We start from the raw sequence: 72089 nt of genomic DNA, 5'->3' as shown, positions 1-72089 counted from the left end.
TCACATGCTGCTCACAGTCTATATGCATTTCTGCCAAAAGCTGCTGGGTTTTGAGATTTGTTTCTGAGTCTCTGGGATCACAGTCATTAATCAGCTTGATCAGGAGCCAGAGAGGCCCTTTGTAGGCGGCGACTCAAGGTCTTGCTGGGATGGGGAGGAAAGGGCCAGTTCCACCTCCACCTGGTGAGGCCCTACGTGTCTCGTTACTGCAGGCCCAAACCTGACTGTCCAGTGGCCTCTGGAGGATGACGATCACTGGGCCACCAAGGGAAACAGGCCAAGGCACGGAACCTATTCCCACCTGGAGTGGCCCAGCACCAATAACCTACTGCAGGAACAGGACTCATTTCTGCTAAAAGCCTTTGGGTTCTGAGATTTGTTTCTGAGTCTCTGGGATCATGGCCGTTAAGCAGTTCGATTAGGAACCAGAGAGGCCATGACTCCAATTATATACTGAGCTGGAGGTGGTTTGTGGGTGTGTCTCCCACATACCTAACTTTTGGCCGTTTACTTTCTTGGTAAACTTTGCCCCAAGTTTTTGGGGTCTGGACAAAGGCACAGCAGCAATTTTGTAGTATCTGGAAGTCTGAAAGCACCATCAGGCTGCTGATGCACTTGCCTCACAGGTACAGATTGACCTGCTGGTGGCACCATACGCCCCTGTTTTTATTTTTAAGAGGAATTTATAAAGCATTTTTCATAGAGACTGCATTTGACATTTCTGCCAACAGTGTTCTTTAGTTCCTTTTTTTCCTTAATACTCTTGCAGAATACTAATTTATAATCTTTTAGATATAGGCCATTCTCACTATTGTGAGGTGGTCTCATTGTAGGTTAGATTTTATTCTAATTTATCATGTTACCTTAATACTAAGTTTTGTGGGAAAAGTTTTTATAAAAATTTGACTTAGTAAAAATATGGACAAACCTAATTATTCTTTTCTTTTATGTCATGAAAGAGCAGTTAATCTTTGTCTTAACTAGTAACTGTTTTAAGAAAGATAAAATTTAGACATAAAAGTCATCTTTATACTTTCATTATTTCCATTTAGGAGAGGCAACATTAAGAATAGTTATTGTTGGCTCACATGACAGTTTCTGACCTTCTGCTTGCTGATCTGCCATCCCAGCCGAGGCTTACCTCTGGCTGACATCACGCTCAGAAGGCACAACCCCTCTCTTCCGTCTAGGTCCTAGTAGCCTCCATATGTGAACTATGCCATATTAACAGCCACACCAGAGTTCCTGGAGATCTACTCCAAAAAATCACATGCTGCTCACAGTTACACTACCTGTCATTCAGGTAAGACAGGCAGAGAAGTAAAATGGCAACCCCCAGCCTAATCCCTCAGTATCTTCCGGTGGGGCTAACTATGAAGAATCACGAGTACTAGAAAACCAATGGGGGAAAACATACAGAAGCCCACCTAGTTCAATGAGTGAATACAATATCACTGAATTCATAAACAATAGCAACATCTCTTTATGAGGATGTCCAGTGAGCTTGAGCAATGGCTCAGAGAGTCAGCAAAGCATGAGCAAATATGAGTCCAAATGAAAAACTTACTATGATCAGAAATGAAAGAAATGAAGAGCATGGTAGGTGGTATTAAAAAATCTCAGTGGATGGGGCCTGGAGTGATAGCACAGCGGGTAGGGCATTTGCCTTGCACTGAGCTGACCCGGGTTAGATTCCCAGCATCCCATATGGTCCCCTGAGCACCACAAGGAGTAATTTCTGAGTGCAAAGCCAGGAGTAACCCCTGAGCATCGCCGGGTATGACCCAAAAAGGCAAAAAATATCTCAATAGAAATTGAGTAGCAGAATAACAGCAGCTGAGCAAAAGATCAAGGAACTCTAAGATGAGAAGGAGAAAACCACTAGGAAATAGCAGAAGGTAGAAAATAGTTTGAAAGGAAGTGAAGAGCATACCAGAGAACTATAGAATTAGTTCAAAAGGAACAATATAAGAATCATCAGAATCCTGAAGAACAGGAAGGCAAATGTGATGAAGAAACAATGGTAAAAAAATCATTAATATAAATTTCCATAATTGAGGAATGCAGGCACAGACATTCAAGAGGCCTGAAGGGTCACAGTGGGAAAAAAGACCCAACTAGGAAAACTCCAAGACACATTGTACTCAAAATGACAAAATTCAAACATAGAGACAGGACCATAAAGTTAGCAAGATCAAAAAGAGGAATTGACATGCAAAGGAAAGCCCATTGATTTGCAGGTAATAAAATAAGATAAATTAATAAAATTTCTTATAGAAAAGTTGACTTAGGTTTTCCTTTTGTAATTTAATTTTAATTTTTGGGGTGCCACACCTGGCATGCTCGGGTTACTTGTGGCTCTGCATTCAGGAATTACTCCTGGAGGTACTCAGGGGACCGTATGGGCTGCCGGGGATTGCAACACAGGTGTACCACCTGCTATACTATCAATTCACCCCTAATTTTAATTATTTTTATTATGGTACTTTGGTTTACAAGATACACATTTTATGGGAAAATTTTCACACTTCTTCAAATGTATGTTATGCCCAACACCAAAATGCCAATATCACCTTCTCCCTCTTCCAAGCCTTTGAACCCACTTCACCCCCTGCTTTATTAAAACCTAAGATTTTCAGCCAGAGACTAAGGTGTTTCCATTTGACTTTGAAACATTGCTTTGTGTCCTTTTATCTTACATATGCCTCAATAAAGGCATACTCAATTGCTCATACTCAAGGTCATTGAAGGAGTTGATACCCAGTCAACAGAAATGAGGGAAGATAAAAACTTTTCTATGGAATAGTTTTCTGGGTCAGTCCTGGAAATTATTCACATTCCACTGGTCATAACTTAGCCTATGCCATTTTATTCTATACTGAAAATTTGTACTTTTTGACCTGCTCATTCATTTTACTCTTTGCTCGTCCTCCCCACATTGGCATCCACCATTCAGCACTCTATATGAGTTCATTTTAAATTCCCCATATTTTTGAAGTATGTAGCATTTGTCTTTCTCTGACTTATTTCACTTATAAAAGTCCTCTCAAGGTCCATTCTTGTTAATAAAAGTTGCAGAATTTCACTCTTTATGGCTGATCAAAATCTTATTGTATGGTTTTCTACCACATTTTATTTTTAATTTTATTTTTATAAAGCTATTCACGATAATTTATTACATTTAATATTTCAACGACAATCCCACCACCATTACACATTTTCACCAGCATTATTTCGAATTTTCCCATCACTACCCAAGGCCTGCCCCAAAGGTAGATGCTAAATAAATTATTTTTATTGCTTGTTATGAATAATCCACTAAAAATGATCCAAAAAGTTTTTCTTAGAGTAAAGTGTGTGAAAATTTTTGTATCTCACCTTGGAGCCAGTAAGCCCAGGTATAAGAGATCACTGACATGTTATCCACCACATTTTTAAAATAATGTAGGAGTACTGCTATTTTTTTAGCCATTGATTAAGCTGATTAAATTGGGCATGAACTCCACATTATTTTTTATTTAAATTGTATCACTGTGAGATAGAGATACAAAGCCTTCATGTTTGAGATTTAGCTATACAATTATGGAACACCCATCTCTCCACCAGTGCACATTTTCCACCACCCACATCCCAGTCCTCACCCTGCCTCTATGGCAGACAATTTCCCCAACACTCTCTCTCTTATTTTGGGCATTATGGCTTTTTTTGCTTTTTGAGTCACACTCAGCAGTGCTCAGGGGTTACTCCTGGCTCTGAACTCAGGAATTACTCCTGGCGGTGCTTGGGGGACCATATGGGATGCTGAGGATCGAACCTGGGTCAGCCACATGCAAGGCAAACTGAGCATTACGTTTTGCTCAAAATTTCCCACCGCCATTCAAGCCTACATGCCAGGGGCAGATGCTAGATAATTTATTTTCCATTGTTCATTTTGAATATCATGAGAGCTTGCATGGCTGTGATTGTAAATGTAAATTTCTAGATAGTAAATGGTTGGGTTCCGGAGACATCTCTGTATGGCACTAACTCATTTTGGGATTCATTTGGGAGTCTCTGGGCCAGGGCTATTGGTGTGCTAAGAGGGCACGTGGAGGCAAATTGTGAGCGTGACAGTCAGTCTGCGGGGTGGGTGAGCGGGGACCCAGGGAGGGACAGCCCCTGTCCTCTGCCACCATGTGGCCTGGAGATTCAATCCTGGAACCTGCATAACTGTGCCTTGTTTGTGGAAGCTCATTCTCATCTGGATTCCATCTAGAGTAGTTGGGAGAGCACACCTGCTCCATCTGGGGTGCCGGGGTGATTTTGGCTCCGTATGGTGCATGGGAAGATCTCTGGCGCTCTATCTACCACATTTTAAAATTAATTCATGAATGGACATTTAGGTTGTTTCCATATGTTGTACAAAGTGAATAATTCCACTGTTAATATGGGGAATGCATGTATTTTATTCAATTATATTTCAATTTTCTTTGACTATATACTCAGAAATAGAATTGTTATTTTTAAGTTTTTTAAGAAGATCAAAAGGTATTGTCCAAACAAGAGATACAGAGTCACCACCGTTATCTTTACAAACCACTGAATTTTGGTGCGATTTTATTTGTTTAAAAATACACCTGTCCCATGAGAATCACCTTCCCCCTTTATATTTTTCCCTGTAATGATAAATTGCATGTTTATTCCTCAAATTGACACAATTTAATCAGGGACAGTTTTAAGTTGCAATGACATTTTGTGGAACTTTGGACATGGAGAACAGAACTAAAAATGAAACTCATATGGAGAATACATTTTTGTCTAAAAAAAAAAATAAGGTGCAAGGAAAGTTTCTTTAACAAGTGATGCTGAGAAAACTGGTCAGCCACATACAGAAAGATGAACTACCACAGACTGATAAAAATTATTTGTCCACGTCTCATCCAATAAGATTACTATCAAAAACATATAAATCACTGCTAGAAATTACAAGAAAAAAATCCCAGGATACAAAAACATTCATTCTGAAGAACATATGAACATTTTTTATTACAGCACCCAGTACAATAGCTAAGATTTGAAATCAATCTAGATATCCAACCACAGATAAGTGAATCATGAAGATGTGATATATATACACAATGGAATACTACACAAGTGTTAGGAATGATGAAATCATGCAATTCATGGCAACATGGATAAACCGTAAGACATCATGTTAAATGGTCTGAAGAAGAAGGATAAACACAGGATGATATCACACATCTGCGGTATTTAAAATAACTGGATGAGGGAATCCAACGTTTCAAAGGGAGGATGCCCTTATCAAACTTGGTCCCAGAGTATAGGGAGAAGGAAAGAAAGAGTGGAGGGGAAGGGAAGAAGAGATAGATAAGAAACAACATGGGCCAGGACAGGAGAGTCAGGTAAAAAGGTGGTGTTAAGGAGTGATAGAGCCACATATCCAAACCACAGAGTCAACAACATTGAAATCAGGGAAGCAAACTTTATTTTTTTGTTCTATTTTTTTTCTTTTTATTAGTGAGACTTCATGAGGTACAGTTGTAGACTTACAAATTTTTCTGCTTGGGTTTCAATTATACAATGATCAAATACCCATCCCTCCACCAGTGCCCATTTCCCACCACCACGGATCCCAGTATCCCTCCCACCCCCATCCCCCCCATCCCACCCTGCCTCTGTGGCAGGGCATTCCCTTTTGTTCTCTCTCTCTTATTGGGTGTTGCGGTTTGCAAAAGAGGCAATGGGTGACAATCATGTTTGGTTTATAGTCTACTTTCAGCATGGGAAGCAAACTTTAACAACTGAATGTAGAAAGGTGCCTCTCAACAGGACAGGCTTGTGGAGGATATAGGAAGGAAACTGGGAACATTGTTGGAGGGAAGTTATCACTAGTGGTGGTGGAATCGGTGCTGTGATGCTATATGTCTAAAACATTGTTGTATGTCTATAACTTTGTAGGAATTGGTGTTTGATGATTGTGTGACTGAAGCTCAAATATGAAAGCTCAGTAACTGTATTTCACAGTGAATCTATAAAAAGGGAGAAAATAATAATAAAATAAATTTAACATTCTGAATTAAAAAAAGTAATGTGGAGTTCCTGCCCAAATCAATCAGCTTACATTTTTCTTTGATGTTAAAGACAGTAAGGATTAGATTTTAAAACCAAAAAATTATATATAAATATAAAAGGTAAGGTAAAGGCCCTCCCGTTGATCGTTGATTTGCTCGAGCAGGCCCATTGGAGACTTTGTTGTTACTGTGTCTGGCATATCGAATACTCTCGGTAGCTTGCTGGGCTCTCCGAGAGGGGCGGAGGAATCGAACTCGGGTCGGCCATGTTGGCTGCTTGTAAGGCGAACGCCCTACCTGCTGTGCTATATATCCAACTGAATAAAAATGGGAAGAACAGATGAACAGAAACTTTTACAAAAAAGAAATACAGGCCCCCCCACAAGTGGCTCTCTGGCATGGCCATGGCCCCAGAAGCACACAGACATAACTCAGAATCCAGCAGCTTGCAGCAGAAATATGAATGAATGGACTATGCGTTAAACTAGGGCACTAGGCACCATGCCCTCCGGGGGTGGGGAGGTTGTCTTTCTCTTCCTCCTCCCCCCCTCTCCCCCCCCCCCCCCCCCGGAGCACAGTGGCTGCCGCCTCAGAGCTTATTGGAAATCCAGGTATGAGCCGGCAATGACAGGGCAACTGCAGGCTCATGGGATGAGGGCGGAACTGGCACATCCTTCACGCCCTACCAAGGCCACGAGCTGCTCCCCACAAGCGGCTCTCTAACACAGACATGGCCCCAGGGGCATACAAAACAATCTTGTAATTATCCGGCTTTTGGCAGAAATCCCTCCAGACTTAATTAGTAAAATATCAGAAATCCAAAATCGTGCAGCCACAAAAGTCACCGCATGACATCATATGGTCTTCATAACCAGCAATAGAAAACAAATTATTTCACAATGCTTTTTCAGCATTTCTGATTGTTGGGGGGAAATTTCAAATAATAATGGTGCATCTTTTGTCTAAATAATGAGTGTAATCAAAGTAGAGAGTTAAATAGAAATCATCTGCCTCACAGGCATTGGGAGGGATGGAAAGGGGTGTATATTGGGGTTCTTTGTGGTGAAAAATGTGCACTGGTGAAGGGATGGATGTTTGATTATTGTATGACTGAGATTTAAACCTGAAAGCTTTGTAACTTTTCTCATGGTGATTCAATAAATAAATTTAAAAAAAAAGAAATACAAATGGCCAAAAAGCATATGAAGAAATGCTCTATATCACTAAGCATCAGGGAAATGCAAATCAAACAATGAGATACCACCTCACACCAAAGAGACTGGCGTTCATCATAAAGACCAACAACTAGTTTTGATGCGGCCGTGGGAAAAATGGAGATCCTCATTTAGTGCTGGTTGAAATGTTGACTGGTCAAGCATTTTTGGAAAACAATATGTACATTCCTCAATAATATAGGAATTAATCTTCCATATGACCCAGAAATTCCACTTCTAGGAATATAATCCAAGGGCCCCAAAGCACAATACAGAAAAGACACCTGCATTCCTGTGTTCATTACAGTACTGCCCACAATAGAATCTGAAGAAACAAAGTGTCTAAGAACAGATGAGTGGATAAAGAAATTGTGGTACATCTGCACAATGGAATACTATACAGCTGTTAGGGAGAAAATGCAGTAAGATTTTATATACATGGATGAACATGGAGAATATCATGCTGAGTGAAATGAGTCAGAGGAAGAGGGACAGGCATATATGATCCCATTTAATGATAGCACTCATTTGCAGCATATTAAAAACATAGTATGAAACTTAGTCATATACTGAGTTCCTCCCCACTTGTGGAACTCCTTTTCTTTTCTACTTTCCAATAAACTTTTCTACTTTCAAAAAATAGTATAAAAATAAACCAAAAGACAATAACAATGAGGGCGAGGAGGATGGCATATAGTAAAAAGCTTGCCACAGGGTTTGGGGGAGTACAGTGAGGACAGAAAAAGGACCACTATGACAACGGTAGTAGGAAATGATCACTCTGGACAAGAATTGGGTGCTGAAAGGAGTTAAATATCTTTCCCATTTTGTGGGTTGTCTTTGTCACATAATTTTGTGGTACCGAGGATCACCATAGCAGTGCCAGGGATCTCAGCAATGGCCTCACACTTCAAGAAAGCTTTCTTCTACTGATCCACACTCCATGCCCAGTAATTGCACTTTTTCTTTAGCAGCTCTCAATTTCACTTTTTTTCTTGTTCACCTTTCCCTTTTCTGTTGTGTGAAATTTTGATATAAACTGATAAAAAAACTTTAGTTATTATATATACATACATTTTACCTAGTCTAAAGTGACATTTGTCTATATATCCTAGAGGAACACAAAAATTCATTATCAATTATCATGGAAATGCAAATTAAAATAAAAATTAGGGATATGGGGATAGTTCAACAGTAAGTAGAGCATCTGCATTGCAAAGTAATAAAGCTAATAAGGCCAGAGTTTACTCCCTCAAACAGCCAACTCCATATTCCCAAGTAGGATTCTAGGAGCTCTACTAGTTGGGATCCCAGGTGCCACAGCAATTATGTGATGCACCATATCTAAGTGTATCAAATACTGGAATAAAGAATGTGAATCCCCAGTCACTGAATAAACAACAAAGAGGAGAAGAGAGGACAGGGGAGGGAAGTAAAGTGAAAGGAAGGGAGAAGGGAAGGGCAGGGAAGACAATGAGGTATCATCTCACATAGGCCTACATCAAAAAAGACCAGAAACAACAAGTGCTGGGGAAATGTAGAGAAAAAGAAACTCTTGTACACAGTGGTACAAAATGTAAACCAGCCCAGTCTCTATGGAAAAAAAGTGTGGATATTTCTCAAAATATTAATCACAGATCTACCACATGATCCAGCCATTCTACTAGGTATCTATCTCGAGAACCCAAAAAAGCATGTGTGTATACACCAATATTCATTGCAGTTCTATTTATAATAGACAAGATTTGAAAACAGCACAAATGCCCATTCACAAGTGGATATAAATTATGTGGTATAGGACCAAAGACGTAGTACAGGACTTGAGACAAGTATATTATATGTGGCCAACCCCAGTTCGATATCTTGAATTGCATCTGTTCTCCCAAACACCACCAGGAGTGATCCCTGAGTATAGACCCAAGAGTAAATAAGCTCTGAGCCCCACTGCCAAAAAATGATGTAATACATATTCACAATGGAATACTACTCAGCTATAAGAAAATATTAAGTCTCTCCATATGTACAAAGATTGAGCAGGAAGATGTTATGCTAATGGAATAAGTCAGTGGGGAAAGAAAAATACTGTCAGCTAGGCCCCAAAATTGCATGGAAAACACTCCATTTCTGATTGTATTTTATGTTTCATTGGTACTCTTTTTCTCAACCGTTCCCACCAAAGTATCAATAACACACAGAGAAAAGGCATAGAGACAGAATATTTGGGGAAATTCTTGAAGTAGCTCCTGGAACTTGTGTTTGAAGCCATGATTTGTCTAAGGATTCATGCTGGGACTCTACAAAGTCTCTAATTTGTCTATCTTTCCTACCTTTTGCTCCTATTTTAGTCTGTGTATTTCTTCTGAAACAATTTACCTAATGACAGCTGGATTTAGTGAGGATCTCTGTACAAGGGGATTTTGGGCTCTGAGGGAGTCCTGTGGGCTGGTGGGAGATAAACCGATGTTTTTTGTGAGTGTACTTGAGCTCCCTGATTCTGAAAAGGCCCAGAAGCAACCAATGGGTAAAATATCTTTCCTGCCTCAAAAGTTTCGCACAGAAACTTTGTCCAGTTTTCTCAGCAGAAACAAAAATTCTCTGCTCATGTAATCTGGAGCATGCAGGAAAAAGCACGTCACCTTCTCCTACCTTTGAAATAGTTGACATGAGTATACACACAATCAGGAATCAAAAATTAAAATCAATAGCACCTTGAAGAGGTCTTGTACTTGCACCAGAGAGACGAAGATGAGGCAGAACAAACAGACTTGCTAAAAGAGACACAGGACAAAAATTAAAACCTCTAAAATAATTAGAGCAGTGAAGGAGGAGAAATTTAATTTAAAAAATTAGAGCATTAAATGAGATTTAAATATAGTCCAAAATACTTTCAGGACCTAAAAGTCATGATTTTGTGACTTAAAATAATTTAGTAGATTAACCAAAGGAGAGGAAAATCACCATGGAGATCTGAATCAGCATCCTGGAAAATTAAAGGTATAGAGGCAAGATAAAAAGAGGCAGAAAGAAAGTGGAAATGAGTAAGAAAATTTGGAGATAGATTCTAAAACCTTGACTATGAATATTAGAAGCAGAAAGAAGAAAAGAATACAAAAGGAAACTTCCCTGGAAAAAAGTCCCGAGATCTACAACTGTCTACAGCTAAAAGAAAATAAATCTGGGTGAATTAACCTCACTTAAAAATATTTGGGAGGCCTGGAGAGACAGTATAGCAGGCAGGGTACTTGCCTTGTACTTGGTCTACCTGATTTGATCACCGGCACTCTGTATGTTCCCCTGAGCACTGCCAGGTATGTCCCCCACAAAAATATATCTTGGAGTGGGCTGGGGAGATAGTAAAGAGGATAAGGTGCTTGCCTTATGTGCATCCATCCCAGGATCAATTCCCTGTAATCATATGGTCATCTGTGCTGCACCAGAAATGATTCCTGAGTTCAGAGCCAAGGATAAGCCCTGAGCACCACCAGGTGTGGCCTAGAAACAATTTTTTAAATATTAATAGACAATAAATTAAAATAGAACTTTACAAGTGTATTTATCTGCTGCTTTGGCCCCAAAACAAATTCTAATCTCCTGCTTTCACAGAGGTGGTCATTATTATAAATTTTTGTATTACTGTATCACTGTCAGCCTGTTGTTCATTGATTTCCTCGACCAGGCACTAGTAACGTCTCCTTCGTCCTAGACCTGAGATTTTAGAAAGTGCCACATTCGAGGCTCTTTCAGGGTCAGGAGAATGAGACCCATCATTGTTACTGGCTTTTGGCTTATTGGATACGCCACGGGGAGTTTGCCAGACCCTGCCATGCAGGCAGGATACTTTCTGTAGCCTACCAGGTTCTCCAGAGTAAGAACTAGATAATAAGATTTTTGTAACTCTTTTTAAAAATTTATCACTTACATAGTTACTGATATGAGGTCAATCTATATGTAGTACCAATATATAGAAATCTTAAAAGCCTTTTATTTAATGAAAGACATTGAATACTGGTATATTTTGTTATGACAGATTTTTAAATACAAATAAACATTCATATAAAGAACAATAAAAAGTCCTAGGTATGTAATGTACAGCATAGCAGCTATATTTACTTATACTATATTATATATTTGAATGTCATTAAGAATATATTAAAAATTCTCATCACAACAAAATCTTTGTAACTCTAACAAAGATTTTTGACTAGATATTATTGTGTGTTCAGATTATAGTATATTCAAATATTAAATCATTGTTATATACCTAAAACTAAACAATTTTTTTACAAATTGTAAGTTTCATCTATTGCTTTACATTAATTAAAATTTTTTTTAATTTTTTTATTTTATAAAGTTGTTCACAATATTTGATTACATTTAATATCCAAACACCAATCCCACCACCATTACACCTTCCCACTGCCATATTTCCATCCCGAACCCAAAATCCTGCCCCCAAAGCAGAACCGAAATAATTTATTTTGTATTGCTTGTTATGAATAATCCACTAAAATGAGACAAAAAAAGGTTTCTTAGAATAAAATGTGGGAAAATTGTTGAATTTCACCCAGGAGCCATTAAGCCCTCCTATAAGAGATTAGTAACATGTTGTTAAAGGCTGAGCCTTGTGTGCTTATAGCTGTATTTGAATAAATATATTATACTAGGGCTGGAGCGATAGCACAGCGGTAGGGCATTTGCCTTGCGCGCAGCCAGCCTGGCCGAGCCGGGTTCGATTCCTCTGCCCCTCTCGGAGAGCCCGGCAAGCTACCAAGAGTACCTCGCCAGCACGGCAAAGTCTGGCAAGCTACCCGTGATGTATTTGATATGCCAAACACAGTAACAGCAAGTCTCAAAAAAATGAAGACGTCCATACTGTTTTCCAGAAGGGCTGAACCAGTGGACATTCCCACCAACAGTGAAGGAGTGTCCCTTTCTCGCCACATCCACGCCAGCATCGGTTGCTTTTGTTCTTTTTGATGTGGGCCAGTCTCTGAGGTGTGAGATGGTATCTCATTGTGGTTTTGATCTGCATCTCCCTGATGATTAATGATGTAGAGCATTTTCTCATGTGCTTTTTTGCCATTCGGATTTCTTCTTTGAGAAAGTTTCTGTTCATTTCATTGCCCCATTTTTGGATGGGGTTGGATGTTTTCTTCTTGTGGAGTTTAACCAGTATTTTGTATATCCTGGATATCAACCCCTTGTCAGATGTGTATTCGGTGAATATCCTTTCCCATTCTGTAGACTGTCTTTGTATTTTGGTCACTGTTTCTTTGGAGGTGCAGAAGCTTCTTAGTTTAAGATAGTCCCATTTATCTATCTCTGTTTTCACTTGCTCGGCCAGTGGCGTGGCATCTTTGAAGATACCATTAGCTTCAATGTCATGGAGGGTTTTGCCAACTTTATCTTCAATGTACCTTATGGTTTCTGGTCTGATGTTGAGGTCTTTAATCCATTTTGATCTTACTTTTGTACATGGTGTTAGGCAGAGTTCTGAGCCTATTTTTTTGCATGTAGCCGTCCAGTGATTAGAAATTGAGCTCCCATTTGACCCAGCAATACCACTCCTGGGAATATATCCCAGAGAGGCAAAAATGTATAGTCGAAGTGACATCTGCACTTGTTTGTTCATTGCAGCCCTCTTTACAATAGCCAGAAACTGGAAGAAACCTGAATGCCCAAGAACAGATGACTGGTTAAAGAAACTTTGGTACATCTACACAATGGAGTACTATGTAGCTCTTAGAAAAGATGAAGTCATGAAATTTACATACAAGTGGTACAATATGGAAAGTATCATGCTAAGCGAAATGAGTCAGAAAGAGAGGGATAGACATAGAAAGATTGCATTCATCTGGGGGATATAAAGTAACAAAGTATGAGATTAATACCCAAGAATAGCTGAGATCAGCACCAGGAGGATTACTCCATAACTTAGAGGCCAGCCGGGTATCCTAGAGGAAAGGGCTGTTCAGATAGAGAAGGGAGCACCAAATAAAGGATGTTTGGAGGATCCTCCCAGGAGGGGAGATGCATGTCGAAAGTAGACTATGGACTGAACATGTTTGCCACTCAATGCCTCTTTTGCAGACCAAAACACCCAAAAGGAGAGAGAGAACACAGGGGATTGCCCTGCCACAGAGACGGGGGGATGGGGGGATGGGGGTGGGAGGGATATTATCCATGGTGGTGGAAAATGGGCACTGGTGGAGGGATGGGTATCTGATCATTGTATAATTGAAACCAAAGCACAAAAAATTGTAAATCTACAACTTTAAAAAAAATAAAATAAAATAAAGGGAAAAAAAAAATAAAATCTAAAAAAAAAAAAAAAAAAAAAAAATGAAGACGTTACTGGGCCCGCTCGAGCAAATCGATGAACAACGGGAGGACAGTGTGACAGTGTGATATTATACTAAGATTGGTTGCCTTCTACTTTAAACCCCATCAAATGTGGTGTGCTTCAGAAATTTGTAAGTCTATAACTGTACCTCATGGTGTTTCACTAATAAAAAAATTTAAAAAAACACAGCAAAATAAAATGCGGTGTGCTATTGGTGGTGTAAAGTGTGAGATGTCTAGGAATAGATTCACTCATGGGTGAGGCCCTTCCAAAGTATGGAGAGTGGCCATTAGCATGGCAGCGGTTGAGTTCTGGAGGTTTTCAGCTGTCAGGGCTGGCTCTGTTGGGGTGGGGAAGGGCCTCACTTGCCCCCCTTCAGGTTGCCCTAAATGAAACAACCAGGCATGGGGTCTGGTGTCATGGCTATGGTGTATCGTTTTATGTTCCTAATTAAGTAATTTAACATTTTATTTTTATAAAGTGTTCACAGTAATTTATTACATTCAATATTCCAACACCAATCCCACCACCATTACACTTTCCCACCACCATTAATTTTGCATTAATTAAATCTGAATAAAAATAAGAGAAGATTAATAGGGTGATGTTCAGTGTGTTATGTCTTCGGAAGAAGGGGAATATGAACTGAACTCCTAACCATTGCTTTACAAGCCTGTGTCAAGATGTATTTCATCTCCCCTTGCCCAGATGATCTTTCTTAGAGTTGGTAAGCATGTCTGGAAGGGCCCAAGACCTGGAAACAACCCAAGTACCCAAGAAAAGACGAGTGAATAAAGAAAAAAGTATGGTGCATCTACACAATGGAATACTACATAGCTGTTAGGAAAGATTAAGTCATGAAATTTGCTTATTCATGGATGGACATGTTGAGTGAAATGAATCAGAGGGAGAGGGACAAACATATAAAATATAGTATGTGAATAATACACAAAGACAGTAGAAACAAGGACCATGGTAGGAAGCTTGCCATCAAGGGGAAGGGGAGTGCAGTTAGGACAGAGATGGAACCATTGTAACAATGATTGTTAGAAATTAGAAATGATCACTCTGGACACAAAAAGTGCTGAAAGGAGGTAAAGTGAGATGCATTATACCCTTTCAGTAACAGTATTGCAAACCACAGTGCCAAAAAAGGAAAATGAGAGAGAAGAGATAAAAGAGAGAGAAGAAAAATGTTTTCCTTAGATGTAGACCGGGGTGGCAGGTGGAGGGGAGGGAAACTGGTCATTGGTCATGGAAAATGTGTACTGGTGAAGGAATGAGTTTTGAAACTTTGTATGACTGATACTCAATGAAAACTTTGTAACTCTATATTTTAAGGTGACTAAAATAATTTTTTAAAAATTAGAAAGGCTTAGAAGAAATTGGGTGCAGAATTTCAGTGTCTATAGGGAATCATATTTCTTGATTGAGGTTTTCTTAGTAGCTCTCGTGACTCCCTTCCTAGAATCCAACCTAACTTGCCACTGAATACTGTCCTTGCTTATAGGGTTTCCAGAATCAGCTAATAAAAACACAGGGTACCCTGTTAAGTCTTACTTTTATAAAAATGAATTGTTCTTAATAGAACTGTGTCTCATAAAATATTTGGGATGTGTTGATCCTAAATAAGTATTCATTTATATGGAATTCAAATTTAATTTGGCATCATATATTTTATCGAGGAAACCTACTTATCTGCAGACAGTATGAGAGAGAGAGTGGAGAAATTGGGGGCTTTGAGAAATTTACTTTTAGGGGCTTCAGCATGGGGAAACTACCACCTGCTCTTTGGGGCAGCTCTTAAGAAAACTGTTCGAAGTGTAGTTTGACCAATTTTCCTTGTTTTCTTTATTTCTTTATACCCTACACCAAGTCACCAACCCTACCCCATCCCCACCACCCCTTCTCTTTGTTGTTGCAATGACCAGGGATTACATACAGGTTTGGTTGTGGTGCTCACGTAGTTGACCATGGGGTTTACAGAAAGTAGTCATCTCTTAGTGTGGTGCTAGCACAAAGTTGACTGTGATGCCCCAAATATTCCACACTCTGGGGGTCCCTAAAAGCAGAGCCACCAGAACCATGAACTGGGGATCGAAGTCAAGACCTCACATTTCCAAGGCAGGTGTTTTTGCTACTGAATCATCCCCCAACCCCCAACTTGTTCTGGTTTTCCTGAGACACCTCCAGTTGAAATTCCCAATTCTTGGGAAATCACTTAGTTTTTAGCAACTAGGACAATTATCATAGAAAGCAGACTATACAGAGGAGTTAGAGATATTAGAAAACAATAAATACTTGGCTGAATTTATAGATGAGTCTCAATAGTTCCAAGCATATTTCTTCAGTTCCATTTTAAGGATGAACTGTATGGTAGTACTTTGGATCTGAATGATGTTGGGTATAGAGATGCAAAGATACAGCCAATATTCATTAACTATTATTAAGCATGTCTAAAAATAGTCTCATCTCACATTCACTGTCACTGTCCTCCCGTTGTTCATTGATTTGCTTGGGAGAGCCCAGTAATGTGTCCATTTTGAGACTTGTTGTTACTGTGTTTGGCATATTCAATATGTCATGGGTAGTTTGCCAGGCCTTGCGTGCGGGCAAGATACTCTCGGTAGCTTGCCGGGCTCTCCGAGAGGGGTGGAGGAATCGAACCGGCTAGGCAGGGCTGGCTGCACGCAAGGCAAACACCCTACCACTGTGCTATGGCTCCAGTCCATCTCACATTATTACATTAATATTATTATTATTAATGTTGCTTTGTATAGGCACTATAATAACTTTTTTGTTCATTACTTCATATTATCTTCTAAGTTACCACATGAGGTAATTATTGCTATATCTTTTCTAGGAATAAGAAGGTAGACTTGGAGAGGATGAATTGCCCAAAATCACAGAGCTGCTAGAGTTGATATTCTAGCCTGTGTGCCTGACATCAGAGTCTGTGTTCTTTTATTTTTTTCCCTCCCCTTATTTTTCTTTTTTGTTTTTGAGATATTTGCAGTTTATAAATGGTTGCAATGCGCTTAAGGTGCTAGTGTTTCTGAAAGCAACATTAAACAATTTGGGGTGGTCCTGGGGGTTGAACAGAAGATCTTATACATGGAGGCAGGCACTCTACTAGTGAGCTACATCGTAGGACCCCAGATCCTATGTACTTAATAAAAATGCTCTTCTCACAGAGAGGCCTGATGGTTTTGGCTACCCATTTGATAACTAGCTTAAATCCTTCAGAATGCAATATCAATGTTTTCCTTCTTGCTTAGTATCAGAAGAGAGAGAAGATGGCTAATCTCAAGAAAACCAGGAGTAACCCCTCTCTTCAAATCCAGTTTTTAAAACCTTTATTATTATTATTGTTTTATTCCTCTCGTTCCTTTGTTGTTGTTGTGGGGACTAGGGGTGGCACACAATTCTGGCTGTGCTGCTCACTGGGGAATCATATCAGATTGCTGTTCTCCCACAATCCTCAGCCTCGATGTCCATTAATGTTTGCACTGCTCTAATTTCTAATTCCAGTGCTTGCATGTACTTCCTGAGGCTCATGATTTTAGTTGAAGCAGATAAGTTTTGGTACTCATTGAGGGCCACTGAAGTGCTCACACATGATTACCAGAATTTGTACTTCCTGACTATAATACTTGTATATATTTTTGTTACAGTACTCACTGGGACTCACACCCCTTTTTGCAGTACTTACATACACTTGGTTATGGTGTGGCAAGAAATTGCTCATGACATCAGGGTTCAAAGATAGCAAAACTACTAGATTTAAATGGTAGAGCTGTTTGGACCACACTCAGTACATGTGGAACACCAGGGACTTGAACTCATGACAATATGCTTGCAAGCCAGGTGCTAAACCCCTGCACCATTCTCCATACCTCAGATCTTACTAGGACAGTCAGTTTTATTCCAGCACCCACCAGCCACTTCCTTGTTTCCCTTTTTGAGGAAAGTTGAGGACAAAATGGGGAACCATATTGGCTCATTATACTTAGAGGTTAAGATCAATGACTCCTTTGAGGCCAGCTCCTTGGTGTGGGGGTATCTTACAGATAGAGTTGAATGAACCTTCTGTGACCAGCAGCAGCAATATGACTATGGGCTAAAGGACACCCCAGGAGGAATTGCTTCTTTCTGAAAGTTTCCACTGTGTTCAGGAAGCAGAGGCTAAGGGGCACTGCTGCGACTCTGCTACTTGAAACCCTTCCAAGACCTAACTGCTGAATTAAGCCTGTGGAAATAATTGCAGTGCATTAGAAATTTTGACGGATTTTCAAGGATAACCTAAGGAGCCTGTAAATCCTCTTTGGAGGGTCTGCTGGGGAAATTGCTTCTTAGTTTTTTGTGGCTTGGGAACTAATTGTGCTTTATAAAAGAATCAATTTTCCTCCAAGTGACAGAATGCCAAAGCTTAGGAAGGAGCAGTCTGGAATGGGGGAAGTGCATCAAACTGTCCCTGCTTTGGGGATTGGGGAAGGCAGAAGCTTCATGGAACCTGCGCACAGCCTCAGCTGTAGGGCCCAGGGTCTCTCATGCACTCCCAGCTGTCACAGAGAGAATCCTACAGCAATGGAAGTGATGGAGTGTGTAAAGCAGCATTTCCCATAGCGGACCCTGGGTACTGGAATGATCCATGGGGTCAGTAGTAGCCTCAGGTACAACTGGGGGTGTTTTTTTGTTTGCTTAAAGATAGTAGATTTCTGGCAAGACTACAGAGTTCTGCGTATGTTTTGTTGTGTGTGTGTGTTGTTGTTGTTTTTTAACAGGAGGCAGGAGGCAAAATAGGTTTGGGGACCTCTGGCTGGGGAATAGTTGGAGAATAGGAGTTCCTGTAAAGCCCTGTGCCTACCCCATCCTACTTTGGCACAGGAGGAGCCCACGCTGATGGGGAGAACAGCTGTCCAGGCCTTCTGGAGAAGGGGGAGGGCAAACTTCAAACAGGCCAACTCCCTGGGTGCCACATTTGTTCTAAGTGCAGACATCCAAATCTGTGCTCACCTGGCTGCAGCTCTCAGCAAGAAGTACCAAGGCTCCTCTTCTCTTTTTACCGGGCCAACTGCTGGCAAATTCTCAAAGAAGATTCCCCAGCCAAGATGGTAGATAGCTTGCTCCATAGGATCTTGGCTCTGGATTGAGATACTAACCACACCCTTTCCAAGCAGTCAGAGCTGAAACACTTCAACTGACTTCTCTAAAACGGACAATAAACTTTATTGTTATTATTATTATTATTATTTTTATTAACATCATCATCTGTAGGATAACATTGGGTTGTCCTTTCTGCCTTGCCACAGGGAGCTTAGGTATATTGGGTTACTGCCATCACAGTGCTACCATTCCTCTGTTTATTTGTAACCTCTTTCTTTGTGCTCTGCCTCCCCATATGGTCAATCAGCTGCATGCCCTAATAAGACTCTGATAACTTAAAATATTGCTTTTCTCTTCTCCTTAAGTCCTTTGCATAGTTAATTTAGAGAATGTCCTTTGTGTATATACACGGGAAGATAGTTAATACTATGCTTTTGTAACTTCGGAGTTAATTGACTCCAAATGATATTCATTCCTGGATATCTGTTCTCTCGATTTAAGCCTCAATTGTCTTTACTTCCTAGCACCCCCAAAACAGGGTCCCGATGAGGGACTGGATGGATCCAGGGAAAGCTGTGAGCTACCCTGGCATTGAAATGGGCCAAGCCAAAGCGCCATAATACTTAACTATGAGTTAAGAGCATGATCACTTGATCACTTGACATCCTGTTACTCATCGATCTGCTCCAGTGGACGCCAGTAACGTCTCCATTTGTCCCTGTCACGTGCCAGTGTAGCCCAATGGCGTCTGCTCATTCTAGGAACAAGAACAGCTTCAAACCGATCATTCAGGGTCTTGACGAAGAAGTCTGACTATCTCATACATGGGCGGCCATGCAATTTTTTTGATGTCCCGTGGAATCCAGTCGGTAATGGCTCTAGTCCAGCAGTGGTCTCCAAATCTCATTACGTGTGCAGCCCATCTGATTTTTGACGCCTTTGCAAATGAGACAACGTTCCTGATTCTTGAGCATTGACAGAGGTCGGAACTCCGGATTCTTTCTCTCATTTGAGCAAAGTGTGATACTCCACGCATAGCTCGTTCGATTCCTCTTTGGGAGACCTGAATAGTGTTCTCATCCTGTTTTCGTAGGGCCCAGGTCTCTGAGGTGTATGTGAATGCAGGAAGAAGAGTAGAATAGAAGAGAAGTGCCCAGAGCCGGAGTTTCTTCGTCCTCTTCACTATTTCTTAGATGCTCTGGAAGGCGTTCCAAGCGACTCTCTTCCTCCTGCACAACTCAGGTGACAGGTCATTTGTCAAGTTGACTTCTCGACCTTGGTACACATAACTGTTGCATTCGGATTTGAGAGCGAATGCATCAGGAACGAGACCATTTCTCATAGACATTGTCTTCATGAGATTTAGCTGTAGTCCGACCTTTCCACACTCACGGTTGAAGTTGGTCAGCATTTGTGCCGCTTGGCTGATGTTTGGTGTTTTTACAATGATGTCATCAGCAAAGCGGAGGTGGTGTAGTTTCCGACCATCTATCTTCACTCCCATTTCTTGCCATTCCAGTCGTCACATGACATTCTCGAGGGTGGCACTGAAGAGTTTCTTGAAATAGTATCACCCTGCCAAACCCCTCTCTTGACGTCAATGATCACCTCCCTGTAGAACGGTAAGATCCTGGTAATGAATCCGCAATACAGCTCACAGAGGATCCTGATGTATTGAGTTTGAACGCACTGTTCGACTAGGGCTTTGATGACCACTTCAGTCTCAACAGAGTCAAAAGCCTTCTTTAAATCAATGAACGTTAGACAGAGCGGCATCTTGAGCTCTCGAGAAACCTCAGTGAGCTTGGTTATCATGTGGATATAGTCGATTGTGCTGAAATCTTTTCAGAAATCAGCTTGCTCGCATGATTGTCCTTCATCTAGGGTTCTGCCAATCCTATTCAGGATGACTTGAGTGAACAGCTTGTAGATGACAGACAATAGGCAGATCGGGTGATAGTTGCCAATGTCATGGATATCTCCCTTCTTGTACAGTAGTACAGTCCTGGTTTTCCACTGGGATGTAACCTTGCATTCAGACAGGTAGCGTGTGAAGAGCCAAGCCAGTGTATTATGAGTACTGATGGCAGGTTCATCAGGTGTTCGGAACTCTGTGACCTTGGACTCCAGGTTCAATGGACCCAGGAATAGAGATCCTCTGCCTGCTCCCAGCAGCCCGGCATACCTCCACTACCTCCACTAACAAGATGCCGCCACACTCCAGGATGCTTTCTGGATTACTGTACCATATTTGATGGGATTCAAATATGGTTTGAACCATTGGAACACCTGCAAGGATGATTAGAGGCCACGCTAAAAGCCTATATCCCTCTTGGAGAGCCTGGCAAGCTACCGAGTGTTCCGCCCACATGGCAGAGCCTGGCAAGCTATCCGTGGTGTATTCAATATGCCAAAACCAGGAAATACAATGGGTCTCATTCCCCTGACCCTGAAAGAGCCACCAATATGGCAGCATTAAGGATGAGGAAGGAGAGACAGATAAAATCTTACAGCCAAACTAGGCTGCCAAAACGAAGAAGGACAAAAGTGACTATCTGTACTTTCAATGCACATACGCTGGCATCGGATGCATCCATCGAGGACCTGATGGTGCAAGTACAAAAGATCAAGTACTACATCATTGGTCTGACCGAGATGAGAAGGCATTAATCACATCACACCGTTTTCAACACTGGAGAATTGTTCCTCAGAATATGCAACAAAAGAGGCGTCAGTGGTGTTGGTGTCCTTGTCAACACGAACTTGGCCATAAACATTGATTCATTCAAATGCCTAACAACCTGAATCGGATGATTACACTTGAATAGATGTGCCTCACTGTCAGCAGTTTCTATCTATGTTGTCTATGCACCAACATCCAATTATGATGAAGGAGAAATTGAGAAGTTCTACATGGAGCTGGAGAAGTTCTATAAAGAAGACCACACCTTCTACAAGATCATTGTGGATGCTTTTAATGCCAAGATAGGACCGAGAAGATCAGCCGAAGAACTCCACATCGGGACCCATGGCCTAGAATGGAACGAATAGGGTGAGAGACTGTCTGAGTTCATCATGTCAAACAAGACCATCCATGGTAACTCACAGTTCCAGAAGGCCGAATCTAAACGTTGGACATGGGAGTCTCCTGGTGGATGATTCCACAACGAAATTGACCACATCATATTCAATCAACGGTCTTGCCTGACCGATGTTGCTGTCCCAGAACGACCACCAACTGGGAGCTCTTTGGCACTATTGCTGTAACATGGGAAGATGACATCATTGACAACATTGACAAGGAATACGATAGACTGGTTGAGCACCTCCATGATTGTGTGAAGAACGCCGAGAGAGAGATAGCCACAAAAAGACACCTATCTTCGAAAACTCTGGAGCTCATTCACCAACGTGGCTTGGCGCAAGCCTCAGGCAACCGAATGCAAGCATCCGAGCTTGCAAAGCTGTGCAGAGAAGCGATCAAGGAAGACCTCAAATAGGGAAAAGCAGCAGTGCTGGCAGATGTGGCAGAAGCTGGGAAAAGCATTCGCAATGCCCACCTGTTCTTCGCCAACTACAAGACCAAGATGACTGCCCTCTGACGTCCTGATGGATCTATCATATCTTCCAGAAGGGCAAAGGAGAAAATTACCCTTGACTTCTACTCGGATCTCTTCGATAGCCATGTCCACCTGCTTACATACCAAATTCCTCAGGATGAATATGTCGTTCCCAACATTCTCCCTTCTGAAATCCGACACGCTGTTTCATCGGTAAAGAAGCGAATAGCACCCGGCCCAGACAAGGTCAGACCCGAACACCCGAACACCTGAAGTGCATGATCATGGACAAATTCTATCATGATCCAAAAAGTAACAACCAGATTAGGACCCTGCTAGGATTAGGAAAAATTAATCTGGCCCGAGCACTGTAGTCTGAGATCTATAAGGAGATGTCCTCAGGAATGTCACTCTACAAGCTTTTTAATGTATCTCTTTCTGTGTCCATACAGACTAACTAATATTAAGAAGTAGTATTAAGATGTTAATTAAGATGTTAATTAAATGATTGTTGGACTAAGGAAAGGAGAAACATACCCTCGGTGGTATTTCACCATTGAGCGGAGTGCTTGGAGTGATTTCATATGTTGATTATGCTACCAGACTTGGGTGTGGTGCAACTGCCAAGGTGGTGGAGTTGGTGAGAAACTAGAGAGAGACCAAGGCAGCAAGTTGGAGCACAGAGAGACTATCGAGGAAGACAGGAGGAGATGGAAATGAGGGGCAGTGTGAAACTGGGATGGGGAGTTTAGGGAGATTGAAGTAGTCAAGTGGGGAGAATGGAATAAATGGCAACTGATCACCATAGCCTCCTTCATCCACCCATGGCCCATGATATTGACTGTCTAGGGTGGGGAAGTGATGCAAGATCACCAAACACAGGTAGAAAGACAGACAGAGAGAGAGAGAGAGAGAGAGAGAGAGAGAGAGAGAGAGAGAGAGAGCGAGCTGTGGGCTCCCTAGTCGCATGGTGTTTACACATTCATCCACTTTTTTCCTTTTTTCAGATTGCACTGATCTGTTTTCAGGGGTTACTCCTGCCTCTTTTTCAGGGATCACTTCTAGTGGTGCTGAGGAGACCATTGGGCTCTCCAGAAATTGAACCCTGGTTAGCTACATGAATTGCCAGTGCCTTTTTTTAATTGAATCACCATGAGATATAGTTACAAAGCTTTCATGTTTGAGTTGCAGTCATACAATGATCAAACACCCGTCCCTCCACCAGTAGACATTCTCCATCACCAGTGTCCATAGTATACCCCTCCTTTACAACCTGCCCCCTGCCTCCATGGCAGACAATTTCCCACATACTCTCTCTACTTTTGGGCATTATGGTTTGCAATACAGATACTCTGAGGTTATCACGTTTGGTCCTTTAATCAACTTTCAGCACACATCTCCCATCTTGAACAATTCCTTCATCATTGTCTTAGTGATCCCTTCTCTATCCCAGCTCATGACATGCCTTTTCCCCCAGCTCATGAGACATACTTCAAACTATGGAGCGATATTCCTGGCCCTTGTGTCTACTGTCCTTGGGTGTCAGTCTCATATTATGTTATTTTATATTCCACAATTGAGTGCAGTCCTTCTATGTCTGTCCCTCTCTTTCTGACTCATTTCACTTAGCATGATACTCTCCATGTCCATCCACTTGTAAACAAATATCATGACTTCATTTCTCCTAACAGCTGCATAGTATTCCATTGTGTAGATGTACCAAAGTTTTTTTAACCAGTCATCTGTTCTCGGGCACTCTGGTTGTTTCCATATTCTGGCTATTGTTAACAGTGCTGCAGTGAACATACAGGTGCAGATGTCATTTCTATTGTGCTTTTTTGCACCCTCAGGTTATATTCCCAGAAGTGGTATTGTTGGATCACATGGAAGCTCAATTTCTAGTATTTGATGGAATACCCATTTTGTTTACCCAAAAAGGCTGTACCAGTAGGCATTCCCACCAACAGTGAAAGAGCATCCCTTTTTTCCCACATCCATGCCAGCACCTGTTGCTTTTGTTATTTTGAATAATGGCCAGTGCCTTAACCCCAGTACTATATATCTGGCTAGTTATTATCTTTGAAGGGGTAGAATCATGTCTCTGCAAAGACATTTCTGGACAATGGATTTGAAAGGAAGAGGCCTATGTAGCTGGCCGAATCCCATCATACAAAAGGGCATAGAATGTCTCCCTCATGCACTGTGTCCCATCAGTCCTTCTCTCAAACAGCCACATTTACCAGGTTTTATGCACTCTCCCAGAAATATTGAGACTTCTCAGAAAATTTCTTCCCAGCTCAGGTGTCTTTTTTTTATTGAATCACCGTGAGCTACACTAACAAAGCTTTCATGTTTTTTTTTTAAATTTTTATTTGTGAAACACTATGAGGTACAGTTGTAGATTTACAATTTTTTGTGCTTGGGTTTCGATTATACAATGATCAAATACCCATCCTTCCACCAGTGCCCATTTTCCACCACCATGGATAATATTCCTCCCACCCCCATCCCCCCCATCCCACCCTGCCTCTGTGGCAGGGCATTCCCTTTTGTTCTCTCTCTCCTTTGGGGTGTTGTGATCTGCAAAAGAGGCATTGAGTGGCAAACATGTTCAGTCCATATTCTACTTTCAACATTCATCTCTCCTCCTGGGAGGATCCTCCAAACACCCTTTATTTGGTGCTCCCTTCTCTATCTGAGCTGCCCTTTCCCCTAGAATGCCCGGCTGGCCTCTAAGCTATGGAGTAATCCTCCTGGTGCTGATCTCAGCTATTCTTGGGTATTAATCTCATATTTTGTTACTTTATATCCCCCAGATGAATGCAATCAAAGCTTTAATGTTTGAGTTTCAGTCATACAATGATCTAACACTCATCTCTCCACCAGTGTACATTTTACATCATCAATGTTCCTAGTACACCTCTCTCCTACCCCATCCCACCCTACCCTCTGCCTCTAAGGCAGACAATTTCATTCTTACTCTCCCTCTGCTTTGGGGCATTCTGGTTTGCAATACAGATACCGAGAGGCTATCGTGTTTGGACCTTTATATACTTTCAGCACTTATCTCCTATCCCGAGCGATCCCTCCAACCATCATTGACTTAGTGATCCTTTCTCTATCCCAGCTGCCTTCTCCCCCTGCTTATAAGGCAGGCTTCCAACCGTGGCCAGCTCAGGGTTAGTTTGAATATTGACATTAATAGCTCCACTTTTTTCACTTCAAGTTTAACCATCTCCAAAACAGAGAAAAATATAATTAACGTCCAGGTGCACATCATCCAGTTTCAATAATTTCAACATTTGACCAATGTTATGTCATCTAATTTTGTTACTATAATCTTGCAGGTGAGGAAAAATAAGATACCTCTTTAATATTTCACTTTATAAGTTTCTCTGTAACTAATCAGACTTTTTTTGAGGAACCATATGCCAAAGATACATGTTTGCAAAACATGGCCTCTATTATGGGAGTTATGCCCTTAGACTGATAAATATTTTGTTTGCTTGTTTTGGGGGGGTCACACATGTTGGTGCCCAGAGGCTACACCCAGAGTAGTTCTTGGGGCTCAGGGATTGTTCCTGGCAGTGCTCAGGAGCTGGAATGTTGGGACTCCCACATATGGTGCTGTGTCTCACTCATCAAAGCTGCCCATCAGCCCTTTGTACTATAAACACCCAGTCCCACCACCATCCCACCCTAAGACCTTTAAAAAACAGAATTTCCATGCTATTACTTAATACAAGAAGTCCTTAGTTTAATTTAATCATTTTGACTGTTTTGAAGCCCACGGATCTATAAATTGCAACAACTTGCCCTGCCATGAATTTCCAACTTGATCATCCTGCTTGGCCTGAGAAGGACAGAGAGCTGCAGATTTAGGCCACAGCTGCCTAAGCCCTGTTTCAGCAGTCTCCCCCTGGCTATTCTTACCCAGGCTAGAGGATCTTGTTGAGCATTATTTTTGGAGCAGAATAATCTTCCTATAATTTTCCAAATAATTAGAGACTTGAGAAAGTCATTCTCTAGCGATAGCTCTGCCCCTTGCCTTCTGGGTGTCATTAAAAAAGTTGTCTCTGTGCCCCATCAGGAAAATGGAAAAAATAACATTGATCCTCAGAAGTTACATGAGCATTAGACAGCAAAGGAGATTTATCTTTCTTCTGTGCTCAGATATTGTATCAGGAACCTCTCTACAGGGAGACATCAATGTTGGCTGAGTGTTCATGTGGGCAGATTGGATTATGTGCACAGCTGATTTCTATATTTCTCTGTAGCTATTTGGTGCTCCCTAGGAGGCATTTTCCTGAGTTTATTCATCTGATTATTTTGGCTGCTAGGCTACCCTTGATTCTATCACCAAGTTGTGGGCATATTCTCCTTACAAGTGCCCATCCCACTCATCCCCTATCCCTCCTATCCTCTTACTGTTTCTTGAATGTTCAGGAGAGAAAAAAATTTCTCCACACTTCCAAATACACCCCCCTTGCTGCACTATAGCTCAAATTGTTTGAATCTCTGGCCCTCATCTCTCAGTTCTTTGGGGCAGATATGGCCAAAACAATTGGCATGGATGTGGGATCTTTGAGCTGCAAGTAGATAGGTCATAGTGTGTTGCTTCCTTTCAGTGGTCAGTCATATTCCAGGCTTAGAAACCCGTAGAAAATCACTTGTCTTCTTAAATTAGTGGCTTTGAAATTAGGTCACCTGAGAAGACATTATCCTGGGGAGAAGGAAAGACTCAGTTCCAGAAGTTCAAATCTGACAAGTGACCTCAGACTTTAACTGGCACCGTGCCTTATTAGTTTTCTTTTATAATCTTCTGTGTGGATACAGAGCAGTGAAAAGCCAGATTGGACAGTAGCACTATCATCTAATTTTATGGCAGACAATCACTGGACCTGCCTGAGTTTCGGAGTTCAGTCTATTCAATATCTCGTGTCCAGTGGCCTTTCAAGAATTTGGTACTGTGGGATCAGACAACAGAGAGTGGTGGTAATATTTAAGCCTCTGGGAGTTATTTATAAGAAATCTACAGAACCAAAGCTAGCTGGGGTCCCAGTCCTCAGAGGTGCCATCAGTATTGCATGAAGCAAACTGTTTACGAGTTTTGCACAATCCAGCATTGTTTCCACAGGCACCCTGTGCGGGCAGTAGGCAGCCACTGAGAAAGCTGGTAGTGCCCTCTTGAGGAATCTCTGGGCATTGCGGAGATCCAGCTGGACTGAAGAAAATTTTGCCAAGGTTATTCAGAGGAACCTTTGGAAGCACAGCTATAGAAGTAGTTAAGGAAAGGTGGATAAAAATATTCCCTGGGGACCTGGAAAGCACGACTGCTATGGAGTCCCGTAGAGGAGCACTCTGCATTATGATAGTGAACGGGTGCCGAGGCAGAGTGTAACACTAGATTCCAAAGAACTAGGAACATTCAGGCACTGGGGTTGATGAGAATGAATCTCTGGCCATAAGGACAGCGTGAAGACAGGAGGACATACTCCATAAAGGAGTGTGGAGAGGGAAAAAAGAGAGACACACAGAGGGAAGCAGAGAGAGTAAACAAACTAGGAATGATTGAGATTTGAAAAGAGAACAAAATGAAACATTGGAGATGGAAGGGCAGAAATGTATGATTGGGGGATGTTGCTGATAAATTGTTGTCTACGACTTTATTGGAGGCACATATTTTCTTCCAAGTATACTAGCAGTTCCAAGAGTTCATGATAAGAATCCTGGTGAAGATTTGTGAGACTTGGTGATATCTCCTGTGTGCACAACTATATCATCTATTTGAGCTAAAACCATCACTTTCTTATCCTTAGTTATCCTTAGTTATAATCATGAAAAATCTAACTCAGTTACTTCTGCCATCTGGAGAGTGCGGAGCACATAGTTGGAGACTTCTTGCTCCGGGTTCTCTCTTCCTCCAGCTCTATTCTGACAATAAACACCCTAAAGTTGATTGTTGACACAATCCTATAACTTAGCTTCCTCAGCAGGCAGGGTCTATGACTGAAGAGGAGAGCATATGAAGTCATGTATCCCAGAACTATCTACCATCAGTCTGTTCTGTTCTTAAAAGATAATTTATACCATTCTTCCAAAGAGATAACATTTACTGTGATTATGTCTTTTTAATGCTGGCATAATAGCAAATATTCTAGGACTCAGACACTAGATGATTCAGGATCCTGGTGGACCCATAAAAACATTTTTATAAGACTCACCTATTTTCTAAGAGAAAAGATCAAGATAGAAATCTGTACAAGGTCACAGCCCCAAAAGAAAACTGTAAGCCATAGTCATACCTCTCTTCTCCCACAGGAAGATTCTAGGCAATCCTTCCTCTCCTTTCTTAACCCCCCCAAGTGAAAAATATAGAAAAATATCTGTAATGCCCTCCTGTCTCTCCATAGAGTCTTTTAGCATGCACTTTTTAAATTATATGCTGAATAATTTCCTTATATAGGACACCCATGGAAGAATGTGTGCCTCAAGGTCAAGAGAGTTGTGTCTCTGAGGTTTCTGAGAACACTAACAAGACACCCAGATAGACTGATTAAGACCCACATCTTCTAGAAAATCTTAATATGCCAATCCCATCTAGCACTGGCCACTAAAATACCTCTACGATCTTTCTTTAAAATCAACTCTTATTAATAAGAGAAGTTCTTTGATTTTTTTTACTGCTTGGCCATTCTTTCTTAGTGTTTCTTTTTCTGAGGCACAGACAGTATTTCATTTCCTTTTCTATCCAACCTCTCTCGTTCCTATTCTTTCAATCCAACCCATTCCTTCCATCTCACAGCCTAACTTCAGCTCTTTGATAAAAACACTACATTCTCAGAATAGGGATATCGATTACCTGGTACTCAAGTCACGTCTTTGACTTGACTCAGTTTGAATTACCCTCCATAGAAATAACCCATATCGTTAACTTTGACCTTTTCTTTAGCCTCCTCTCACTTGAACTTGCACAGTTCTTGTCTCTTCTTGGGTCTCTGCTATCCTATCTAGATTCCAAGATCAGACGAGATTGGGCACATTCAGGATGATATGGCCATAGACAGCTACTATCCTATCTAGAAAATGATTGTAATTATACCCTCTGCCAGCTTGGTCATACACAGTCTGTGGAGTACACAGAAGCATTTTGTCTTTACTCAGTTGAAATAAGGAAGGATTTGGAAGAAATTGTTTTAAAAGATAATGTTTTATTCTTTACTATGTTTCTAGACCTGAGTGACGGAAGGAGTGGTTATATGTCAAAGAATTAAGGGGTGGGGGAAGTAGACATGGTCAAGGGCAGCTAGAAGTGAGGGGTGGAGATGAGGCAAAGTTGGAAGGACTCTGGAGGATAGCATCTAGATTTTTCATCCCGACTCCCTCACCAGGGCTTCTACTTTCAGCACTGACACTTGTGCTGTCACATCCCATCACAACCATGTAGACCCAAAGGTTCAATTGGAAGCTTCCAAAACCTCTTCTTATTTCCACCTGGAACCACATTTTCAAATGTCTCTATAGCAAAGTAAAATTACACTCAGGCAAGAGTAGGGGGAAAGGGGAAAGGATGCAAATTGAAACAATTGGCATTTAAAAGCAGAAAGAGAAGATGGAGCCCATAGAGAAGGGTGTATCCCTGAGGAGGTGGGGACAAGGGGAGGAGAAGAGGAGGAGAGAAGAAGGAGAGGAGGAGGAAAGCAGCCCTGTCCCTTTAAGGGGGTTGGCTGTCAATCAGAAAGCCCTTTTCATTACAGGAGAAGAGGACAAAGATACTCAGAGAGAAAAAGTAAAGGAACTGGAGAGACCAGGATCCTTCCAGCTGAACCAAGTCAGCCGCAAAGCAGACTAGCCAGCCGACTACAATTGGAATCAGAGTCCCAAAGACATGGGTGAGTTTCAAAAACTTAAACATGGAATATTCTACCAGGCACTGTAATTTGTAAGAGCATTTCCAACTTTGGGATCTGGGGTCTCCAATGTTATAATGGGTTGTATTTGGAACTTATTTTCTTTTCAATTCCTCAGTGGTCAATTATATTAACTCCTTCTCTGGTGCACTGAAAATAGTGTTTTATTGCCAAAGAATACCAGCAGCACATGGAGAGTCCCACAGATCTTGGTGAAAGTGCCCAGCAGGTTGCATACGGTCATGTGTCCTCCTACCCGCTTTCTTCTCTCTACTTTCTCCTTTTTCCTGGTTCCCTAGCCGACTAATGGCCAGGTCATCTGACATTCCTGCTTCTGCTGTAAATGACAGAGTACTGCACAAATGACTGCGTGTTTGATGCATTTGGACCATGCTTTTGCATCAGTAGGAAATTGGGTAATTGGGCAAGGTGGACTTAGATTTGGACATGATTGAGGGAATCAATTTTAGTGTTAGAAAATGAGAAAAAACTTGAATGACTTTAGCCTGGGGAACAGATTTGTGGAGGTGTTTGTCTTTGTATTTGCATGTCTGTGTTTTTGCACTCTTGAACGCATGTGTATATGTGTGTGTAAACCATGTCTAGGGGATATTAGAGACTTTTCTTTCCTGAGGGCATATCTTAAATTTTAAATACCAGACATGACAAAAAGGTTACTAAGACCTTAGATCTTTTGCTTACTTACTAAGTTCCCAGGAATTTTCCAGAGATTTTCTAGGTTCCATGGTGAAAAAAAAAAAGATACTACGAAGTTCTAGTCTCTGCTGGTGTGTACCCAGAGGAAAAGATGTAGAAGCATAAGGATCTTCGCCCTTACAGGATCTCACAGAGACATATAGACATCATTCATGTTTGTTAAAGCTAATAAGGTTTGAATGCATCATATGAAATGATAATGAATTGACCTGTACATTAACCATGAAGTATAATATCCAGAATATGCCAACAACATCCATGGACATAGGTTTTCAATTACACTGAACTTGTGTAAGCCTTTAGGTTGTTTTCTCCTGAAACATTAAGAGATCTTTGAAATTTGGATTCAGGTAGGGAAATTCAGAGCACTGGATTCAGTCTACAGAGTTAGGTTTGAATTCTAGATTTAGCACGGCATGACCTTGACTTAATGACTGTGAATCTTAACTTCATTGTCTGAAAAGTGAGACTAACAATAACTGCTTTGCGTACTTTTAGGGTTGTGAGAATCAGGTAATAGTTATGTGCCGGTCCTTCGGAAATGGGCAAGTTCTATATCATATCATTTATAAATCATGATAATACTGATTATTATATAACAACGCATGGCAGGCTAACTTACTCTTTTTTAAGTAGTGCGTTTACTTTGTGTGTTTGGGTCAGAATCGTCCGACCAATGATGTGTGACTAGGTGAGAACTAATGGTCGAAGTAACTCAATTCCCACTTTAAGTGACATCAGGTACCTTACCTAAAATCACAGCAGCTGTCTTAGTATATTGTGATTTAAAAACAGGGGAGAGATAACAAAGGAAATTGAATATTATTCAAATAGGGGACAAAAGTCTGGTGGAAAATACAGGAGGAAAAATGGTGACAACAGGGTGCTTTCTTATTATGGAGGCAGGGTGGTTTTCTTCAAGGGAGATTGCCACAGATAAGGGCATAGTTGAAGTAAGATACTGGATTCCAGATCCTGGGAGGGGGTGATATTTGGACCAGTGCACATGATGGAGTAGCTATTGCGTTTTCAATTATTAGTGTACAGTATCACAAATACTTTGTAAATGATAGGCAATTTCTAATAAGAAGTAGAACTTTTGGAGTGTGTTGCTGTTTAAAATCGCAGTATCCAAACTATATCACAAAATCTGGGATTGTAAAGAACTTTAGAAACCTATTCTCAAAGCATATGTGATTCTCTTATACAATAGATGATTAAACACTCCTACAGCTTTTACTTAATCACCTCCAGGAATAGGACACTAACTATCTCAATCATATAGAATTACCAAAGATTGAAAAAGAAGAAAAACATTGAATTCAGTAGTATTCGCACAAAAATTATGTAGGAAGTAATAGCTAATTAATCCTTATCTTGACTTGGGAAGTGATGTTCCAAGTGAATCTTTGGGATAACAATGGAACCAGAAAAGAGTCAAAGAGCAGTAACTGATTATTCTCTGCTCAGAAACACAATGACATGATCGAACAGCAAAACACTGGCTCCTGTAAGCCTGTTGTTTGAGAATAATGGCTGTTACCTTGGTAACCAGACTCTGATGTTTTCCTCCAAAGGTGGCTATTTGTGGAGTGCAGAGTTTTGTCTGGCTCAAAGTAAGTAGATTTAGCTCAGGCAAAAAAAGGTGTGGAGACAGAGTTGGGGTCCATTTTTCTTTTTACAAAATGCAAGAGGAGTAACTGAGTCTCACCAAGATGGCAAGAATGCTATAGGTATCTCAGGACCTAAAAAGGTAATCAGTTCCAAGTCAGCTCATTCACTTTTTGTCCCAGAGATACCAACTAAAATGATCAGGATCAGTCTTATCTAGCCTATTCCTTACCTCAACATTGTAGAGCCAGAGAAACTCTTGACAAACCAGGAAGATGGATGGAAAGGTCGATGGATTGAAAGGTCTGTTCTGCTTCAAGGACTCTCCATTGGCCCTACCTTTGCAGCTTTTTATTTAACAACTTGACAGCAGGAACTACTTTCTCAAAGCTATTCATATAGAAACAAGACCCTAGAAACCCTGGAGAGATGGAATACAGAGGTACATAGTCTACAAACCCATTAAGGAAGAACCCCAGACAGTAACATCTTTTCCCTTGTTGCCTTTTTGTGTATTATCTTTAAGCCTTGAAAGTAATCTACAGGGTATAGTTCCTGGTCTTGAAATAATACAACAATACCAAATTCCCTCTTTGCCCATAGATCTCTGGGTCTAGAGAAAATCCTTTCAGGGCAATGATGTGATCAGGAAAAGTCACATCAGCTACAGCAAGTAAATCTATACAACTTTTCCGTCCTTTCCTACTCTGAGACCCTACGGAGTGCCAAACTTACATATAAAAAACATAAAAGTACTTATTAATTCTTCCCTGGCTATTAAAAATTGGTCCCACGAATGATCTCTCTGCTCTGCACTGGTCTCAGAACTCTCATCAAATACAGCGTTGGAAAAGAAGCAGTAGCATGCCAAGGAAGAGAACAATGTTTCTGGGATAAACTTTACATTGCAAACAAGGAGAAAAGAGAAATTTGAGGATAAACTGACCTAAGGAATAAGTATGGAAACTTATCTCTTAGCTTAGCTTATTACCGGATACTTTTCTAAGACTTTGGTAAATAGGCAAGGTAAAAACGGTGTGTTAAGGTTAGAGTTTAAGAATCAGACCTCAAATTCTATTCCATTGTCCCAGTGTTTGGGAATAAATTGACAGATGCACACATGCACACACATGTCTCTGTGTGTGCATACTCCTAAGTGTGTGCGTGCACTTTGTAGAAGTGGGGAATATTATAAGCAATGTGGTCCAGATGCCATTGTCAAGGTAATGATAATACCTATCTAAAGAAGAGGATTAGGTTCCTTATTATTTAACTCTGTCCACTGATTGATATCTGGTAGAATGAATGCCACTCTCCAGTGGTAGTAGAGTGCCTTCCAGCACTAAATTGTGGTGTAAATGCTGATTTCATATAGAAAAGACAAGATTATCTTTGTCTGACAAGGGTAAGGCTAGAAGCAAATGTTTTTGTTTCTGGCACCTCCTGATGACTGTTGTTTTACTCCTAAGCCCAACCCACCAATCCCCATCCATCCCCAGTACCAGTCACGGCTGCTGTGGTGTCTTGGCCCTGTCAACTGCTGTAGGCCCTGATCAAGGAGGCCTCTGTTCATGGAGTGAGGTTAATGGGTGGGTTCTGGGAGGAGGGTAAGACTAGTGCAGATTAGATATTTAGGGAGATGAGGCCATTTTTTTCACTCAATGAGCCTGCCTGTTATTTAGCTTTATTGTATAGGGTTCTTCTATCTCTCCCTTTGTCATTTGGATTTAAGGGACAGGCAGGGAATTGTACAAGGCACAATTGGTCTTTTTCTGCCATCCCGTTCCATGGTGAAAGCCTTTCCTTTCCTCTCTTTGATGAGCTTCCAGATTCTCAGTGAATTTTCATCGTGTAACTGGTTCTTGAGGCATGCTCAGGGCATGGGAAAGGAGGGCTTGGGAGCTCTTGGCTCCTGCTTAAAGAGAAAGTATCAGCAGCAACATAGTCCTTGGATGGACAGGGATCTGGATAAGCATTGCAATGTTCTTGTTGATCTTTTTTAGGCTCTTGTGAAGAGCAGTAGTGAGAATAGCTGTAAGTTTTTTTCAGTGATTGATCACATTAGTTTTAGGAGTTTGCAGATAAATTTAGATAATATATTTAAACACTATCATATTGGTAGCTTTGGTCTTTGATTCAAAAACATAAGATTGTTTTCCATGACAATACCAAAATGTCTTGGATAAAAGGGACTGAACATATTTTTTAATAAAAGGGACTGAACTCTTTTAATTGTCATAGAGTCTAAGTTACTGTTACTGTAATAATGTACAAACTTAACATAATAAAAATGGATGGAAAACACTAGGGAGGGCCATTTTTTTCTACTACCTTTTATCATAGCCAGGTGATTTAGCTCAATTGAGGGCTGGAGCGATAGCACAGCGGGTAGGGCGTCTGCCTTGCACGCAGCCAACATAGCTGACCCGAGTTTGATTCCTCCGCCCCTCTCGGAGAGCCCGGCAAGCTACTGAGAGGATTCGATATGCCAGACACAGTAACAACAAAGTCTCCAATAGAGACGTTACTGGGCCCGCTCGAGCAAATCAATGATCAATGGGAGGGCCTTTAGAATTTTTTAGGCCTTTAGAGTTGCTGTGGGTAATATTGTGATTTAGTAATTCTATGCAAATTCTACCATTTTATGCCTATACTTGGTCTGGAAATGTGAGACTATATCTTGGGAGAGTCAAGGAACTTTCCAGAATCTTTCACAGCTTCCTAAATCAACTGAAACCCTTTTGATCATAAAATGTTCAACCATAAAGAAAATGGAGGGCATGTGGCTTTACACTACTCATCACACATTTCTAAGAACACTTCTTGGGCTGCGAAAAATGAAATTGAACCCAAGAAACCTTTCTGAAAATGCTTTATCAGCTACTTTTATGAAGATCAATATTTTTTGCATGTTCTTGGTTTTTCCAGTTGGAATCCAAAAATTGTTTTTCTTCTTTTTTTTGGCATGGACAGATTACTCATTTCTCCTTAACATAAATACATCCAGAACAAACACCTCACTATTTATTGTAAAGAGATAGATAGCTGATAATTTTATTGATATTGTTGAACTATTTGTTACGTTTTTTCTATAGTTATTTTATCTATATTTATCAATAATGTTATGATTTATCTATATTTATCCATGGGCTGGAGCGATAGCACAGCGGTAGGGCGTTTGCCTTGCACGCAGCCAACATGGCCAACCCAAGTTCGATTCCTCCGCCCCTCTCAGAGAGCCCGGCAAGCTACTGAGAGTATCTCGCCCGCACGGCAGAGCCTGACAAGCTACCCGTGGTGTATTCGATATTCCAAACACAGTAACAACAAAGTCTCCAATGGAGGCGTTATTGGGCCCGCTTGAGCAAATCGATGAACAACGGGAGGTCAGTGACAGTGACAGTGACAGTGATCCATATTTCTAGTTTAACATCAGAGATTGCCTATATCCTTCTTGTCCCTTGTCTTGAGTGCTAATGAAACAGAAAAAGGAGTTCTCTGTTTGATTAGCAAGAGTTCAAGTTCCTCCATCTCTGATCACACCTGCACCATCATTTAGCCCCTCTCAGAGTGAAAAGACTGGGGTGTGTGAGTGGGCCAAGGACAGTCACTTGCAAAAATAGATGGCTCTCCTTACTCTGGACTAAACAAACAGTTGTTCCATTGTTCCATGGGTCTGACCCCCCCCACACACCCCCAGGCCTGTGAACCCCTGCAGAATACTAATGAGGCTCCTGAAATCTCAGGGGGAAAACAAGGCTTCTTTGTCCCAGGGAGCTATGGAGGGCTCTGTCCAAGCCCTGACCCTGTGATATGGAGAGACCGAACAGTGGGGTCACTGACCTTTCCCTCCCCCATCCCAAGCTTCAGAGACCTTTTTTACAACAAGAGTAAGAGTTTGGGAGTGGGGAAGACTTGGATAGACAGAAAAAATGCTAGCACTCTTTATTTCCAAACTCCATTTTTTTTGATTCACAGGATCCATTTAACATTTTAATATGTTGTGAAAGATGGAATCTACATTTTGGAATGTTTTCTGAGAACAAACATTTCAGCTGCTGTGTTTTTCTTTCTGGTATATACGTGCAGACATGTACATGTCTGCATGCATGCAAAGATAAATTGATAAAAGAACACCTGCTATCATATGTATGTACCATAGGCCAACTCTGATGAGTCACAATGTGTGTGTGTGTGTGTGTGTGTGTGTGGTAAGGGGGGGTGTGCCACAGTCAGTGGAGTTTCAGGGCCACTCCCTGATCTTTGCTTGGGCTTGCTCCGACATTGCTCAGGGGACCGTGTATTGTCAACCACACACAATGTAGTACCTTAATCTCTGCACTGTTTCTCTGGTCCTTGATAAGACACTCTTACCAAGTATTCTTGCACATTTCATGCTGAGTAAACTACCTACAATTACAACAGCGGTACTACAAAGTGATTGTTTTCTATAGAGGGCATATCTTTAAGCAGTAGTACTTCCCTTTCCAGATAATGAAAGAAATTTATTTATGTTGTAAATTTTATATATTTCATTTGTCTTGAGGCTCTGGACCTCTCCTCTGCAGAGGCATACAAGATTCTTTCGGTTGGAGTGATAGTACACAGTAGGTAGAGCACTTGCCTTGAAAAAGCCCAACCTGATTTCGATCTCTGGCACCACATATGATTCCCGGAGTGATCCATGAACTCAAAAGCAGGAGTGAGGCCTGACCACAGTCAGATATCACCCAAAAACAAAAAATAAAATAACATCTGAGGACCAAGGAAGTACTGCCATTTTAGGGAGTGCTGATTTAAAATGACTTATTTATTCTGTGGCTCTGGAAACAGAGGCACATGCCACCTAATTTTTCCACGTTAGAGATAATTTGGTCATTCAAAATATGTTCACTTTGATACAATTCAGCCATAAAATTTAACAGGTGTTCAATCTACAGTTTGACTCAGGGATGAAAAGAACCCTACTAGATTTAAGAGGATCCAGCAAAGTACTCCCATATTCCATGGTACCTGCTATAGACAAATGAATAAACTTGGAATAAAAATCCAAATAAAAATTTTAATGCAATTTCTTTTTTTTCCACAAGGACTCACAATATATTTATTCTAAAATAACAGCTTCTCAGCAGATTTGTACTGATTATTTGCATGTTTAGTTATAGATACATGCATATCCTATATGATATATAAGTATAATCAAATAGTGTAAACTTATACAACCACACACATAGCAAGACATGAAGGAAGGAAGGAAGGAAGGAAGGAAGGAAGGAAGGAAGGAAGGAAGGAAGAAGGAGGAGGGAAAGTGGGAGGGAGGGAGGAGGGAGGGAAATATTTTCTGAGGAGCTTAACAATTTAATTGCTTCCACCTTTGGGGGATCTGGTTAAGTGGCTATAGAGAGCCATCCTTTCCCATCTAATCAATCATTTATCTAGATGACATTTATTAAGTTTCACTTCATGTGACACTCTAGAGTGTGGTACTGACACTTGGGATACAACTGCTTTCACAGCCTGTGAGTTCTTATATCCCTTTCCCATTTCTCAGTAAGTAACACTGGGATGGGCCCTGGGGTACCAGGTGTGGGTTTATCAGGGACTTTTAGCATGTTAGGACACCTGTGTTCAGAAGCCCTGTCTTGTTTTAGTCACACCAGAGAGATGTTTGCTCACTTTGTATAAAGTCTCTTTGTGTTTGGACAGAAATTCAATTTAGGACTGTGGTTGGGGTGGGGACATTGGCCAAGCTTGAGTATAAGCGAACAAATCAGCCTTGTAAAGTGTCCCCAAATCATTAGTCCTGCATTTTTGTTAGCATGAATAATAATAGTAACCTTCCAGTTGCCATCTTGTGTCTCTACTAGTTCCATCCTTCCCTTTAGACTGTTCCACACATATCTAGACTAAGATGAATCAAGCATTCTGTGTAACAGATATACATAATATCCAGAAATATCCAGGCACATGCAATTTCCAAAGTTTACCCCACATGAATACTCTTCTGGGCCCTGTGTAATAATGCCAGGATCTCTGACCTACACTCATACTTTCCTGGAACTCTAAGTTCTTTCTCTCTTTGTAACCACTTTTTATTTGGCTGCTTGGAATTGTTGAAAATATTTGCTGTACTTAGTCCATTGTTCTCAATAATTAAAGACTACCATATGGCAAAGTTTATGTATCTTAGTCCACGAAACACCTAGCACAATGATGGGCACATAGTGAGTACTCCATAAATAGTTGATGAGTGATGAAGACTAGTCAGAATGATGTGAAAGAAGAGATAAATTGCATAATATCTCTAGTTTTCTATTGAATTGCTGATTATTAAAATTAATTCTGGGAATTAAAGGTAAGGATTTATTTTTGAAAATGGAACAAAACGCAAGTTTTTCTTTTGTTCTTTAGGTAACACTCAATGGTGCTAAAGAATCACTTCCGACTTGATGATTTGAGCTAGCTTTTGGCAGTGTTCAGGGGACCAGGTGGTTTGGGGGATCAAAATCCAATACTTGATTTTTTGTGTGTCACTCTCACATTACAAACACTTAAATCTCTATGCCCTCCTATTTTTGGTCTTTGTACTTGCATGGAGAGATATGAGTGGAAAAAGCTACCAATTTATTATACATTCCTGAATACTTTCCCTCCTTTTTCCTCAGGCTTGTTAGAATGCTGTGCAAGATGTCTGGTAGGGGCCCCCTTTGCTTCCCTGGTGGCCACTGGATTGTGTTTCTTTGGGGTGGCACTGTTCTGTGGCTGTGGACATGAAGCACTCACCGGCACAGAAAAGCTAATTGAGACTTATTTCTCCAAAAACTACCAGGAGTATGAGTATCTCATCAATGTGTAAGTACCTGTTATTTGCACAGATCCATTTCTTTTTCCCTTATCTTTATTCTGGAGACACAGTGGATTAGAACCGTAGTAACTAGCAGGTTGTTAGTGTGAATACTAAGAGGATTCTAGAGTTTTCTGTTACACAGACTCCACATATGCCACATCCAAAGTTCTAAGTAAGGGGAGGGGTATCAAATATTTTACAAGTGGATCTGCCATTATTATTTACCTCCATCCCATCTATCTTGCTTTCTTCCACATGTTCTAGTTTCATGAGTTGGACTTTCTGAAGTGCTTTATGTTTGGAGAACTCAGAGGAGTCACAATAATTGGACCAAGAGGGGCTACTGCTCTTGGTTTGACACACAGCTTGAGCAGCATTTCTCAACCAGGAGCCACATGGTCCTGTGTGGACCCCCAGGAGTTTTCAAGGGGGCCACATGTGAAAATTATGTAAATTGAGGTCCAACTGGTAGGATTGAGGGGCACAGGGACAACATTTGAAACGGGGCCACAGTTACACAAAGTTTGAGAAACCCTGCTCTAAAGTCTGTTCAGGTATGTACTAAGCACCACCATCCCTTTTCCTAGATTAGGTTAGGCTCCTGTTTCTTCACATCTAGCTCCTCTCTTTCTTCTCCCTTACCCTCTGAGGGAGAATATCCTAATGTTCAGACCCAGGAGAAAAGGGTCCCAGTGCTTCAGGTCACATGGTTAGCTAGCTTGTGCTTTCAGCCACATATTTACATCTTCCTTTATTTCAATATAGAGAAGGAGAAACCAAGTAGAGGGAGTCTAGCGTCCCTATACAGAAGCCCTAACATTGTTTAGGTGCCCACCCAAGTGTCCTCCTCATTTATGCAGGAAAATAACCAGGTTCTCAGTTAACAGGATTTCCTTGTTTCTCTTGTTTTTCTGTTAATGCAGGATCCATGGCTTCCAGTATGTCATCTATGGAACTGCCTCTTTCTTCTTCCTTTATGGGGCCCTCCTGCTGGCTGAGGGCTTCTACACCACCGGCGCAGTCAGGCAGATCTTTGGCGACTACAAGACCACCATCTGCGGCAAGGGCCTGAGTGCAACGGTAACAGGGGGCCAGAAGGGGAGGGGTTCCAGAGGCCAACATCAAGCTCATTCTTTGGAGCGGGTGTGTCATTGTTTGGGAAAATGGCTAGGACATCCCGACAAGGTGATCATCCTCAGGATTTTGTGGCAATAACAAGGGGTGGGGGACAATTGGGCATGAGTTGTGGCCTCACCCACACACAAGGCTGGGTCCTCCTCTAGGGGCCTGGCTTTTGAGTGAGGAAGTGATGGCTACAGCTGAACGAGAAGATCAGGAAGAACGTGGTGCTCAGCTGGCTTAACATCGCCTTTCAAAAGTTCCCTAGAAAATTAGATCTCAAAATGGAAAGCATGAGTTTTGTGATATGCTTTGTAAATCAGACTATTTCTAAGCCATCTGGTGGTATGCCTTTACATCTCATCTATCAGATAACACTAAAAGAATAGATCTGAAAGCCCAAGAACCTAAAATGCTACTCATGGAATTGAAATGAATGTACCCGATCTGCAAGAGAGGGTGGATCACAGAAATTATAAAAATTGACTCCAAGACAGAATTCACAACATTCTGGAATTCTACACTGTTGAAATTCCCGGAGGGAAAAAATATGAATCTGCATATTCAGTACTTCATTTTTTCTGAGGACTAGCCATGCTTCTAGTGAGGCATAAATTGGTTTTTATTTTCAGTCTCCAGAATTAAAGATCTTTTGGAGTCTAAAATGTGTGAGTGTGGTGATGTCATTTGTGGTCAGCAGTTGGCTTAGAAAGGTTTTTGGATCTGGAATTTAAATCTCCTATTGGCTTTATTCAATGACTAGGGATCAAAAATATGTGATAAAGAATAATTTCTAAGCTCAGCTTTAGGCAAGAAATAGCACTACTTTCTTTCAAGATCTGTTCTGATATCTTTACACTTTATCTGCCCCTCCCCCAAATCTCCTGAAGCCTCTCTAATCCAGGGATCCTCCTCACTCCAACCTTCCCTACCCTCACCCTCTGTCACATTTTGGGCCAGTTCTCTAGTAGAAACTGCCAATTACATTTGGCAAAGGGGTCCTATTTACTAATTTCATTTGACAGAGATCCCTGGAATCTGGTTTCATGTCTGATACATGCCACTCCAGGATCTCTCAGTTTGTTTTAATATCCTCAGGCTAATGCTGATATCTAATCACCTCATGTCAATTGTTTTAGTTTGTGGGCATCACTTATGCCCTGACCGTTGTGTGGCTCCTGGTGTTTGCGTGTTCTGCTGTGCCTGTGTACATTTACTTCAACACCTGGACCACCTGCCAATCTATTGCCACCCCCAGCAAGATCTCTACCAGTATAAGCAATCTCTGTGCTGATGCCAGAATGTATGGTGAGTTAGGGATTAGCACCTTGATTTCCTTAACCTATAGAAACATATTTGGTTCTTCATTTAGAGAAAGGAGGGTGGTAAGTAAATATGGAAAAAACCTAGGATTGTGAATGCTGGAATCTCATTTTGTTACTCTATATCCACTGAAAATAGAGGGATCTTTTTTCTTGGAAGGGAACATATTACAAGTGATGGACGTTTTCTTGGATGCTTACAGCTTGACTTTATTCTAGTTGTTTGCTGTTCCAGCCTAGAAGGAACACATATTTAACAAGCCTAAGATCTCACAAATTTTCATTACCAAATATTTTGGGGTAAATTTTCAGAAAAGAAGATTCTGATTGTTTATAGGTTTGAACATTTTAGCCAGGATGATTAAAAATGTAAGATAACTCTGAAGGAGAGTGTTCATGTAGTCACACAACTTCATGAAGCTTGCCCTAGTTAATTTGTGTATCTTATTTAGGTGTTCTCCCATGGAATGCTTTCCCTGGCAAAGTGTGTGGCTCCAACCTTCTGTCCATCTGCAAAACAGCTGAGGTGAGTGAGACTTGGGGTTACTTTACAATGTAATGTAACCTATGCAAATTCCTACTTATTATCTGTTTTCAAAGTTGCAGTTTCCCCTTACTGGGTTGTGAGTTAACAAATAACCTTTTACAAAACATTGGCTGAGAATTATGAACCAGTGAGCATAGATGATATAATATTTGTTTTCCTTAGAGCTATATAGATATTCTTCAGTTCTAAGACTTCCTCTCTTAAATGAGAAATTTGTGGCTTTCAGTAACTATAAAGTTTAATGATGAATGCCCCCAAATAAATTTATTACTATATTAGTTAAAAATGCCAAGAAAAAGTGTTGTACACAGAAAAAGTTAGCAGTTTTACAAAACACTTTCAATCATTGAAAAGTTTTTTTAAAAATACATTTGAAAATAGTGGAATCCTCTTTTGTGAATAGCTATTACATGTAAATGAGGTAATGGCATAAAAGTAAATCCTGAGTAGGAAGTATGTATTTGGAGGTAAAAGAGTGACTTAAATTTTGAGTATTCTGGACATAACTATAAGGAACCAGTATATTATGTGGGATAATTATAGTATTTTCTGAGAATTCCGTTAGGAGTGTTATAGGGCCTGATGTGCACATTGAAAGAGAGTTATGAGTACACTCAGGGAAGCAACAACTTAATTAGAGAGGAAGAATCAACACATGGAACACATTCAGAAAATCAACACCATGATCTCCAGCAGAGCATGTTTTTGCTATAGGAAGAAACAATTCTTCTTTTTCACATTTTCTTGCAGTTCCAAATGACCTTCCACCTGTTTATTGCTGCATTTGTGGGGGCTGCAGCCACACTGGTTTCCCTGGTAAGTTGTCTTTGGATAATCTTGGCAAATAAAAGATCCTGGGATAGCCTGGGTATAGTTGTGCTGAAAGGAAAATAAGAGACATTTTATAATCTTGAAATGCTGGATAGAGGTAATGGGAAGAAATAGCAAAGTGTAGAGACTATGCATTTATACTTGGGTTTACTAGGCAAAAAAATATCAGAGATTTTGAACAAGAAAGTTTATATGAGAAAAGAGGAGGTAAGATATTTATGGTCTAGGATGATAATATTTTTGCATACATGAAGCATATAATATTTGCAAGTTCATCTAAGTAACAGGTTATAGTTAATTCTCTTCATATTCTGATTTGATCAGTCATTTAGTCCCCACACTGAAACATGGTGCCAGGGATGTGGTTCAATGGTAGAACACCTGCCTCACATATGTGAGGTCCTGGGTTTGATCCCTGATAGTGCAAAAAATACACCAATCCAAACAAAAACAAAAATTGTATATAAAGTCCTTTAGTCTATTAAATAAAGTGCTGAAATGCTTCAAAATATGAAATTTCTGTAGCTAAAAGTTCTATACACTATAAACTTGTGTATCCATATTGGGCACTCTCCAAGGGATTTAGTTACTATCCTGAAAATACTAGAAGATTTTCCAAGCCTCCTATCATTATTAGAATTATTACTATTATTTGATTCTCTGTCCCAAGTTCTGTTGATGGTGTTGTAGACCAGGGTCATTGTGGTGAATAATGTGTTCATTGTTTATATTAAAAACCCAGTACACTGAAGGGTAAAGTGGTTTATTTTGAGTCAATGGTTAAGTAGTCAAAGGACAAGATTAAGCTCTTAAAACTCCTTGTTACTACTGCTGAGGTTTTTATAAAGTTGTTCTTCAACTTGTAAAATAATTTGATGTATTAAGCAAAGGAGAATTGTGTTCAACGTGTAACTGTTTCTGTAGTAAATATCCTGTGACTTCAGGTCACTCAGACTTGTGAATATGAAGCAGAGTCTGTGAATTATTATTTTTATTTGGTTTTGGGGCCATATCTGGTAGTGTTCAGGGTTTACTACTGGTTCTACACTCAAGGATCACTACTGGCAAAGCTTGGTGGTCAATATGGGGAACCAGGGATTAAAACCAAGTTGGCTGTGTGCAAGGCAAGCACTCTACCCACTGTAATATAGCTCCAGCCCCAGAGTCCATTATTATGTTCATTTCATTGAGTCAATGTCAGAGACAGGCAAAGCACATGTGCTGGGAAAATTCTTATCAAGTTGGTTTTCTGGGCCTGAACCATTGGAAGGAAATGTTATGGAAATGTTCTCGTGTTTCACTAATAAAAAAAAATAATAATAATGAAAAAAAGTACCAGTTGAGAAGACAGGCTTGGGATGAGGGGAAGGAAGGAACCTGAGGATAGTGGTGGAGGAAATGTCACACTGATGGTGGTGGGTGAGATTAGTGCTAAAACATTGTATGCCTAAAACTATTATGAACAACTTTGTTCATCATGGTGCCTCATTAAAATATAAAAACAACAAAAAGAATATAGGGTCAAAGCCTAGGATTTGCTGCATTTTTGAAGAGGAGTTGTTCCTTTATTTAATTATGATTGATTTCTACCTTATTTCGTTCCCCAAAGGATTGGAGAAGAAAAAGATTCCTTTTTCCACTCATTTATATTCTCTCTTCTCTTTCCTACAGCTCACCTTTATGATTGCTGCCACTTACAACTTTGCTGTCCTTAAACTCATGGGCAGAGGCACCAAGTTCTGATCTCCTGTAGACATTTCCCCTTCTCTAACAGTGAGGCTCTAACCACACATCCTACAATGATGAGTCTCCCATGTTAACTCTTTGCCTTTGCCACTGACTGGCCCTCTTCCTACTCAATGATCAATGATCGTAACAAGAAAGGAGAGTCTTGAGGTGATTAATGTCTCCCCATGGACCCTCCCCTCTTATGTACCTCTTTTAGTCATTTTGCTTCAAAGCTGTTTCCTGCTAGAAATGGGAAATGCTTTAAAATGGTAACTCCCCAACTGTAAGGCACAAAGAAATGGAGGCTCTAATTTAATATTTAAGCAACTCTTGAGGACAAGAAAGTGTCTTTTTCTCCTAAAGGGCACTTCCATTAATGGAAACAAAGAAAAGGGAAATGATCAGGTAGAGAGGAAGGACGTGCCTGGACCCCTTGCCTTCCAGAATGGCCAAATATATTTCCCTTGGTATACAACACAGAGAATACACCCCTGTCTCCCTATTACCACTTTAGAAGGAAAAAGGAATGCCAGCAAAACAATAAAAGCATGTTCCCAAGTCTACCTATTATAGCTGGGAAAAGGGGTCAAAGCAAGGATCTTTCACTTCCATAGAGAGAGAGCAGTGACCCCGATGGTAATGAACAATTTAAGTCTTAACTCAGCGAATCTTACTTACAGCATAAGGGAGTGTAGTGTCTGTGTAGACACAAGGCAGAGCTTGGCCTTACACCTTATTAAAGAAAAGAAACAGGATTTCACCAGTGTCTTCTCACTCTCTTCTCCTTGATAACAGCTACCATGACAACCTGTGGTTTCCAAGGAGCTGAGCACAGAGAGAAACTCTAGCTCATCTGAAAAATGACTGGCCTAAGGAGCAGCAGTTGCTAATGGCTAATGGTGTAAAGTGAGCCTGCCCTCTGGTAGACAAAGGATAGATAACTCTCCTGTTAATTAGCTGCGTACCTTGGCCTCTGTCATGTCTTCACAATGGTGCTCTTTTCATGGGGTATTATCCATTTGGTCACAGTGGTGATTTGAAGATCTTGATTAGTTTCAGATTGAGGCACATTTCACATTTTTTCAGTTTATTTATTATTGGTTTACAGTTGAATCAGAAAGTTCTGGAGAATTTTTCACTGATTCGTTAACAAGTGAAAATTGGGCACTGGACATAACAAGTGACATTTAATATTAACTAGTCCCATGGATCTATTTGGAATACCTATAAATGTTTATGCCCTTTGCAGTAACAGATTTAATCAGTTTGAATCTCAATTTGAATAACCAGCGTGGTGGTTTTTTTAGCGAGTGGATATTATTTGATTAAACAATATTATGTGTTAATGAGTCAAATTTAACAGACAGGTCTTCTCTCCTGGTATAGATTACAGAACCACATTCACTAGCTGCCAGTTATTCATTTGGTAAGCATCCATGAAGAAGAAAGATAGGAAGAGTCTTGTTTCAGCCAAAAGGATGAGAAGTGATAAGATGGGGTAAAAAATTGAAGCCTGAATAGCAAATAAGTTTCAGGTTTCTCTTTCTTGCTTGCTAACTCTGGGTTAAAAATGAAAGATGAGTTGGTCTTTATTGAAGGAAAGATTTTGTGAGTATGATTGTAGTTAGTGCTTTTGTTGTTAAAAGTTGTTTCATACACCCCACTATAATAGTTTCGATGGTGTTTGAGGAGATGCAAGACTTTTACAAAAATACAGTTAATATTTGTTTTCACATAAGTATACATGATAAACTTCCAAATTTCTTAGAGAGAGGAGATGAAAACATTCTGTAAGAACCCAATCAAGATCAAGGAAAGTGACATAATCCACACCTTGTGTTTTATTTTGGTTTAATAACATAACAAATAACCAACCCTTCCCTGAAAAACTCTCAAACATACATACACATATATGCACATGGAGAGAGTTAATCAACTGAAAGTGTTTCCTTCATTTCTGATATAGAATTTCAATTTTAACACATATAAGGATAAACTTTTAGAAACTTATCTTACAAAATGTATTTTATAAAATTAAAGAAATAAAATTAAGAATGTTCTCAATGAAACATTGTGTCCTTTGAGTGATTTCTGTTTAACTCTACAATTGAAATTCAACTGTACTTTTATTATGCTTTGTTCAAGGAGTTTATTTGTTTTTCAGATCATCCAGGTCATTCTTACAACAATACTCTGAACTAAACTGATAAATCATTTCTATTTATAGCCGGAGACACTAATAAATAGAGGCTAAGCAGATCATCCAAAGAAACCCAATAAATCCGAGTTTTGACTAGAACTCAGGTCTTGATATCAATTCATTGTTTTAAGGATTATTTTCTCTTACAAAATGGGTTTCAGAGCGTTGTGCTAATTCAGAATCAAATATGGTTGTTTCTTCAACACAGTGGTGGTGCTGCAGTCCTCGTGGATTTAAAATTAAGTTGCTTTTATTTTTATTAACAACTTGGAATTGTTTGGATTTTCTATTAATATGAGCCCTTAGTGCTACATAAATGTGTATTTCTTCTTAATTTTATTGGAAGGTGCTAGATGAAAGATAGTGTACAGTCAGAGAAGATCTGGTAAGGGCAATATAAAATTGCTGTGACAAATCAGTGGTTGGAAGTTTGCCACAAGTGTGTGTGGGGTGAAGGGCAGTTAGGATAGAGAAGGGACCAGTATGACAATAATAGTTGGAAATCATTACTCTAGACAAGAACTGAGTGTTGAAATTAGGTAAAGGGATATACATGATTACCTTTCAATATCTATATGGCAAGTCATAATGTCCAAAAGGGGTGGATATATATATATATATATATATATAGAGAGAGAGAGAGAGAGAGAGAGAGAGAGAGAGAGAGAAGAAAAGTACCTGCCATAGAGGTGAGGAGGGGAATAGTGGGAGGGAAACTGGAGACATTGATCGTGGGAAATACACGAAGAGTAAAGAGGCTGGTGTTGGAACATTATATGACTGAAACCCAATCATGAACAACTTTGTAACTATGTATCTCACTGTGATTCAATTAAAAATAAATTAAAATAAAACACAAATAAAATCTAAAAAAGCTAAAATAAAATAAATTAGTCATATCTACTACTCTGGATTACTAACCCACTAGCCCACTAACCCCCGATATGAAACATCAAAATCCCCATCACAGGCCAGAGAGAAAGTGCAATGACTGAGGTACTTGCCTTGTACAAGGCTGATCCTGGTTCAATTTCAATCATTTCACGCAGTCTCAAGCACAGCCAGGAATAATTCTTGAGCATCAAAACCAGGAGTAAGCTCAGGGTTGTGATGGGGAACACACAAAACAGAAATTGCTACTCTAGGACAGCACTCTAAAGACCAGCCTATAGAAGCTGAGTTAGAATTTGTTAGAGATTTACTGTCCTGTAATTGCAGCTGGCAAGAAGCATGAAAGGAGAGAGGGGACTTTAGCTGGGGATAGCAAGTCAGTCTTCAGACCAAGGAGCTCTGTTCGAAAATACTTCTAATGTAATCTATGATTTATGTTTCACCATAATTAATATTCTGCAAGTGAAACTGGTTGGATGACTTTAGGACAAAAAGAATAAAGATATAACAAGAACTTATTTTTAGCCACCAACAAAGACACCACACCATATTTTGGGGAATTGATTCAGAGTGCTATAAAGTGAATGTATTTTTGCCTCAGAGGAATGGAAAGCCAGTTCCCAAGAAAGCTGTGTTCTCTTTCTGCCCTTATTAGGCTCTGTCCTCTGGGACTTATCTATAGATGGAGTTTCCAGGCTCTCAAGAACTGAGAGCAACTCCAGTCTATCAATTGTGGCCATTGTTCTTAGCTCTCCCACACATCATAAACCTCCTTTCTCTGAAATGAAAGAGATCTCTTTGTGCTTAGATCAGCCAAAGATCAAGATGCAGCGGTATAAACAAGAAACATTTTCTTACAGCATCACTTTTATTGCTTTTCCTATCTTCAGGGTCAGTACCGAGTGCAGTTATGCAGGATATGGAAGCTGCTTTGTCTCAAGTAACATTCTCTCATTTAATTCAGTCTACAAACTTTTGAGAATCCATCACATTTTGTTTCTAAACCTTGGGATTTTAAGATTGGTTGCAGTGTGGGGAGAAAGGTGATAAAGATTTGGGGAACAGAGCAATAGTACAGTGGTTTTGCTGGAGTTTGCAAGGCACCCCATATGGTCCCCCAATCCCTACCAGGAGTGATCCCTGAGCACAGAGCCAGGAATAATCAGTGAGCATTGCCAGGTGTGACCCAAGGCCCTCACCCCCAAAAGAAAGGTTCAAATTCAATTTGACTTTGCACTCAAGGCTCTCTTTCAGCTTCAACCAAAGCAGAGAGATGCCCCATAGCTGAGTGGAGCAGAAACAGGGAGAAACACTCAAGAAGCAATTTGGCCAGTGTACTGCAGTGGGCATCTGAATTCTCTCCCAGTATGTGGGAGAGGTGGTTGTTAAGGGCCATGACTTCCCCTGGCTCTGGTTTGCTAAGGGCCCTGTTAAAAACAAAACTTCAATTCAGAGCCTCAACAACTTGTGACTTGCTTTCTCTGTCACTCTCTTTCTTGCCTTACATGTAACGGTATGCACACACTATCACAATGCATGTGCATGCTTTCACCCACTCACTCATCTGGGGAGTCAGAGGGCACATGGAACAGGATTTACATAAACACGGACTATTCAGTATGGCATTTTTTCCTTCCCAGGCTAAATCTGAGAAGGCAAGGAAGTGTAATATATGTGAGGGACTTCTCTCTTTGACTTTTCATACTTTGAGCACAATATATCTATTTTGACATTGTTTTAAGTAGGCAGACAGATGAGGGTGGAGGAGGAAGCACCTGGCAATGAGTTCTTCATAAGGCCGTGAGCGTGTGTCCGAGTCCAGAAGTAATAAAAGCGAGACGGGATGTAAAGAAGTTATTTTGTCTCTAGCCCAAAATTATCCAAAAAGCATTATGGTCAGATCCACTTTATGGGCACCGGAACTGAGGTCTGATAAGACTTTAACTGGCGCCAGCACAGGACCAGAGAATTCTGGAACCCCCTCTGGAGATAAGCTCCAGCAGCATCAAAGGGTTGTGAATAAATACATGAAGGTGGACCACCAAAAATTTCAAGCTCTTTACCTTGACAATGCCATAACAACAGACTCTTATCTCCCATAGAAAACCCCACCTGGGGGCAGTTTGTGAGAAAATCTGTAAAACCAACTCTGTAAAGGCAGGAGGGGAGCTTCTCCATTGGGGTGGCTTGAATCTCAACCTGAGATTTGTACATTCATATGTTTCCTTTGGAGAAACCCACACTCTCTCTTGAACACATTACACTCTCTTTCCTTCCTCATATCTCTAAATAAAAACTGTTTAACATCACTATTCATCTTCTCCTGAATTTCTTATCTGTGAGGGAAAGTGGTGGTCCTGGAAACGCTGGGAAGAATGTAATACTGATTTACCTTTCTTGCAAAGAGCAAGTTCTCACACTGATCCGAGTTTTGCAGCTCCCCCAAGAAATTGGGTGTCAGTGATAGTTTCCCATGCAGAGCAGAACAAGTGGGACTCAGGTGTGGTTTGATGACTGCCACGGGAGGCTGCTGAAACAAGAGATCTGTACTGTGCAGGTGATCATCAGACTCGCTCCTAGATTTTCCAGGCAACCTTTCCCAGGGGACTGAGGTTTAGAGAAAGGGAAGCAGTAGACTCCCTTCTCAAGGCTACTGATTCTCTCCTTTGTACTTTACATAAGTCACCTACAACAGTTTGATTAAAAGTAACAAAAGGATGCAATTGATTTTACACATAAGAAATCAGTAGTTGGCCTTTTCCTACATTAATAGGCAGGAAAGGAATTCAATTCAGTATCTATAAATTGGGGAAGTCTTCCTTGATTGTGCACTTAATTTGAAATCAGCCACCAAGCTCTTCAAAATTTTGTTGTCCTGCAAATTTTGATGTTCATGCATTCTTGCTCTAGTCATTCTAAATTGCCTCCTTAATTTCAAAGGAAAGGAAATTGAGATAAATTAATAGTATTTTCAAGATTGTGAAATTAAGCAAGTTAAATAAAACCATAATATTTTATTTAAATATTCAACAAATGGGCTGGGGTGATAGCACAGCGGGTAGGGCATTTGCCTTGCAAGCAGCCGACCCTGGTTCGATTACTCCTCCCCTCTCGGAGAGCTTGGCAAGCTACCGAGAGTATCTCGCCCACACGTCAAAGCCTGGCAAGCTACCCGTGACATATTCGATATGCCAAAAACAGTAACAAGAAGTCTCACAATTTATTGTGAGATGTGACTGGTGCCCGCTCAAACAAATTGATGAACAACGTGAGGACAGTGCTACAGTGCATTCAACAAATATTTTTTATTCATTATACCAGTGTTACACCACTTGCTGATGGTATAAAAGCTAATAAAAAGATTGCTTTTGTCCTCATAGAGCACAACTAAGACAAAATAAAAGTTTGGAAAAATGTGGAAGAATGAAAATCCAGTGAGAGAAAAGATAGGAAATGCAGAATTGGAAAAATTCTTGCAATCCTGTGAAAAAGAATTCTGTAAAAGAATATGTAAAACGGGCCAGAACGATAGTACAGCGGGTAGGACATTTGCCTACCCAGGCCGACCCAGGTTCAACCCCAGGCATATATACCCCAAGCACTGCCAGGAGTAATTCCTGAGTGCAGAGCCAGGAGTAACCCCTGAGCATCTCTGGGTGTGACCCTAAAAGAAAAAAAAAGAATATGTAAGAATGCAAGTTTGCATCTAAAGAAAGGACAGATGTGCTGAGGGTTGTAAAGTATTAAATAGCCTGATACCATTTCATTCACCAACATGGACAGTAAGCCAGATCTTGGAGCTAAAGAAAATATTCTTTAATATTCCACATAGTCTCTCATCTTTCAAACACAGAAATATACAAAAATGTATTTTGATGTTACAATATTAACACTAAACAAGTCAACGGATATTTGAAAAGTCAATGATTCTGATATGAACAAACATGTAGAGTGATTTAAAATAAGATGTAAGACTTCTGCTATCAAAGTTCTTTTCCATGCAAAGGTATGAATTTGGTGTAATCTCATTTGATTTAAAATATTTTATCAGCCCACATTAAAAATTTTATTCTTGGGGCTGGAGCAATTGCACAGCGGGCAGGGCATTTGCCTTGCATGTGGCGGACCTGGGTTCAATCCCCAGTGTCCCATATGGTGCCCTGGACACCACCAGGAGTGGTTCCTGAGTGCAGAGCCAGGAGTAACCCCTGTGAATCTCTAGGTGTGACCCAAAAACCAAAAAAAAAAATTCTTAACAGAAATATTCTATATTCTGATTATCTTTTATTATTTTTTATTTTTTAACTGAATCACCATGAGATACACTGTTACAAAGCTGTTCATGGTGGGGTTTCAGTCATACAATGATCCAACACCCATGTCTCCACCAGTGCACATTTCTTACCACCAGTGTCCCCAGTTTCCCTCCTGCCACCCACCCCAGCCTTTCCCAATGACAGGCACTTTCCCTCCTCTCTCTTTCTCAATGACTCTCACAAGAAAGGTATGGTCTTTTTATTTATTTTTTATTTTTTTGGAAAAACGGAAAACGTTTATTTGCTGCAGCAAGGGAGATAAAAAAATCTCAGATCCAAGACAGCCTGGGTCCCTGGCAGGGTATAAGGTATGGTCTTTTTAAACTAATAGTGGCTTATTGTATTTCTAGAACAAAACCCTATTCATATGTTTTTTCTAAAAACAAATCTGGTACTTTCAATAGATCTTCCCAACTTCTTCTTGGTGAATAGTATAAATAATTCCCTAGAGCAAATACCTTATGATATATGCTGCTGCTAGTTAATCTTTGAGGACACACAGAAAATTGTATTTCTCAAAGTCAGGTGTTTTAAGAGTGTTTACTGTGTGGGGGTGGGGTAGGGTGAGAGGAAGTTGTTGTTATTGTTTGTTTCTACTATGTTTTCAGTTGAAGATATTAAGACTAATCCAGTTCAGCTGACTGCTAATATTTCAGAGATAAGATGCCTCCAATTGTTTGTCAAGGAGCAAAACTAGTCATTGTGGCTCTGTGTTCCTACCAGAAATTCAACTGAGAGAAGCAGCAAGTATGGAAGATAACCTGAAGGCAGCATATTCCATTCATTCTCCAGTCATTCTCGTTTGATTGTGCTGTAAAACTTGTTAGAAACCACAGTCCTTACCTTTGACTTTGGTGCTCAATATATAATTTGAGGACAAACTGCACTGATGTCTTGGGGAGCTGGTTAAAAATGCAGAAACATAGGTCCTGCTCTCAGATACTGCACTGTAACAAGACTACTGGATGATTTATGAACACATTTAAATTGAGTAGTTTTCTGTGTTTAATGTATAATAGACTTATGCCTAAAGTATTGTTATACTCTGGTGCATCTTTTGTCAAAACAATGAATCTAATCAAAGTAGATAAAGTGTTAATTAGAATTCATCTGCCTCACAGGCATTGGGAGGGGCGGGAGGAGAGTATATTGGGGTTCTTGGTGGTGAAAAATAAGTACTGGTGAAGGGAAATGTGTTTGATCATTACACGACCGAGACTTAAACCTGAAAGCTTTGTAACTTTTCCCACAGTGATTCAATAAAAAAAAGTATTGTTACACTCATGTGCTCGCTTATTAAAGTCTGCCTTATATGGCATGCAAAACAACATGTAAGCATAATAAAGTATGAAGTATTTTAAAACAAATACTTATTTCAATATAAGTTTATCTCATATTTGAAACAAATATTTTTGAGAGAACAATGTGAAATCATGGTTTAACATTTTGGACTACTTAGGGTACTTTTTTGCTGTTTGTCTTGATTTGGGGCCACACCGTCTGGTACTTGGTTCTTAGTTCTGGTTGTTCATTCAGGGATCACTCCTGGTGGTATATGTGATGCTGGGGATTGAACCCAGGTTGGCCTAGTGCAGGGCAGGCGCTGTACTATAACTATAACCCTATTACTAAGTTTGTTTTAAACTAAGGCTTGGCTTGAAAAGTTGAGAACAAGATCTCACAAAGTTTCATAGATCTAAACAGATATGGTATCAGATGAGCTGTGTTCAATGAATCTTGCTACTAACTTTCCAGTCACAATCCTGAAGTTACACAAATTTTGTGTTGGAATCTGACAATCAAATTTTCACTCTTCCTGACATCAAAAACTCTTGCACACTGAAATATTTTTACAGGAGTTCAATCTTAGAGTAGAATGTTTTAGGTAAGTTTAAAATGTCCTCTTGTGGGGCCTGAGCAATAGTACAATGTGCAGGGCCTTTGCCTTCCACAAGGCTGACCTGAGTTCAATCCCCAGCATCTCATATGGTGCCCCGAGCACCACCAGGAGAGATTCCTAGTGCAGAGCCAGGCGTAACCACTGAGTACGACCTAGTGTGGCCCCCAAACAAAAAAAAAAGTCCTCTTGTATTTTTAAACAACTGATCAAAAGGGTGACACTGTCGTCAGCAACAAAAGCACAAGATGATCAAAACATTTCCAAATATCTGCTTATAGAAGCTCTCTATGGTTTATTTCTTTTGAAAAACACATTTTTTACTCATTGTCAAAAAGGTATCATTTGGTGCCAGGAGAATAGTAAGGGGATAGTAGTTTGGATAGTAGTTTGATTCCTCCGTCCCTCCTGGAGAGCCCAGCAAGCTACCAAGACTAGCTTGCACGTGGCCAAACCTTGGTTTGATCCCTGGTACCACAAATTATCTCTTCAAGCACTGGTGGGAGTCATCCCCGAGCACAGAGCCAGAAGTAAGTTCTGAGTACTGTCAGGAGTAGCCCATCTGCCCCCAACCACAAAAGGCATCTTTCCCTGATAAATTGACTGAGGATTCCAACACCAGTCTCTGTATCAGTAATAAAACAGCACTGTAGCACTGTCCTCCCATTGTTCATCGATTTGCTAGAGTGGGCACCAGTAACATCTCCATTGTGAGACATTATTTCTGTTTTTGTCATAGCCAATATGCCACAGGGAGCTTGCCAGGCTCTGCCGTGTAGGCGGGATACTCTTGATAGCCTGCCGGGCTCTCCTAGAAGGACAGAGGAATCGAACAGCCTATATCTTATTTTAAAATTCTACATTAATGTAACTACTCTGGATCATGTTGCAAAGAGTGTACAGAACCCGGGATAGAGATCTACTGGGTAGTCATTGTTCCATGCCATTTTATGCATGAAAATATTTTTTTCTGTTTTTAAAGAAGAGGAAAGATTGTGGGTTTTTCTGATAATCTGTGGGAGGCTAAACTTACCAAGTGCATAACTTTTGGTAGTTATGTCAGAATCTTTTTCGTTTTCTATAAAATGAACATCATTGTGTGTACTTTGGGTTATCATAAAGAGCATAGGAGATGCCATCTTGCAATTTTAGGTAACTTCAAAATAGCATGTTTTGGTATAATTTCAACCGTACAGAAGAGTTACAAGAACTCCAGGATATATTTTATTAATGAAGTATTGTTTGCTGTAGTTTGCCTTGCTTCAGGCTGGCCCAACTAAGCCGATTTTGATTCCTCCATCCCTCCTGGAGAGCCCAGTAAGCTACAGAGAGTATCCCGCCTACACGGCAGAGCCTTGCAAACTCCCTGTGGCGTATTGGATATGACAAAAACAGAAACAGTAAGTCTCACAATGGAGACGTTACTGGGCCCGTTTGAGCAAATCGATGAACAACGGGAGGACAGTGCTATAATGCTACAGTGCTTCCTCCCTTTTCCTTTTCTCTCTCCAAATCTAGAGTGCACAAATATATATACATATATGTGTGTATATAAATTATTTGAGGGTAAATATTAGATATGTGCCTTCTGTGCATAAATACTTCAAATACTTTTATATTTTCTGAAGTAAAAAGCTTTATCTCAAACCTCCATCATGATAGTGGCTGTACTTGTCTGAGAAAACATTTACAATCTATCAGTTCAGAAACAATCTTTTACATCATTTTTACATCTTTTTCTGATATAAACTCTCAAATATACGTATAGGCAGAAAGGTGCAATAAACTCCATATTCCCACCACTTTAATAATAATCAGTATTCAGTAACATTCTAAGATTGTTTTTGAAGTCCACACATACACAGTCCTCAGTGTTAAGAGTGACATGGTGATTACTTGCAATAGTGACTCCATTTTCTACCCACCACTCCACCCTAAGCAGAGGAGCAAAAGTTTTGGTATTCTGGAAGACTAACACCCAAGAGTAGTAGAAATAAAGACCAGGATGTCTGTTCCATGTCTTGGAAACTGCCCTCACATGCTGAGGGAGAAGGCAGTTCAGATAGAAAAGGGAATACCAAGTAAAGGATGTTGGGAGGACCCATTCAAGTTGAAAGATGAATGCTGAAAGTAGACTATAGACCAAACACGATGGGCGCTCAATACCTCTATTGCAAACCACAACACCTAAAAGGAGAGAGAATAAAAGGGAATGCCCTGCTGCGGAGGCAGAGTGGGGTGGTGGGGAATGGAATAGGGGTGGTGGGAGGGATGCTGGGAACATTGGTGGGGAGAATGGGCACTGGTGGAGAGAGGGGTAAATGATAATTGTATGACTGTAATACAAACACGAAAGTTCTTAAGTTTGTAACTGTACCCCACAGTGATTCACTAATAAATATAAATAAATAAATAAATAAATAAATAAAGTTTTGGTAGTCACTGTCACTGTATCACTGTCATTCCATTGTTCATCGATTTCCTCAAGCAGGCACCAGTAACATCTCCATTCGTCCTAGCCCTGAGATTTTAGCAAGTGCCACATTGGATGCTCTTTTAGGGTCAGGGGAATGAGACCCATCATTGTTACTGGGTTTTGGCATATCGAATACACCATGGGAGCTTGCCAGACTCTGCCATGGGCAAGATGCTCTCAGTAGCCTGCCGGGTTCTCCGAGAGCGAGAACTAGACAATAAGAGCTGGTATTCACTATATAGTCTAAAAGCGCTTCAGGATTTATGCCATAATACTAGGTGTAGATGTTGTTAAATCATTTCATATTGGCCCCAGTGGAGCTGTTTTTAGGGAATCTCTCTGTTTCGTGATGTCATAGAGTTATATTACGGAATTTTTACACAAAAAGCATTCTTTTACAGTGTATTGCATAGCTGTAATACATAGCAGTGACTGTATTTACTATGGGCATATTTTTGAGGCTGTCATTCATTATACTAAGGCTACAATGAAGATAGCAGATTTTGTAAAAGACAGCTGTACTTTGAGTGGTTAAGTAAGGCAGATTGTCATTATGATTACTGTATTGTTGTGTCTGGAAAACTTTTGTGGATTACGTTAGTAATTTAATTCATTTTTGAGTTGTTGAAGCCATTCCAAAACAACTATTCCTTTGTTAAGTTTTTTTTTCTTTCCCTCTCACTTCTGGTGAGGTTGGCAGGATATCAGGATTAAAAGAGATAGAAGAAAACTGTTCTAGATTTGCTTTTGCCCAGTTCTAACTACAAATTTGAGAATTTATAACCTTTAAAACAGCATGTTTAAATACAGTTGTGTGAACCAGGGAGCTGTCCCATGTGGTAGAGCATATGCCTAGCATATGCAAGACATGAGTTTGATTCCTAGTACTGTGTGGTGCCCAACCATCACTGGGAGTGACCCCTATAATTAAAATTAACCTATTATTGATTTAACATCTAGATTTAACTATGATGAATTAACACTTTCTCTTTTTTATTTTTTTTAATTTTTATTAGTGATACACCATGAGGTACAGTTGTAGACTTAATAAACTTTAGTGTTTGCATTTCAGTTATACAATGATCGGGTAACCATCCCTCCACCAGTGCCCATTCTCCACCACCAATGATCCCAATATCCCTCCCCCCACCCCAACTCCATCCCCCCGCCCCACCCTGCCTCTGTGGCAAGGCATTCCCTTTTGCTCTCTCTCTCTCTCCTTTTGGGTGTTGTGGTTTGCAATAGAGTTAACACCTTCTCTTAACAAGACAAATATATTTGATATTTCATCCATAGTAAGAACTCTAGGAACTTTGCTTATTTTAATATATCACCTCAGAAGATATTCTGTCTGGAAAACACTTCTAGAAATAGCAATAAATTTGAATTAAAGTGGCTCCATGCTCAAAGCTTTTCCTTTCACAGGTAAGGGAAGCTTTTACAGATTACCTACTTCCCATGAAAACCTTAAGGAGAGCAAATTCCCAAAACTGTTTTCCACATTCTGGTGTTTGCTAATATTTTTCAGAATATCAAGAAATTATTCAAATAAAATTTGATGCATTCGATTTTAAAGACCTATGCCATAACTTTTAGTAGAAAAGAATCAGATAAACCAAAGTAAAAGAGACATAAGAGAATCAAAGAACAAAAGAATAAAAAAGTGGTTTCCAATTCTAAAATACCTGGGGCTTATTGCTTTATTAAAAATTATTGATTGAAACATGATTGTCACCCACTGCCTCTTTTGCAAACCACAACACCTAATAAGAGAGAGAACAAAAGGGAATGCCCTGCCACAGAGGCAGGGTGGGAATGGGGGGATGGGGGGTGGGAGGGATACTGGGATTCGTGGTGGTGGAAAACGGGCACTTGTGGAGAGATCGGCATTTGATCATTGTATAATTGAAACCCAAGCACAAAAATCTGTGGGTCTACAACTGTACCTCATGATGTCTCACTAATAAAAGTTTAAAAATATTATTGATTGAGATTCTGTAGTTAATAATACAGAATCTCAATCAATGCTTTTTTTTTGCAATGTTGGGTTATTTATTTTGTGCATCTGTAACAATAAATGAGATCTTATTGGTGGTATGGGCTTGAATAGTCAGTGCAAGAAGCAGTCTGGAAAACATCCTGATCTCAGAAAGGGGACAGAGATTAGTGGGGAGGAATAAGTTAGGAGTGAACATCTGGGCTGGTAGAAACATCAAAGTCTAGGAAGGAAAGCCTAAGAGTATAATGTTAGGAACATGCCCCATCTCCTGGCTTTTTCCTTTTTACTTGCTTTTGTGAGTAAAAAGCCCCCCTGGAACTATGTCAGATCTATCTCCACGCTGAAGAACAAAGGCTGAGGAGATACCTGGCTCTAAGTGACCAGTCTTGCTTGAAGCCAGCTTTGTCATAAGTCCTAGATCACATGATAGGTGAGAGGTCATCACTATTTTATTTTTCCATTTAAGGTGAAAATGACAAAGACGTCTTCTAATTCTTGAGGGCACAAGGGGAATGGAAAAGTCAGAAGGGAAAGCCAAGGGCTAGGAACCGTGAAGTTTCCCCAAAGACCTCACATCTCACAGGCAAGGATTAAGTTAGGATTATATACATTAATGGAAGCACTGTAAGCCAGGATTTAAAAGCATGATGAGCAAGGTTGCCTAGAATCTGACTGGGATTCTGGCAGTGAAAATTTGGGGTTGTTGGAAACCCAATCTAAATGTTTGGGACACAAGTTGAGAGAACAGGGTCCAAGATAACTAGATCCCAAGGACAGGCAGTTTGGTAGTAAAAACAATGGGAAGAGACTGGGCCCCAAATTTCTGGATCCCTAGGGAGAGAAAATGAGTATTAAAAGAAATGAAGCCTGGGGGAACCTGGAAGTCAGAGTTGTGGGATAGCAGCAAGTCAGAATTCCAGGATCTCTGTTCACTCTCCTTTTCCTCTTCTCTCTCTCTCTCAGGCAGAGTAGAAGGGAGGAGGGGTCCCGAGAGTGAATTAGTCCTCAAGTAGCCACTTGGATAAACTAAGGACCAGACACACATGGAAATGGTTAGGGAGCAAGGAATTTAGTGCTGCATTGGCCCTGGAGGGGGCTGGGAAGGGTCCGGTGGATGGGGAAATGTGGTAGGGGTTGGCCCTGGAGTTGCATGTCGCCGTCCTTTGCGGTGGCCCCGTACACAGTGTGCATGACCACAGCCTTCCTCTTCTTCCTCCTCACTTTCTGTGGAGCTCTCACCAAATGTTCGAGGTTTCTTATAAATACAGCAGCATTTCGATGAACGGCGTCCCATATGTTTATTATCCACAGTATCACTTGTCCATTCCACCTTTTTTATCTGGTTTCCGTTTCCGAAGTTTGATGGTAAGGCACCTCGGGCTCGGTCGTCACGGTAACTGTTGTCTCGGTGACAGTCTCACTCAGCCTGGGTCCTGACTCAGCCATGGCTAAGGCTAAGGAGAAAGAAGAGGGAAGAGGGAGAAACACCCTTTCCTTTAATAATGTCTCTGGGGCTAAGAGATTTGGGTCTAGGAATCCGAATAATAATCAGGATCCTCCGACTTCTTTCTCCCTCTTCTCCAGGGCCTCCGCTTTCCCAGCCTTGGGTCTCAATCATTGCTTTCTTATGCACATAATTCCAACGCCGTACCACTCATCAGTTATCTACCTCTCTGCCCAAGGACCCTAGTTTCCCTCCCTCTCAAACCCACACCCCACAACTCAATTGTTTCTATTGGTTCTTTCATTATGTTGCCTTTGGATCTTTGCTGCTACCTTGCTCTGTATCTTTAAGTCCTCGTATGAAAGAGATCATTCTGTATGTATCATTTTCCCTTCTGATTGACTTAGCACAACTTCATATCCTCTACTTCCATACATGTAGCAGCCAATATCATGGTTTTCTTTTCTTTTTTTATCTTCTTTTTTTTAGATTTTTAATTAGTGAAACACTATGAGGTACAGTTGTAGATTTACAATTTTTTAAAATTCTTATTAGTGAAACACCATGAGGTACAGTTGTAGACTTACAAATTTTTGTGCTTGGGTTTCGGTTATACAATGATCAAATACCCATCCCTCCACCAGTGCCCATTCTCCACCACCACTGATCCCAGTATCCCTCCCACCCCCATCCCCCCCATCCCTTAGAGCTGAGCAGTATTTCATTATGTACATATGCCACAACTTCTTGATCCATTCATTCATAGTTGGCAACTTGGATTGTTGCTTTAAAACAAGATTATTGGGCGAGGAAGATATGTCAGCAATCAGGAATCTGAGTTAGAATTCCTGCAACACATAGCCACTCTCCCAGCACAGACACGTGTAGCCCTGGAGACCCCTCCCTGAGCTCCACAGGAGTGTGTGGCCCCTGGCACTTCACGTCCTGAGCAGCAGCATATGCTCAGGTCTGTGTACTGAAATGCCCAGCCCAGGTGACAGAGCTGTGTTTACTGTAGACAGCGATGGCTCCTACTCTGTGATGTTCTTGGGTGCATTCCCAGAGCCTGAGTACTCACCTGTACACCATTTATCAGAGTAATGTCCCCATTTTAGTAATTTTATTATTTAAGTCCCCTCTTAATAATGACTCAGCTTACTATTTAGTATTTCTTCCTACCAGTTTTGCTGGCACATTGTTTCAGTTACTTGGTGACATATGTCATTGCCACTGCCAGCTTTCCTGAATCTGTCTAGATTTGTTCACTTTTGAGCCCAGATTCATAGCCCTCTGATCATCTGACCAAAGTATAAAGCACTTTACCAATGTATCCTGAAATATGATTAGCAACGTAAAATATAAGAAAAACACAAATAATTTCTATGTATCTGTGTTAATGGTTTCCAGATAATAACTCATGCAAATCCCCAAATGATCCAAAGTTAAGTGCTGTTACTATCCTCATTCTGATTTTTTAAAAAATGAAGAAACCTGGGGTCAGAGAAATAGTACAAACAAGCAGTGTGCTTTCCTTGCAATTCGCTATCCTACGGTTCAATCCCTGCCATTTGGTCCCCAAATCCCTGCCAGGAGTCGTTCTTGAGCAAGAGCCAGGAGTAATTCCTGAGCACAGAGTGGTGTGGTCCATGACCCCAGTGAAGAAACTGAGGAATACCTAAGTTAAATATATTGAATGAAGTTACAAGCTGATAAGTGGCCCACACCTAGTTGTGAGTGCTCAGGTATTATTCCTAACTCTGTGCTCAGGAATCACTCCTGGCAGGGCTTGGGGTACCATATTCAATGTGGAGATCAAATGAGGATTGCCCACGTTCAAGGCAAATGATTTAACTCTTGTGCTATCTCTCCAACCACTGAAACAAACACTTCAAAAACCACTTAATGGAAGTATGATTTATATATAGAAACTCATAGATATTTACACAAAGTGATGCATTTGGGAATGAGTATACCATGAAGTTGTCACTATCACTAACAAATTTAGCTATCTTCTCCCAAAGTTTGCCTTTGTTCCTCCAGGTTTGTTTATATAAAGACATGAAATAGAGACTGGAGAGATAGGATGGCAGATAGGGCACTTATCTTGCATGCAACTGACACAGGTTTGATCCTTTGCATCCCATATGCCAGGAATATTTCTGAGCGTAGAATCAGGAGAAACCCCTAAGCATCACTGTATGTGTGACTCCAAAACCAAAAATTTAAAAAATAGCATCTAGTTTTTTTAAAAATATCATCTACCTTTTAAAGTAAAAATGGAAGTGTATAATGTAGTACTGCTGTTCATAGTACTTATGTTGTAAAGTAGATCTCTAAAGCCTATGTATTTTGCACAACTGAATTCTTCTCTTGAACCCACAACTTCCTATATTCTCCACAACCTTCATCTGGTCCCTAGCAATATTTAAACCTAGGTAGTCATATTCCAGAGTTTTTATAACCACTGCTCTGTGGCCCTCCCACTCTCCTATCATAGGAAGCAGGATTTTAAAAATTAAGAAAAACATCTTATATAACAAAATTGTCCTGTTTGTCCTGGGAGGAAGACAAAATTATATTAGTGAGAACAGAATGGTAAGACCCAGGACAGGCTAATCAAAAACTTGGAACATCTAGTTCCCACTGTGAGGAACAATCACTCAGCATAAATGCCACTGTACAAATTATGTAGGCACAAAACTCAGAACAAGCTTTGAAAAAACAAAACAGCTTCAGAAACATAAAGTAAAAGTAAAGTAAAGGCCCTCCCGTTGATCATCGATTTGCTCGAGCGGGCCCAGTAACGTCTCCACTGGAGACTTTGGTGTTACTGTGTCTGGCATATCGAATTCTCTCAGTAGCTTGCCGGGCTAAATACTAGTCCATCATTTATAGGGATACCAGCTTCTAAAAACTCTATATCTAATATAATAATAATGGTGCCTGCGGTAGAAAAAGAAAATGGGAATAGGGATCATAGAATCAGGAAAAACAGAGCCAGGGAAAGAGTTCTTGCTCAGAATGATAACAAAAATATACATAAGATCAGTAGTGAGGATCTTGGGTACCTTGATGGTGATGAAGATGCAGTGACTTTGTATATCAAAACCTTAAGTGTTAGTTTTGGAGCCATGTTACCTAAACTACAATAATAATAAATTGAGAAAAAATGACTAAGAACAATATAATCAACTCAACTTTTAGCCACCTATGATACACATTAAACAAATTGTTGCCTTGAAAAGGGAGTATTTGGCTTTTGAGGATAATTATGCCTCTTCTGATGAGATGTATAGAGCTTCTGATATATTTCAAGGGTAAACAAGACTAAAATTCAGGAAGTAACTGTGTATAAATCAACCCTAATGTAAACTTTGCTTTAGTGTGAGACTACTAGGCTATTATTTGATTCTTATTTTCAGTTAGAGGTGAAATAAGCTCACCAAGGTATCATTGTGCTGACAGATAACCCCTTCTATAGGAGACATACTCAGCAGTACTACAGGTCTACTTCTGGCGAGATACTCAGGGGCAGCTCTGGTGATGCTCAGGGGATCTTGTGATGTCACATTGAACCTGGGCTTCTGCATGCAGCCCATGTGTTTTAGACTATTGTGCCAGCTCTCTAACCCTGCTTTTTGAACAATGTTAATGGAGACAATGTTTTAAACAAAATATGCACATAAATTGTCCCACATGGAGAAAACATTTAAAAAAATACACAAAAATTGTCTCACTTAAAATATACAGTTCAATTTAATCAATTTTAGGTATTTTGATTTTTTTTTTCCCTTGGCAACATCTGGAGGTGCTCAGGGCTTATTCTTTTTTAAAAATTTTTATTAGTGAAACAACATGAGGTACAGTTGTAGACTTACAAATTTTTGTGCTTGGGTTTCAATTATACAATGATCAAATACCCATCCCTCCACCAGTGCCCATTTTCCACCACCACGGGTCCCAGTATCCCTCCCATCCCTTATCCCTCCATCCCATACTGCCTCTGTGGCAGGGCATTTCCTTTTGTCCTCTCTCTCCTTTTTGGTGGTGTGGTTTGCAAAAGAGGCATTGAGTGACAATCGTGTTCGGTCTATAGTCTACTTTCAGCATGCTTCTATCATCCTGGGAGGATCCTCCCAACACCCTTTATTTGGTGCTCCTTTCTCTATCTGAGCTGCCTTTTCCCCTAGCATGTGTGGCTGGCCTCCAAGCCATGGAGTCAACCTCCTGGTACTAATCTCGGCTATTCTTGGATGTCAGTCTCCTATTTTGTTACTTTATGTTCCCCAGATTAATGCAATCTTTCTATGTCTATCCCTCTCTTTCTGACTCATTTCGCTTAGCATGATACTTTCCATGTAGTACCACTTGTATGTAAATTTCATGACTTCATCTTTTCTAAAAGCTACATAGTACTCCACTGTTTAGATGTACCAAAGTTCCTTTAATCAGTCATCTGTTCTCTTGGGTACTCAGGTTTTTTTCCAGATTCTGGCTACTTTAAAGAGTGCTGTAATGAACAAACAAGTGCAGATGTCACTTCGACTATACATTTTTGCCTCTCTGGGATATATTCCCAGGAGTGGTATTGCTGGGTCAAATGAGAGCTCAATTTCTAACTTTTTGAGAATTGTCTATACTGTTTTCTAAAAGGGTTGAACCAGTCGGCATTCCCACCAGCAGTGAAGGAGGGTCCCTTTCTTGCCACATCTGCGTCAGCACCGGTTGCTTTTGTTCTTTTGGATGTGGGCCAGTCTCTGTGGTGTGAGATGATATCTCATTGTGGTTTTGATCTGCATCTCCCTGATGATTAATGATGTAGAGCATTTTCTCATGTGCCTTTTTGCCATTCAGATTTCTTCTTTGAGAAAGTTTCTGTTCATTTCATCGCCCCATTTTTCGATGGGGTTGGACGTTTTCTTCTTGTGGAGTTCAACCAGTACTTTATATATCCTTGATGTCAACCCCTTGTCTATGTGTATTGTGCAAATATCCTTTCTCAGGGCTTATTCTCACCTTTGTATTCAGGGAATGAACTGGAGTCCTTCACATGTGTTGGGAACTGAACTGGGGTCTTTCAGAAGTCCATTGAGCTCTCACTCTGGCATACAATAGATTTAAATTTTATAGAGTGGTGCAGCCATAACTGTAATCAATTTTGAAACACATTATCCCTCAAAGATACCCCATATCCATTAACAGTCACATTCCATTTTCTCACCCCCATGATTTTTAGCCTCAGGCATCCACGAATCTACTTTATGTCTCTATGGATTTGTCTATTCCAGGCAGTTCATATAAATAGCATCACACAGTATGGACTTCTATAACCACTTCTTTTCCTTCAATTATATTTTTGAGGCTCATCCCTATATAAGTAATTTATTATTATTGTTATTGCTGAGAATATATCTTGCAATTACTGAATAATATAATTACCAGGTAATACGTTGTAAGTATGCCACATCTTATTATTTATTAATTGAATTTTTTCAGTTTGGGGATACTGTGATTAATACAGCAATAAACATTCTTATGTTTTGTGAGGCTGTATATTTTCAATTCTCTTGAGTATACACCTAGGAGTAGAATTTTGAGTCATATGGTAATTCCATATTAAACTTTTTGAAGAACTGTCAGATTATTTTCAACAGACTGCAACATATTATATTTTTAAATATAAAACAATTTGATAAAATAAACAGCTATATAAATGAGGAGTTAGGATCAAATAGGCAGAAAAAAGCAAACAAGAAGTTCCTAAAAGAACTAATTTGTAATGTTTATGGACTGCCAGTATGGTTGTTGAGTTATGAGCAAATGGAGAATTGAACAAGATGTGATCTTAGTGATAGACAGTAGTCAAATTATGAATAATCCTTAAATATTGTTATGAGGGAATTGTATTTTGAGTGCCACTTCTATAGTTAAATAAACTCAGACTGTATTAGCACCATTACAGGGATAACTATAAAATGCACGAAATATAAAGTGAAAAGAAAAGCTACAACTATGAGAAGTTATTTGAGTCTACAGAAATATAGTGAGACCATTGAAGGATGTCAGGATTCAGAAAAGTGATAGAGGCCAGGATTTCCATTTTTCAGTTTTTGGCCTGAGGGCAGGACACATTCTTCACATAGAGTGAATAAAACTCCAACTGTAGATTTGGTATATCCTGCCCTTCAAAATTCAGGAGAGTTTGTGACAATTAAAAATTAAAAGATAGTACTTCACTAGTGAGCTTTAAAGAAAGAATGGTGGATTATAAAACTACAGCACAATCGCATATATATGAATTATGCCCAAATATCTTATTGATCTCTAGCTTACAGATACTCGATGAATCCTAATGAAGGATAAATAACAGCAGAAATTTGAGCTGCTACCCAAGAAGCAGACCCTGCAGTATGAGTGAGTCCAACTTTTTAAAATATGAAAATAAAGAAACAAAAGTGACAGTTTTCAAATAGAATAGAATCCAGAGACACAGACTGGAATATATAAAATACCTGGGACACAATCCAAAAGTTTTCACCAAAATAATTCGGATAGTATGGTGCTTTCTCAAAAGAAAAAAATCTGTATAGACCAACCCTGATGTCCACCAAATATTAAATTTAGCAAAATAATATAAAACATTCATTACAAATAAATCCAATAATGGCATAAATATACTAATAATAAATGAATATTTGTGGAATCTCAGCACAGAAATAAAATGTTTTTTTAAAAGACCTAATAAAAATTTTAGCACATGGAGCAAATGTAGGAATAAAGGAACTCTCTTTCATTATTGGTGGGAATTCCAACTTGTGAGTTCCAAAGAAGTGTGGGCGCTCGAGATTCGAGGGTAGAGTGGGCGAGAACCGTTCCCCTGGCCAGCCCATGGCAATGGATGGATGAAGGACAGGGGAACAGAGAAACAAGGCTCCAGGCTGTTTGGCAGACAGTTTATTTCTTTCTCTTCCCCACTGTAGTTTGTTCTCTCCTTACAGCAAAGTAATTTATCCTTTGTACCCAGCATAGTTCTACCTCTTCCCTTGCAGCATAATCTCTCTTCTCTTCCCCATCGTTGTCGTAGTTGTAGTCTTTCCTTTTCCCTAGCCTTGTTCATTCTCTTCCTAGCCTTGTTCGTTCTCTGTTCTTTAATATCATAAAAATATTAAATCACAAGGGCTAGGGGTACGCATAGGTGGACTTGAACATTGTCATAAAAGCAAACAGATGCAAATCCACTCTTTCTGTGGAAGTTCTAGGCGATTAACCCAAGGACAAGATCTCATCTGAGGGCTCAGCACTCTAGAATACTAAGATATCCACTCAAGGGTGGGGTTCCATATTAGGGTATATTGCTTTCTCCTTTCCTCAGCTAGTAATCCATTTAAACAATCGTAGTAAATTTACTTCTTATAATATTTCTAATAATTTTGTATGAACACACTAAGAGATATATTGAGCTTAAATGTTGGCTCTTCCTGGGGACATCTTGCTATATATCCCAGACAACAGTCCTCAGGCAAGGTTAGGTTTAGTCTTTACTAACCTCAGCAGTGTCTTTATTCAGTTACTTCCTTTTGGGTCATCAGAGATTGTCCATGATCATGCTCTTAACTTATTATACTTCTATGGCAATTGGTTTGTCCCTTTCTGATTCCAGGGTAGCTTACAGCTTGCCCTGGGTCCATCTTGTCCCTTGCTGGGACCCTCCTTTTGCGGGTGTTAGAAGTAAGGACAACTGAGGCTTAAGTCAAATAATATGGTAGATGTCCAGGAGTAAATATTATTTCAGAGTCAATTAACTCCCATATTACAAAGCATAGCATGAACTGTCTTCCTGTGTATATACAAAAAGGACATTGCTAAACCATAATAATTACATAAAGGAAAGAGAAAAGCAATATAGGATTATTAGTGCCTGATGGAATTGGGTGTGCCTTAGGAGCACTGTTGTGAGAGTAAATCAATAAGCCTAAGTTCCCTGAGGGAGGAGAAAGGATAACAAAATATTATCCAACAACAACTAGCCCAGCCTTTCTGAAAAACAATAAGGGTGTTCCTCAAAAAACTAGAAATTGAGCTTCCATATGACCCAGCAATACCACTTCTGGGAATATATCCAGGGGGTGAAAAAAGCACAGTAGAAATGATACCTGCAGCAGTATGTTCACTGCACACTGTTCACAATATCCAGAATGTTGAAACAACCCAAGTGCCTGAGAACAGATGACTGGTTAAAGAAACTTTGGTACATCTATACAATGGAATACAGCTGTTTGGAAGGATGAAGTCATGAAATTTGCTTATAATTGGATGGGCATGGAGAGTATCATGCTAAGTGAAATGAGTCAGAAAGAGAGTAACAGACATAGAATGACTGGACTCATTTGTGGAATATAAAATAACATAATATGAGACTAACACCCAATGACAGTAGACACAAGGGCCAGGAAGATTGCTCCATGATTGGAAGCCTGCCTCATGAGCTAGGGGAAAAGGTAGCTGAAATAGAGAGTGGATAACTGAGTCAATTATGGTTGGAGGGATCACTCAGGATGGGAGATGTGTGCTGAAAGTAGATAAAGGACCAAAAATGATGGCCCCTCAGTATCTGTATTGCAAACTATAATGCCCAAAAGTGGAGAGAGAGTAAGAAGGAAATTGTCTGCCATAGAAGCAGGGGGTGGGATGGAGGTGATGGGAGGGATACTGGGGACATTGATGGTGGAAAATGTACACTGGTGGAGGGATGGATGTTCTATCATTATATGACTGAAACTCAATCATGAAAGCTTTGCAACTGTATCTCACAGTGATTCCATTTAAAACAGCCTAAACTATGCTAAAAATTTAGCACTGAGAGATATATCTGGAACTTAAAATTTCTCCAATATTAGCATAATAGAGGTAACAAGGAAAGTATCAATAAACTTGAAAATCGATAGTCCTTATTACTCTCTGCTCGTGCATTTTAAGTTTTTTGATATATCTTGCTACTTCCAAGTGGAATTTCTTTTTTTGAAGACCTTAATAAATATTTCTTGGAGAGTTGGTTTAATGGCAATAAATTTCATTAACTTTTATTTGTCATAAAACTTTTTTTTAAATTTTTTTCCCTTTATTTTATTTTATTTTTTTTAAAGTTGTAGATTTACAATTTTTTGTGCTTTAGTTTCAATTATACAATGATCAGATACCCATCCCTCCACCAGTGCCCATTTTCCACCACCATGGATAATATCCCTCCCACCCCCATCCCCCCATCCCCCCTGTCTCTGTGGCAGGGCAATCCCCTGTGTTCTCTCTCTCCTTTTGGGTGTTGTGGTCTGCAAAAGAGGCATTGAGTGGCAAACATGTTCAGTCCATAGTCTACTTTCGACATGCATCTCCCCTCCTGGGAGGATCCTCCAAACATCCTTTATTTAGTGCTCCCTTCTCTATCTGAACTGCCCTTTCCTCTAGGATACCCGGCTGGCCTCTAAGTTATGGAGTAATCCTCCTGGTGCTGATCTCAGCTATTCTTGGGTATTAATCTCATACTTTGTTACTTTATATCCCCCAGATGAATGCAATCTTTCTATGTCTATCCCTCTCTTTCTGACTCATTTCGCTTAGCATGATACTTTCCATATTGTACCACTTGTATGTAAATTTCATGACTTCATCTTTTCTAACAGCTACATAGTACTCCATTGTGTAGATGTACCAAAGTTTCTTTAACCAGTCATCTGTTCTTGGACATTCAGGTTTCTTCCAGTTTCTGGCTATTGTAAAGAGTGCTGCAATGAACAAACAAGTGCAGATGTCACTTTTATTTGTCCTTCAAATTTTAGTGATAACCTATATGAGTAAGGTATTCTTGGTTGGAGGTATTTTACATTTAGCATTTTGTATACATCACACTACACTTCCCTCTGAACTATGGTTTCTGCTAATAAATATTCTGGTAGTCTTATGGAGGGGTTTTCATAAATATAACTCTGCTGTCCTCCTGCAGCTTTAAGGATTTTTCTCTTTCACTTCAATATTAACCATTTTAATCACAATGTGTCTTGGTGTGTATCTTTCTGCATTTATATCGTTTAGAATTTTTGTACTCCCCAAATCTGCTTATCTAATTGCTTTCTCAGGTTGAAGAAGTTCTTGGCTATTATTTCTTCAAATAAGAATTCTACTCCTTAAAAGGGAATGCCCTGCCACAAAGGCAGGGTGGGACGGGGGGAATGGGGGGGTGGAAGGGATACTGGGATCCGTGGTGGTGGAAAATGGGCACTGGTGGAGGGATGGGTACTTGATCATTGTATAATTGAAACCCAAGCACAAAAATTTGTAAGTCTACAGCTGTACCTCATGGTGTTTCGCTAATAAAAATTAAAAAAAAAAGAATTCTACTCCTTTATCTCTTCGCCCATTTGGATTCCCTAAGATGCAACAGTTACTATCCAAACTATGGCATATAGATATTGGTTATAAATATATATTTATATATAAAGAGCCTATGGGTTAGTGAAATAAACAGGAGCACAAGTTTGCACGTGGGAGATCTGGATTCTATCCCTAACATTGCGTGGTCTTCCAGGCATTGCTGGGAATAATCTTTGAGCCCCAAGTTGGGAGTGTCTCATGAGCCCCACTGGGTGAGACCTCCAGAAAATAAAAATAAATGAAAAAAATTATTATTTTCATTTTTTTTCTTTTGTGGGTCTTTTGGAATGATTTCCACTGTTTTATTTTTGAGTTCAATAATTTGATCTTCAGCTTCTGTCATTGTGCACTTGCCTCCTTCTATCCTATTTTTTATTTCAGCTACTGAATTATTCAGTTCTATGGTTTCTGTTTGAGTACCTCCATCTCCCCATTATGTCTGATTCTCCACAAGGATCTGGGTAACTTTGGTGATTCTTTGTGTGAACAAGCCGGTGCTGTCACTAGAAATACATTGTCACTGGTGCCTGCTTCTGGCTGTTACTCTGAGTTGGAGCAGGGCTTAGGAAACTATTGGGGGAATTTGTGATCACAAGTGCCTGGCCCAACTTTAGTTCCAAGATTAAGAAGGCCTTGGTAGTAAATAAAGGGTGTTGGGAGGATCCTCCCAGTATGAGAGAAGCATGCTGAAAGTAGACTATAGACCGAACATGATTGCCACTCAATGCCTCTTTTGCAAACCACAACACCCAAAAGGAGAGAGAGAGAACAAAAGGGAATGCCCTGCCACGGAGGCAGGGTGGGATGGGGGAATGGGGGGTGGGAGGGATACTGGGACACGTGGAGGTGGAAAATGGGCACTGGTGGAGGGGTGGGTACTTGATCACTGTATAACTGAAACCCAAGCACAAAAATTTGTAAATCTACAACTGTACCTCATGGTGTTTCACTAATAAAAATTTAAAAAGAAGAAAAATACTTTTAATGTAAAAAAGAAAGAAGGCCTTGGTGGTAACCGGGCATTTGTCATTGTGAATGCCTGGCACCAGCTAATCATTACAGTTGTGTGGGTCTAGGTGGTGACCAGGAGTTAGAAATTATGAATGCCAGGAGCATGTGTGTGCTCAGTTCAAGCAGGGCTTCAGATCAAGATTAAGAGAATGGGAAGCTTTCCACTATGGGTGAAGGGTGAATTGGTCATGGAAGGGACAACTATGACAATGATAGAGGGAAGTAGTCATTCTGGACGAAGACTATAGTCTGAAAGGAGGAAAGTGAAGTGCATAATACTCTATAGTAACAGTATTGTATAGTACAGTGCCTAAAAGGAAAAGAGAAAAAGGGAAAATGTGTGGGCCATAGTGGCATGCTGGGGGCTAGAGGGAAACTGGGGACGTTGGTGGAGGGAAGGAGACACTGGTAAATGGATTGGTGTTGGAAGATTGTATGACTGAAACTCAATCCAAAATAACTCTGTAACCACGTAATTCATAGTGATTCAATTTAAGAAACAGA

At 40.2% G+C, this 72089-nt stretch overlaps 1 protein-coding gene and 1 pseudogene across 2 annotated transcripts; one reads left to right on the top strand and one right to left on the bottom strand.

The window, feature by feature from the left end:
- The first annotated feature begins 30029 nt into the window (after nt 1–30029).
- On the top strand, nt 30030–46995 carry PLP1 (proteolipid protein 1). 2 transcript variants are annotated; one of them, XM_056125714.1, is made up of 7 exons: nt 30030–30186; nt 39198–39384; nt 40303–40459; nt 41638–41806; nt 42273–42346; nt 43118–43183; nt 44870–46995. In XM_056125714.1, the coding sequence occupies exons 1-7, from the start codon at nt 30183–30185 to the stop codon at nt 44939–44941; spliced, it is 729 nt and encodes a 242-aa protein (XP_055981689.1). In that variant the 5' UTR covers nt 30030–30182; the 3' UTR covers nt 44942–46995. The 2 variants fall into 2 exon arrangements, with proteins under 2 accessions (XP_055981689.1, XP_055981688.1); XM_056125713.1 differs by having other exon boundaries at nt 30031–30186; nt 40303–40564.
- A 12243-nt stretch (nt 46996–59238) lies between these two features.
- Nucleotides 59239–60308, bottom strand: LOC130034242 (E3 ubiquitin-protein ligase PPP1R11-like; annotated as a pseudogene).
- Between the last annotated feature and the right edge of the window lie 11781 nt (nt 60309–72089).

This window comes from Sorex fumeus, unplaced genomic scaffold (assembly GCF_029834395.1).
Source record: "Sorex fumeus unplaced genomic scaffold, SorFum_2.1 ptg000058l, whole genome shotgun sequence".
Taxonomy (NCBI): domain Eukaryota; kingdom Metazoa; phylum Chordata; class Mammalia; order Eulipotyphla; family Soricidae; genus Sorex; species Sorex fumeus.
This window is presented reverse-complemented; position numbering and strand designations above follow the sequence as displayed.

Coding starts and splice junctions, on each gene's coding strand:
- PLP1 (XM_056125713.1), top strand. Junction 39,385..40,302: donor TATGAGTATCTCATCAATGT/GTAAGTACCTGT, acceptor CTGTTAATGCAG/GATCCATGGCTTCCAGTATG. Junction 40,565..41,637: donor GGCTAGGACATCCCGACAAG/GTGATCATCCTC, acceptor CAATTGTTTTAG/TTTGTGGGCATCACTTATGC.